Raw genomic sequence first — 72089 nt, forward strand, 5'->3', positions numbered from 1 at the left:
TCTCCCATCATAGCGCCTATCTCCCATTATAGCGCTGATCCCTCATCATAGCACCTATCTTCCATCATAGCGCCTATCTCCGATCATAGCGCCTATCTCCGATCATAGCGCCTATCCCCAACATAGCGCCTATCCCCATCATAGCGCCTATCTCCGATCATCATAGCGCCTATCCCCCATCATAGCGCCTATCCCCCATCATAGCGCCTATCTCCCATCATAGCGCCTATCTCCCATCATAGCGCCTATCTCCGATCATAGCGCCTATCTCCGACCATAGCGCCTATCCCCAACATAGCGCCTATCCCCCATCATAGCGCCTATCTCCCATCATAGCGCCTATCTCCCATCATAGCGCCTATCTCCGATCATAGCGCCTATCTCCGACCATAGCGCCTATCCCCAACATAGCGCCTATCCCCCATCATAGCGCCTATCTCCCATCATAGCGCCTATCTCCCATCATAGCGCCTATCCCCAACATAGCGCCTATCCCCCATCATAGCGCCTATCTCCCATCATAGCGCCTATCTCCCATCATAGCGCCTATCTCCCATTATAGCGCTGATCCCTCATCATAGCACCTATCTCCCATCATAGCGCCTATCTCCGATCATAGCGCCTATCTCCGATCATAGCACCTATCCCCAACATAGCGCCTATCCCCATCATAGCGCCTATCTCCCATCATAGCGCCTATCTCCCATCATAGCGCCTATCTCCCATCATAGTGCCTATCCCCATCGTAGCGCCTATCTCCATAATAGCACCTATCCGCATCATAGCGCCTTTCTCCCATCATAGTGCCTATCCCTTCCATTTTAGCGCTTATTCCCCATCATAGCTGTTATCCCCATCACAGCCCCAATCCCCCCAATCACAGTCCATATACCCACACACTACAGCCCTTATCTCACCCAAACACTAGAGCCCATCACCGCTCCTATCCCTTTCCTGCAGCCCCTATCCTCAACATAGCCTCATTATCACAGCCCTCATCCCCCATGAAAGGATAAAGTGGGTAAGAAATTTAAAAGGGGGTTAAAAGACACAGATGTAGAAACATGTTGTCAGGGAGGCAAAGTGTATCATTGTCTGTGCAGCCCCAAACTTTTCCACCGCCCTTGATTGCTCTGGTGGTTACTTTAAGTGCCCCTTATTTTCCACCTTTCAATGGAATACCAACAGATAAATCCATCCCAGGTGCCAAATAACCTGCAGTGCTAAATGCAGCCCTTACTGCCCCGGGGTCTGAATAAAGCAAAGTCCTCTATAGACCTCTGAAAAATGGATCTAGATGTATGTCTGTCCACTGGTGATCCTGCCTCTGCTACCTGGGATTTGTCAGTCAATTCTAATCACAAATACACTTCAAGTGCACTTTGTGCATCAACAAAATGCATCCATTACAACAGAGAGCAATTACAGAAGAATGACACAAACATCGTTTACAGTATCCTGGGTGGGGCAAATTGTTTCCTTTTATGTTCATTTACATAATAAACAGTAGGATATAACAACAAGTCACCAAAGCTGAAACATAAAGTGTTAAAAGTGCTGCTGATTAAACATTCTTTGACACAAAGGAACACAGTGACTGTATCTAGCCTTAATTCCCAATCCAGTCTGTGAATAGCCACTTGGCATTGAGTGTCTCCTCTAGCCTTTTCCTTTATTGGTATTTACTAATCCTCCCCCGGGGATATCTACAATAAAAAAAACACAGGGGAATTAATTAACGTATCACTTGCTTAAGAACGTCTAACAAGCTACTCATATGGAAGACATAAGTAGAGAGGTGTCCTGGAGAGACAGTCGTTTTGTCTCATATATCTAATTTTGGGGGTTAATTATTAAAACCAAATTTAAATGTAGAGCAATCACCACGGTAACTGGTGGAATATTCCTGTCAATTGCTCCACTTTTAGTAAGGTGTCTCAAACAGTAACGCATGCTATGGGTTGGCTCTAACTCCCAGTAAGCTCAGTCCTTGGCTGCGTGGAAAGGATGAGAGTTGCAGAACAGGGATGTCATTCAGTGGCACAGCAACGTAGACATTTGGCTGAAAAAGAAGCCGTATTTGGACCAGAGGCTCCGCACCGCCTTGAGATATCTGCTTTCTTAGTCTGTCATAGAAGAGGGGGTGCAAGATGGATGGACAGATTTCTTAATCTGATGATGATGACAATAATAATAATAATAATAATAATAATATCAAGATTTAGTCGGGAAGTTAAATTTACCTTTTTTGATTGTTTCCAAGCAAATCAAATATTACATTTCTAGATTTTAACATTACCCAACTGAATAGAATCACTTGACCTTGGAAGGATGAAAGACTGCTTTGGCCTTACAATGGTTCCAGACTGTAAACCATAAATAAAGATGCTGGATTTCACCCTGTTCTATACCACTCCACCTCCCAAGCCCAAAAATCAAAATGTCAGGATATATGCAGCATAATGGGCTCTGTATGTTCCCTAGGTGTCCATGGCTGGCTGACTATGATTAGCATTGGAGTTCACTCTAGCTGGGCTGTCAGAGATCACTTCTCTTTGAACCTACTTTTATGATTTTATTGCAAATGTTGTCAGATTGCCAGCCTTTCTGCATACTGCTCTTCAGTGTTCGAAACGATGACCAGGTTACAGTGTTTGTGGTCATTTCAATTTGTTTCAGATTACAACAATAAGTTAAAATATTTAATTTACTGAAATATCTGTACGTATGATGGAGTCTATCCAAAAGAGCTAGCAATATATTTAATAAGACACATATAAAGCACTCTATTGTTCTGTTATTTCAATTCTATTGTCAACCTACTGTCTTTGTGGGTGACGCTTCTCTCATTACAATTGCGCTCCTCAGTTCCCTCACTTCCATATAAATGCCAATATGGATACTGTACTCTCCGGGACCCCAGGGAGGTTGGCAGGGCCGGCGCTACCATAAGGTAGCACAAGCGGCCGCCTTAGGGCGCACGGACCCGAGGGGCGCAAAAATGTCCGAGTGACTAGCGGGAGCACGGAGAACTCCGCTCCCGCCGGTCAATTTCTGCAGCAATCTGCCCAGGAAACGTGCAGCCACTGAGGATAGGGGGCGGAACAGCGAGGAGCGACCGCTGCAAATCTCTTCCTAAGCTACAGGCTGCTGGGATATGTGACATCATATCCCGGCGGCCAACTGCTGTGGAGAGAGGAGGGAAGCTAAAACAGTGCAGCGGGACCTATAAGCAACTATAAGAAACAGTAAGTGTGTGTGTGTGTGTAAGAGTTAGTGTGTGTGTGTGTTAGAGCCAGTGTGTGCATGTAAGAGTTAGTGTGTGTGTGTTTGTGTGTATAAGAGCCAGTGTGTGTGTCTGTGTAAGAGTTAGTGTGTGTGTCTGTGTGTATAAGAGTTAGTATGTGTCTGTGTGTGTAAGAGTTAGTGTGTGTGTCTATAAGCTGTGTGTGTGTGAGAGACTGTGTGTGTGAGAGACTGTGTGTTACCGCCAGTGAGTGTGTATTAGCAGTGTGTGTAAGAGACTGTTTGTGTGTGTCTGTTAGAGCCAGTGAGTGTGTATAAGCAGTGCACGTGTGTAATAGACTGTGTGTGTGTATACGCAGTGTTTGTGTGTGTGTGTGTGTGTGTGTGTGTAAGCAGTATGTGTGTAATGGTCAGTGTGTGTGTGTCTGTTAGAGCCAGTGAGTATGTATAAGCAGTGCAAGTGTGTAAGAGACTGTGTGTGTATAAGCAGTGTGTGTGTGTGTGTGTGTGTGTGTGTGTGTAAGCAGTATGTGTGTAACGGTCAGTGTGTGTATGTGTATGTGTATGAGCGAGTGAGTGTGTGACGCAAGGGGGTAAAGAAAAGTGGGAAGAAGACACAAAACACATAAAAAAGAATGCCAGACAGGGGATACAATATACAAAAAGGGAAAACAAGAGAAAAAGGTGGTAAAATGCACAAAAGGGGCAAAAAAATGGGTAAGAAGGGCGAAAGTGGGAATATTAGACAGACAGGTGAAGATACATTTTGGGGGCAGCAAAATGTGTCTTCGCCTGTGTAGAGAGAAGTCCTTGCACCGGCCCTGGAGGTTGGCCAATCCTCACAATGTGATTTGTAAAAAAGTAATGATGGTCCAGGCACTCAAGTTCAATCCAGTGGGAAGATTTTATTGGAGCATAATCAAAACAATGTTTCAGCCCACACCAGGGCTTGACAAAGGCCCTGGCGTGGGCCGAAACCCTCACTCCCATAGTCCGGCCCACTCTCTCTCCTTTCACTGTCTGCTTGTTCCTCACAATACTAGTATTGCCTTGTTCCGATACAGGCTAATTATCCGTCAGGCCCTCCTCTCCTCTTACTAGCTGTTTTGGTGTTGCTGTTCTACCTTGTGTCTCTACCCTCATAGATTGTAAGCTCATTTATAAAGGATCATCTTTATCTCTTGTCTATGTCATATTCCACATGTCAATTACCCGTCAATTATCTCCATACAATAATTGTAAAGCTCTGTGGAAAATAAATGCCACAAATAAGAAGAATTAGAAAACTGTATTTTTCATGTATGTATTTGCTAGCAATTTGCTGGTTATAACGTATAGATGACAGTTTATGAAGTCAAGTCATGTAAGGTGTCGGGCGTGTCCTAGACTCTGAACGGAGAGGTCGCATGGCCTGAGAGCTCCGTACGAAAACGGCCATAATCCAGAACACTAACGCTCTGCCGAACATACTTTATCGACCATGTCTCAAAGCAAAACTAAACGGACCGCTGACAAGTCCGAGAAAACAGAAAAATCCAACTTTTTTGCCTCCAGGGCAAGCCAGCACAAAGCCCAACAGGCCCAGACTTCAGACCAAGATGGCGCCGAAGAGGAACCGGAGCTACCACACACGGTGACACCGCCAGCAGCAACGCTCACACAGGAGATTATGCAAACTATGCTAGATGCACTCTCCACTAAACTGCTGCAAACACTGCAGACTGCTCTGGGGGACCTCAGGAACGAAGTCCGTGAATTGGGAACCCGGACCTCCACAGTGGAGGATAAAATGGCGGAAATGGCCGACGCACACAATGAGCTCGCAGGTAAGCTCACATCACTACAAGCCAAAATAGACGCACACGAGTCTAAAATGGCGGACCTCGAGGACAGGGGACGCCGCAATAACATCCGCATACGCGGAGTTAAAGAAACAGTCACACAGGCGGATCTCCAGACCTACATCACTGAGCTACTCCACTCCGTGGCGCCAGACCTGCCAACAGACATCCTACTGCTGGACAGGACGCACCGTGCGGCGAGGCCTAAATTCCTGCCCCCAGAAACACCGAGAGATGTGCTGGTGCGTATGCACTACTATCATGCAAAGGAGGAGATACTGCGAGCGAGCCGAGCAAAGAAAAACCTACCGGATCCCTACAGGGATATCCTCCTATTTGCGGATATCTCAGCAGCCACTTTGAAAAGGCGCAGGGACTTCCACAGCGTCACGACAGTGCTACGGTCACACCACCTGGCATACCGATGGGGATTCCCGGTAAAACTGCTGGTCTCCAAGAACGGGAAAACGACCATGATCCACAGCCCAGAAGAAGGAGACCGGATACTCCGAAGCTGGGGACTGGACGACCCGACCAGTACACAAACAGAGCCGCAGCAGAGAAGACTGTCCCCGGACTGGAAGAAATCCAAGAGACATTGATGAAGGGACTTTCATGTTGTTTCAAGTGTCATAAGAAGGGCTGAATTGCACAGCAAGTATATTGATCTCTTCCCTGGGCAGAGAAAGGGGGGTGGGTGGGAGATATGCCAACAGACCAGGGGGTTGGGTGACCCCCTAACTGATCAAGGGGAGCTGAATACGAGAGGAATAAAGACCCGAGGGGTGTTACCACCTCTGGTTAAAGTCCCCGTATGCCCCAGAGGTACACCCTAGCTCTAACTCACCACCCCAAAAAAAAAAAAAAAAAAAAAAAAAAAAAATTACAAATTATTAAAATAAAATAAAAAAAAAAAAAAATAAATAAATAAATAAATAAAATTAAAATAAATAAATAAATAAAATAAAGAGTAAAAAAAAAAAAAATCACCTAGATAGAATGCATTGCTGAGCCCAACTTTTACTTTTGATTAAGCAACCTTCTCTTACTAGAACTCAGAGCCTACCATAATATACCATTCCTAAATGGCCAAAGTACGGAATGACCTTTTCTCTGGGAGGAAGCCAAACGCTTCCGCCCCGGGGCACCACTCCACTGTGCCCAGCCACTATCCTGGCAGTTAAGTTCTTTTTCTTTTTAATGTTTATGTTGTATTGGTTAAACATATACTGTTATTATGTTAAATGTTACGGCCGTGTGGGCGGCCTAGCTGGGACCGACTCTCCGCCCTGGACCTCACTAGGAGGAGTCTTGGCCTCTGTGTCGAACTACTGGGAAAAAGCGGTGCTTCCACAGCGAACACACACTTCACACGTTTTTGAGGGTTGGATGCCCCGCTTGAGAGAGCTGGGAGGGGTGTCCCCCCTGACCAATATAGACGTAATCTATAGGTATTGTTGCACAACACTCCTTTACAACCCCCCATGAAAATATGCTCCATGAATGTTAGAGGATTGAATATCCCGGTTAAACGACATATGTTGGGGAGGGAACTTAGGAACATACGGGCGGACGTAGTGTGTCTCCAGGAGACTCACTATAGAAAGAACGATCACCCTAACACATTACAATCACGATATCCCTGGCAGTTTCATTCTATGGCACCAACCAAATCGAAAGGAGCATCTATTTTAATCAGCAATTCTATAAGCTTTACATTGCATTCTGCGGACATAGACGATCAGGGACGGTATGTTATAATTACAGGACTCTTTAACAATATGCTCTACACTATTGCCAACGTATACACACCAAACACCAACCAGAGAAACTTCCTCAGCTCCATACTACAGAAACTGACACATTTACAAGGGGGAATTAAGATCGTCTGTGGAGACTTCAACCACATTTTAGACCCCATGGTAGACACGACTCTGACAAGCTCCAGACTTAGGCTTAAGACCCTCCAAAAAAGTTGCAAACAATTACAGAAACTCCTAGCCCTCCACCACATGTATGACGTGTGGAGAATCATGCATACACGTGAACGCGCGTATACCCACTTCTCTCAGGTACACAATTCCTATTCCCGGATAGACGGGTTCTTAATAAAAGGGACAGCCCTAGACCAGGTGACAAAGTGTGAGGTGGGCGACATAACATGGTCGGACCACGCAGCGGTCACGCTGGAGCTGAAAGACCAATATGACTTTACACATAGGAGCCCCTGGAAGATACAACCCACGATGTTACAAGACAAAAAATTTGCACAGGAACTGAGACACGCACTTCAACACTATTTCTTAGAAAATGACACACCTGACATCTCCCCGGGTACGCTCTGGGTGGCACACAAGGCCCTGGCTAGAGGAATCCTTATCAGCAAAACTGCATACGTACATAAACGGGAGAAACAGCTATCCCTGCAATGGCAAAAGGAACTCTACCACCTAAATGCTCAAAACCAAGTTAACCCGTCACGAGAGCTCAAAACCCAAATAGCACAGGTCACTAGGAAGCTCCACCAACACGCCTTAGAAAAGACCGGGCAATGTTTGCGAAGACTCAGAGCCACCTCATATGCACAAGGCAACAAAGCGAGTAAGCTTCTCGCTAACACTCTTAAAGCTAAACAAGCAAATCAAAAGATAGCATATTTAATGTCGCCCACGGGGGAAAAAATTATGGCCCCCAAAGGGATTAGCGATGTTTTCGCTGACTACTATGCCGCCCTATACAACTTAAAAGACGACCCACGCACACATCAACCACTTGCGGAAACCATTGAGGCATATTTGTCCACGATGGATCTCCCGAAACTGACACACCAACAAAGCAAAACACTCACCGAGGATATCACAGAGGAGGAGATCGCGGCAGCGATCAAGACCCTTCCAATAGGGAAAGCGCCGGGACCCGACGGGTTTGACAACTCGTACTACAGGACATTCGCTACAGTCCTGACCCCGCAACTAGCCAGAGCCTTTAGAAATGCAGTTGAGATTCAGGCATTGCACAAAGATATCCTAGCGGCCCACATCATAACCCTACCCAAACCAGGCAAACCCCCCACACACCCCCAAAACTTCAGACCAATTTCGTTGTTAAATACTGACGCAAAGCTCTTTGCGAAAACACTAGCGAACAGGTTGGGGGCGATTTTACCCCACCTGATACACACGGATCAGGTGGGTTTCGTGGCGGGTAGACAAGGGTCGGAAAACACCCGTAAGGTTCTGGACTTAACGTACCACATGGCTAGGAGGGAGGCCGGGGGCGGACTACTGGTGTCCCTAGACGCAGAGAAAGCGTTTGACCGCCTACACTGGAAGTTTCTGGAGGCGGTCATGCGCAAATTTGGCATACCAGGTCCGTTCCTCTCAGCGGTACGGGCACTGTATCACAGACCGACGGCCCAGGTGCTGATCGCGGGGTTCCTCTCAGAGCCGTTTCAAATAACTAACGGAACGCGGCAGGGATGCCCGCTCTCCCCGTTACTGTATGTCATGGCCCTAGAACCACTAGCACAGCGGATTAGACAGAACAAATCCATACAGGGGGTTCACATAGGGGACATTGAATATAAAACAAACCTTTTCGCCGACGACGTGCTGCTGACCCTTACCCACCCAGAGACATCCCTACCGGACCTAATGACAGAAATACACACATATGGAGATAACTCCTACTATAAATTGAATGTGCTTAAAACCCAAGCCATGGAGGTGGGGGAAGAGGGGGAAAATGTGAGGACACTTAGGGACGCCTTCGCCATGGACTGGAGGGACGACCATATCTCATTTCTGGGGATAAAACTCACTAAAAACATACACGACCTATACTGCTCCAATTATGAACCATTAAAATTGGAAATCACAAACACACTAAAAGCCTGGGAAAATCGATATCTGACATGGAGAGGTAGAATAGCAGCAGTTAAAATGTCAATACTGCCAAAACTTCAATATCTCTTCCGCACGATACAGATTAAAGTGCCTATGTCATACTTAGACGCCATCCAGAGACAGATAGTGCAATTTGTGTGGGCTGGGAAGAGGACTAGAGTGGCGACTGAGATTCTCCACCGCCCAGTGGAGGCGGGGGGACTAGGTCTACCCAATATCAGATTATATTACAGAGCAGCCATAGTAGCATCTGTCCTGACGACCCACGTCGAACGAAACCCGCCCCAATGGGTGGCGATTGAGTCCTTTTGGGCCAGACAGACAGAACTGAAGTTTTGGCTCTGGATACCACGCCACCACAGGCCTAGATTGGACTCAATTTTGCCCACCACGAATGTGATGATTAGAGTCTGGGACCTGGTCCGCCAGAGGCTGTGCTCTGGAGGACCATGGTCACCTGTGGCACCTATCCGTAGCATACACTTAGCACACCCGACGTTTGATCATCGCATGTGGGAGAGGGGAGGTTGTACCCACACTAGACACCTGTATTCAGGAGGAGCATTGTTGCCACTGCCAGACTTACTGACCAGTTTCGACCTCCCACAAAGAGCAATTTTCCCTTACTTACAACTCAAGTCAATATTGCAGGACCAAATCAGCCTCAACGACCCACGGGGAACTAGAACCCACTTCGAACGAGTGTGTGAGGGCCTCGCCCCCCCGAGAAAGGCACTTTCCCTCTGCTATAATGCGATGCTCACTCACGATGCCCCCACCCTTACCACACACCAGCAGGCCTGGCAGACAGACCTACGCACCACTATTACAGAAACACAATGGAGGGCATCATTTACTGCACACAAGGGGAGAACAACATGTGCCTCACACCTCGAACAAATTAGGAAACTGGGATATAGATGGTACATGGTGCCCGCAAGACTGACACGCATATATCCAGGGTCAACAGACAAATGTTGGAGATGCGGCACAGACAAGGGAACGATGCTCCATATTTGGTGGACATGCCCGCGCCTCCGAACATATTGGACCAAAGTGGAGGGACTTATTGCTGACATAACGCACAAACGAACCACGCTTACACCGGAACTTGGGCTTTTATTTATAGGGTTAAAGGAATTTGACCACAATGACTCCATTCTAGTGTTCCATATCCTAATAGCGGCAGTAACTCTGATTGCAAGAGCGTGGAAGGAGGGGGAAGCACCATTATGGGTAGCACTGACACGCCAAATCTCCACGAACTTGGACTATGAACAAATGGCACGAAAACACCTCAGTTCGGGGAAGTCGGTTCAAGAAGTTATAGGGAAATGGGATAACTACCTACAAGGTCGCACAACACGAGAAGGCAATGATACGCGAAACGCATAATTTAAAAAAAAAAAAAAAAAAAAAAGAGTCATATATACACGCCCACATATACCATGCTCCGCAGCAGCACCCAACCATTCTTGTGTTCGCTGAACCGCTCGGGTCCCGGAGACCCGCAAAGGTGAATACCCACATTGTAAATAGGTGTAAATAGTTGTACAGTTTCAGTTAGGGGGGGGGGGGGAGAGATATTTCGGCCAGAAAGACAGAGTCCACTATGCTCTTACGTTAACCAAGAGCAAAGGTTTGCACCCCGCAGAAGAGAGGGGACGAGGAATGTCCAAACACGATACACGAGAGGTACAGACAGACGGGGATTTAGGACCCAACTTGGGTAACCCCGAGGCTGACATAAGCCATTAATCAGGCAAAGACCCGGAGGGCAAGTCACCAAGCTAACGGAGACACACACCGTTATAAAGGGGGCACCCTGTAAAACACGACACTAGACACAAGAGCTAGAGGTACTGGAAAACCCAAGGATGTTGTGTAAACACTGATCATTTGTAACCCTGTACCCTTTTATTTGTTTTTTATTTCTGTACCCCCGCCCTGTTCAAAAATTACACGCCATATATAATGTAGACAGCTGTCATAAATTGTAGACAGTTGCTAGGATATAAACACTGCTGTATCACATTAACTACTTGGTACTAAGCTACTATGTAACAAAAGGTGACACTGTAATGTAATGTAATGTAAATAACAACACACTACGCCTAATGGTCCAGGGGTGATCAATGTATCAATGTATCAAACAATGTATCAAACAACGTAACATAACTGTATAAACGATGGCGTTTGTGTCTTCCCCCCACCCTCCCACCCTTCTTCTCTTCTGTATCCCCATTACTTTGAACTTTGATTCCTGACAAAATAAAAAATGTCAAATTGAAAAAAAAAGTCATGTAAGGTGTCACCAGTGACCTTTAAACATCCGGATCCTGGGTCTAGAAATAATTCAGCGGCGAATACTGAAGGCAAGTTCTTTAGCCCGGATCATCACTTAAAATGCCGTAATTGTTCGCAGTCTGCGGAAGATATTTAAATCTTTAATTCTTCAACTTACATTTGGCTTCAGTTCTTGCCGACTTTTATGTTTTAGTCACTCTCGCGTCATATTTTAGAAATTAACCTTTACAGAAGGGCAGAAAAAGCATATTTTACCTTCTGATTGTAACGGCTTACCTGAGGTTGCTCACCCTTGCAATCAAACACAGGCCAAGGTGGTCAGGTAAGAATTCACCTGGCCTGTGAGCCTGTGCACGGGGGCTGTGCAGGATATTGCTCCAAGTCGTGGTACAGGTAAGGACACAAGCAGGAGAATCGTCGAGGGTAAGCCAAAAGTCAGAGGGTGCCAGAAGTCAGGAGTAAGCCAAAGTCAGAGGATGCCAGAAGTCAGGATACACGATAAGAAAGCCAAGGTCAGGAGGCAACTGGATCACGAATACAAACACAGGAACTGACAAAGTTCCCAGGGTGAAGCAGTGCTTAAATACCCATCTAATGCTGAACTGATTCAGGTGGGCTTGATAGGCAGGTGAGAGCCACTGGTGAAGTCCAGCCCCCTAGTGCTGCAGATAAGACAGGATTGGACTTCAGGTTTAAATCCCCTGTTGGGCACTTCTGGGGCGACCACATCTGGCTGTCTGGATGTCACGGCGAGAACCGGGACACTGATAGAGCTAAAGAGTTAAAGAAACCTCAAGAGCCAAGGAGTCAACTAATCATTTAATTGCCAATACAGAAAGTAGAACACATTCTACAATTCAAAGCAGTCAGACGATGGCTTTGATCCCCATGCAGATACATCTAGACCTTTCTCTAATTAACTCTGTATGTGATGCCATACTCACAACCTCCATTTCTAATGTTGGCAGTTTAGAGAAAGCATATTGTGTTTGTTTCATAAACATTGTAACATAGCGTGTTTGTTTTTGACCATCTGTTATAAATGTATTGTCTCTTCAGGAGACCAGTCATTGTATTTCTATATATCTTTAGATAAATTAATGAATGAGTGAATGAAAGACAGACTGACAGATAAATAAAACACTGACAGAGTTATACACTAAAGCTAGAATTGCCAGGAATTTAAAGAGAATTTGAAGTGATAATATATTAACAGCAAAGACCTAAGAAGGTCTAACACTATGTAGTATGTTTCAATAAGAAAGGCCCCTAGTTATTTATGAGAAAAAAGAGGAGATCTGTTTATCAATTGCTATTTAATACTTAATATATACTACAATAAATGGGTATGTATCAAACTCTTTCCAGTGTGTCAAAGGGTCTCTCCATTGCTGTTACAGTAAACACTGTATATTGGACGGTAGCCCTGGGATATGATGAAGGTGATGGAAATTGCTCTGGGACCCAACTTTGGTCTAAACTGTGCCGCTCTATAGACTGTTTGCCGAGTGCAATCAATTTACAGCCACTTTCTGCTGTACATTCAGGCCCTAATACATCACAATTTAGTCCCAATATAAAGTTTTTTTTTGTTTGTTTTTTATGCTGGCCCTAATATGCAATTCACTATTTTGTGAAAATAAAATTATGTTTTGTGTGTCATGCACTTCTTCTGTTCACTTCCTTTATTATACGTCTTTTTGTTAAATGCAATTACTAATATTTTGTGTTTAATGTCGTAGATATTATCTCCTGTAATTGTCTCGTACAACGAAGTTAAGACTTTTTGCTAAATCAATCTGATCTCACATGTCTGGCAGACGTTTTACTTTAGCAGTGAAAGGGTGTATTTGTTTCCGACACGTAAGCCTTTTAACTGTTACCTGCTGGAGAGTGAAGACAGCATCTCTACAATTATCAGTGAAGCAGGAAGAAAATAAAACCAAAGGAAAAGAACGAAAACCGGTATTTCTAGCTGTTTTACCACATCACTTGACGCACAGGAAGAAGCGATCAGGTTCAGGTAGCATTGAGGGCAAACTAGTGAGAAAATCGGTGGAGCGGAGATGGAATAGGCCCCAGAATGCAGGCTATTGTTAGAACTATCCATAATTTCCGCTCACTGAACCTGCTACTATTTACCTTGTGGATGTTCATCCAGGCCTCCGTTCAAGTCCAGCACAAAAATAAATAATAAAAAAAAGACAAACATTCCAGCCTTAAATCATAGTGTTCTCCAGCTCTGGTGGCTAACAACTCGCACAGGAGCTCATGCAGATTTGAATGGCTGGCTGAGGCTCTTGGGTACTGCAGTCCGCAACAACTGCAGTACTAAAAGTTAGCCATAGCTGTTCTAGACAGCCATACAAAATCTCTATTTAATGGAAAGAAGAGTTGTGCATTAATTAAATCAGGGTTCGACAAATCCCAGGCACCAGGTCGCCTGGGATTTGTGAGCCTGTCCAGCCTCCGAGGTGACATGCTGCCTGAGAGCAGAGGTGTGCAGTCAGTCGGCTCACTGAGGGCTGAGGCAGGTGGTTGACTGAGGGAGTGATGGGGTGGCAAGGGAGGCAGGCGGCTGACTTAGTGCGGTAATCTCTCTGCTCTGCTTGCTCGTGCACCTTGCAGTGATGCCGAGAGCCGGGTTATGATGTCACTCTAGTCCCCGGTTCACTAAACAGTGCACGAGAAGGAGGGAGATAACAGCAGCCCCACTGGACCCCAGGGAAAGCCTATTCACTCCAGCTCTCCAGAGGTAGGGAAACTGGTGGATTAAAATTAAAATGTAAAAAAGTAATTATTTGTGAGTGAGTATGTCTGTCTGTGAGTGTGTCTGTGTGTCTTTCTTTGTGTCTGTGAGTGTGTCTGTCTGTGAGTGTTTGTGTGAGTGTGTTTGTGTGTTTGTCTGTGTGTGTGAGTGAGTATGTCTGTCTGTGAGTGTGTCTGTGTGTCTTTCTTTGTGTCTGTGAGTGTGTCTGTCTGTGAGTGTTTGTGTGAGTGTGTTTGTGTGTTTGTCTGTGTGTGTGTGAGTGTGTGTGTGTCAGTCAGTGAGTGTGTGTTCAATCCAATCATAAAGAAAGGTGGTTTTACTCACCATTTATCCCACCCTGCAGCTGGCCCCAAATCCATGACTGATATCATCAATCTTGACGATCTCAGCCAATCCAATTCTTCCCCATAGGAAAGCATTGGGAGACTATTGTGCATAAACAGCAAAATGCCACTGCACTAATTTCACTTCTCATAGAGATGCATTGAATCAATACATCCTTACAGGGAACATCATTCAGATAAATGCGTCTGAATTTCAATTCGGACCAAACCGAATCGCCAAGTCTAGTGGTCCTGTACTATGCATGCTTGTGGTCATGGAGAAAGGAATCTGAATGTGCCGCATTCACATACAGCAATAATTGCAGTTTTGTGCCGAGGGCTAGTTACACCCCAGGCACATGTGACTTAAGTAGCCCTCCCTGCTTTGTCTACCAACACCCCCTCCCCTCCCTGGCTCACAGCACATGTTGAGTCTGGAGGTTGGTCCAATTTATGAGAAGTATTTGAGTGTACCACGAAGAGGGAAGTGGTGACTTTGAACTGGACCTGAATGGCAGATGCTTCTTTATTTTACAGGGTATATTACACAAAAAAGATAGGTAGATGTGCTAATAGTGTCTAATAGGGCATTTTAAAATAAAATATGCTTTTTATAAACAAGGGTTGAAGTAGCCCTTTAAGAGCCCAGAGTAGTGGACGCAACCTGAAGAATCAAACCGACTCCTGTGGACTAAGGTGCACATCCAAAAACATTTCTAGTGTTCATTTAAGAGACAAGAGTGCACCATACTTCAACCATACCTACATCTCCTCTAAAGCCACGGCCCTGGCCGTGACCACATCAGCTAACTACTGGTACCAAAGGCCAACAATGGATGAGTAAGACAAGGGATGTGCTTCACATTTACAAAAACATGCATTCTATGTCTTATCAGCACGGATTTCTATATTAAGCAGCCATTTAGTGTAAACAAACACCAAACGTCTCGCAAACATTTGCTTACTTACCTCGGAAACTGAAAACTGTTTAACCGTCTTCACGTGAGCATTGCTGAGTGATGATATTCCGGAACAAGTTAGAACAGAGCGGCTTCTGTAAAGACAGATGTTCTTATCCATTGAGGAGGATCATAGCAAACAATTAGGGGATTTACTTTCTTTTTCGTTGTAGGATTCCAAGTTCCCTTGTCCCTTATTCCGTTCTTAGGAATGAATCAACAAAGCAAATGAGCGTTAATCCCCAATCTGAAACATAATACACTTTGTTGATGTATCAAAGAAATGTATACGTACATGGATTTCACAATTCCATTTTCTGATCTTATTAGAAGAGCTGGGCATCAGGTTATCAGCATTCATTTGAAACACTTTATACTGTTACTTCCTAATGATATAGATACATATTGCGGGTGACTTTCCAAATTATCGTTTGTCTTGAAAGGACATTAAAGAAACAGTCCAAACTCCTTAACCAATTCAGCTTGCTAACATTCTTTCGGGTTTGCTGCATGACTTTCTTGTCCTAATTCACAAAGTGCCAATTTCACGAGAAATCGGCTCTTTTATTAATTGTTTTGGAATATTTTAGGAACGCCCATCACCCCCAAGCTGACAGCAAATAGGTCTTCATGATTCATGTGATTGTTGAAGCAGAAGTGAGAGTTTCCATGCGAAAGCATTAGCCCAGGGCTACCCAAAAGGTAGATCCCCATACGTTTTTAAACTACGTCTTCCATAATGCATTGCCATTCTAAAGGCATTCTAAAGTAATGCAACGCGTCATGGGAGTTGTACTTCTACAACCTTAGGGGATCTACATTTTGGGCAGCCCTGCATTAGCCCGTGCTTATATGTGAGAACCATTCTATTGGGCAATTATTATGATCACTGCAGTTGATTGGCACGTTACTGGCAATTGCCACCCATGCACCAGTCTCCTGGGCGCTGAATACAAAGGTGAGTACTATTTACTTTTAGGTCGGGGAGAGGAGGCACCGATAGGGTTAAAGGAACACTCCAAACTTTAAAATTGTATATTGTTTTTTTTACGGTAGAGTATTCCTTTAAAGCTAGTTTGTGAATAAACTCTACATTTGGCCTGTTTAATTATTTAGAAATGATAAAAGATAACGATATGTGCCCATAGCTTCCACAAAGGAACATAGGGTTTCACTGTCCATTTAAACGTTATCCACCTACTGAACCATTTGGTTTGAAATGCATTTGTTTGATATTTTCGGTTTTGTTCCAAAGAAGTCAAACAGATACAGCTACATCTTTTCGGCAGATCATCTTCAAAGCTTTTACAGAGAGAGAACAAGAGAGAGGGTTTTCAAATTACACTTGGAATTTTTTTTTTTTATTATTGTTTACAGCAGTAAAAATAAAATATGATCTGAAATGTGTGGTTTTTTTTTTAACATAACAAAAGAGATGAAGGCGTCAAAACACGTGTAACTGTAATTAAAAGAATATATAATAATATAGTGTATCGTCATAATAAGAATATATAATAATATAGTGTATCGTCATAATAAGAATATATAATAATATAGTGTATCGTCATAATAAGAATATATAATAATATAGTGTATCATCATAATAAGAATATATAATAATATAGTGTATCGTCCTAAAAAGAATATATAATAATATAGTGTATCGTCATAATAATAATATATAATAATATAGTGTATCGTCATAAAAAGAATATATATGGCACAACAACCAAATTCATGCATATAGATCTAAACTGATATTTTATGTCAAATATATACATATATATGTATGTATGTCAACGCCATAATGTAGCTTTTGGTTTCTTCAGAGCACTATTTTCAAAGATATGTTGCACTCCTAGAATCAACCTCACCCTATGTGGCTTCATTTTCACGTCATATTTCCCAGCCCACAACAAAACTTTTCATGTCAGCCACGTTAGAAAAAAGGATGACGAACACGGGCCGTGCGTGGCACTGCAGACATCATATATCACTATATGTCTGCAATAATAAAAAATAGTAGGTGTTTCAGCTAAGACATTGACCATCAAATATAAAAGTCCGTTACACTGACGTTGCAGGGAGAGCTGGAAATATTTTAATACTGAAATCTACCATAAGCCTCATTGGTTGTCCACTATCATTACTCCCTCACGATAACCTTGTTCTGCTTTCTTTTTATCGTTCGTGTTATACATTCTTTTATCTTTCGTTGTTCAATTATTTCTTATTTTCATCCAATTTTTCCAATGATTGGCCTTGTTACCATATTAGATGTCGAAATACTTCAACCAATACAGTTAAACGCTAAACTTCATACAAGTGGGTTTGCGACCAGTGTGCTATGGCAAAGTACAATGCGTACTACAAACCCATAAAACATGTATTTTCTCTGCACGAAAAAAATAAAGAATTAAAAAAAAAACATGCTACCATGTTGAATTTATCTCACAAAATTCTAACAATGTAGAAGCTGTTTTAATGTCTCAATTTAAGTCATTTTAAATGGTTACTCTAAACCTTAACATTGATTTTTAAAATAAAAATGAATAATAGAGGGAATAGAGAAGGAAGAGAATTTAAAAAAAACTAAACAGAGGAGATCGGGAGGTGGGGAGGCTGCAGCGAGGAGGGGACACATTAGATTACCCATGTAGGCTCTATGTTGGCAGCATGCAGTGTATGCTGGATGTAAAATATGCACAAAATTGACATTAGGTAGGCCAATGATGCGTGTGCTGGGGATGCAGTTATCCCACGGCACAAAGTGCTAATTAATTAATTGTTTCAAGCTGAAACACTGCGCAGCCAGATTCCTTCTTCTAAGACCACTTCAAAAAGTACAAGTGGTCATGGACCATGGAGTAACGGTTTAAACAAAAAAGATCCCCTCTTCAAGGGTACCATATGGGACATGCAGTTAATTGAAGAAAAGTCACATACAGGATTGAATGAGATGAATTGCTTTCATTTCAACAGCTGCTGTTGATAAAAAAAATAAGCCTTTTGAATTTACCAAAACTCTACTGCCCATATTTGGTAGTACAGGTCGAAAAAGAGACAGTTACCCAAATATATTGAACTAGAGCTTATCAGAGGTTTCTACAACTTGCCCTTTGGTCCAACAGCCCATGAGTACAAATCCAGCGAGGACAGACTGTGTATTAGAATTATATTTAGGGTGTCACTTACCAACATCATTGCGTTTATTTATCCCCTCAAACTGACCCTAAATGTACCCCACTAATTGTTGTAATACATGCCTAATTTATTTATCAATAATTAGCTATATAAATTACTTAGCCTCTAAATCTATGTTTTGGAACTCGTGCTTCATTAATTACTAGGAAGCCAAGCACCCATGTAATCTTTTAAAGGCTTGCTTTAAAAAGTACATAACCAACTCACATTCAAACTGTAGTAAAAACAGTTACATTCTTTAAATCCGGTCTCTTTTCAGGACTTGGCAAGAAATTTCTCATTTTTCTTAATTTGAAACAATGAGAGAGATTTTCATTTAGCACACCCAAGCTTTACTAAACATCACAAATATGCATCCCAAGGCACTTCTCCGATAGAACCTAACACCAATTATCATAATGTCTGAAGCCAAACATATAGTGATTGTTGTTTACTTAAATGTCCGGAGTGAATTCGGAAAAATGCTTAGTTAAATGAACCAAAATAGAACATATGAACTTGTTCTATTTGCAGTTACATACATTACTGACAAAAAAAACACATTATTTTTCTTTCACTCTATGTATTTGACATGTTATTGCTAAGCCAAAGATATTTATTTTAAAGCCATTTCTATAGAATAAATCTTAAAAGGGTATAGTTCTTTTTGACCATGTTTAATTTGAAATCTTGTTTTGTGTATATGTTGTGATTATTGAATATTTTTTTATCAATCCAAAATTGTATTATATGTCATGTTTTATGTCATTTACTATGATGCTCTATGTATGTTTTCTATACTTGTAGTGGGCACTGGGCAGTCATAGCTTATTACACTTCAGAATAAACTTAGAGAGCGCGTGGTTTACGGAGCCGATAGTCGGGGCACGTAAGTGCAGTGCTCCGTCGCAGTCTGGCCTCAAAAGCAAAAAACAAAGTGAGTCCGGACTCCGGAGGCAGGAGGTTACCCTATTCCATAAAAGAAATGGTTCAACACAAGAGGAAGAGGCAGACCCCAAAAGGGGATAAATCAAGCTTCTTCACAGTTTGAACACATCAGGCCAAGTTACAGGCCTCACAAGACCTTGACCAAGATGGCGGAGATAAGGGTCCCTATGCTATTTTAGCCATTACTTGTAAATGTACATAGTTATTACATGTTGTTGTGGTGGAGGGCTGATATCAGGCTTTAAACACCAAAACTATCAAAGTTTAAGAGCTAAGATCTAACTTAAGGGATCTGGAAGACAATATCGCAGAGATTCAGCAGTTGGGAGGTGGAATGTAGACTACACAGTTAGATACAATATATTAGAACCTACAGCCTTTAGAATTCATCTCATTCCATTTCAAATATATTGGTATATAGGAAAAAAATGTCCCCCGCTATTACACAAATATAATGTAGAAGCAAACCTATCAACATTGGTTATATCCTCCCCAACTGGATTCAGCTCTAATGGCTCTAACATTTGTTCTGGTTAGGACAGACTTGCATGGGCTTACATCTATCCTACTGTATCTACTCTACACAATTACAAGTATATGGCCTACTGCATGGCATTAATATTTATTTTGTATGAATATTGGATGGGATTATCAACAGCATAAAAGAATGTGTTTAAAAGCTGAGCTTCGTGGACGTCAGTCTTTTTTAACCTAGACTGCTATATAACTATAATGACATATTGATATATTATATCTTCAATAAAAAATAAAAAGATATATATATATATATATATATATATATATGTGGGAGTAGTAAGTCCCCTACTTAAACTCCCAGCCCCTACTCACCTCTGCCGTTCCAGTTGATTGTCCCCACCCACCTACACCCTGTTATCATTACATTCTCCTTGGTGGGCCCTCTTTTATTTACAGGCCCACTCGTACGTTGGTTTCGGCACACCACAACCAACTTTGCCCTTTCAGATACTATCCATTACGTATTAAATTCTGAGCACAAATATATATATATATATATATATATATATTTATATATACATATATATATATATATATATATATATATATATATTTGTGTAAGGGGCAAATACCCGTATATGGAGTAAGGATCCAGCATAAGCGTAGGATAGTACAAAGGGAGCAAGTTGGTTGTGGTGTGCCGAGACCGACAATACGGTAGGCCTGTAAATAAAGAGGGCCAACCAAGGAGTAAGAAAGTAAAGTAAATGGAAAGAAAAGAGAAAGTGTTGAAATGAGGAGTGGGTGGGAGGGTCATTCTGATGCTGACCTGAAGTGATATGAGTCAGGTAAGGGGACTCCCTTATATAGGGAAGTGAATTAATTTAAGCCCCTCCGTCAAATACAGGCCAAACTGCCTTAACACTTGTGTAAGGGGCAAATACCCGTATATAGAGTAAGGATCCAGCATAAGCGTAGGATAGTACAAAGGGAGCAAGTCGGTTGTGGTGTGCCGAGACCGACGATACGGTAGGCCTGTAAATAAAGAGGGCAAAAATGAATAAGCAAAGATTTAATACAGTCAACAAATATATACAAATTAACCAGACATTTCCTTAAATGCATTACAGTATTTAATTCCTGGAAGGATTTTGAAGGTAGGAATCTAGGACCGAAAGTGGGCACCATTTGTTGTGGGTAGGATAGTATGTTATCTCTACTGTTGGTGCGTGTTGACTCGTTTCGGAATGTGGTAGAGCCAATAGGTAATGATATATGTGTTTACGTACGTGGCATCGTTGAAGACAATGATCTGTGGTGGTGATGGTAGTGGATTCTCTGGCCTGAGAAAGGCATAAAAGGCAATGTGCATGGCTGGTAATGGCCGACTTGGTTGTATAATTGAATGGTTGTGGATCTAATAGGTCGGATAAGGATGAAAAGTTGGATGGCAATTGGTAATCTCTGAGAGGAACGTGGGGGAATGGATTCCTGAAATCCTCTAAATATATTCTTGTCTGGTATGATAGCATGAAGTTATGGTAGTTTTGGCCATAGGTTATCCTGTGTTGTTGAATGCCTGTAAAATATATAATTAATGGTGTGTGATATAGTTTAAGGTGACAAAAAGAAGCAAAACCTAGGAGAATTGTTATGACACAGGTTGAGCTATGTCGTGTTCCAATGAGATTCTTTAAGCCAGGTGAAAAGCTGTGTTATGCGTTCTACAAGTATGGGATGAAAGTGCTAGGTGGGATAGTGCATGCTATGCTGCATGAGTATGTCTAATCCATGATTTTGTCTCTGGAAAGAAAGAGTGGCCGTGACTGTATGGGCGGCTGTAGGAAGCGTATGATGAACATGCCTGGAATATAAATGAGACAATTGTTGGCAGGGATGTATACCCCCGCCTGGTACATGAAAGTAAAAGAAACGTGATAAGTTGCCAACCAAGTGAGTTCCCCAGAAATATCATGACCTTATGGATGAGTAGTGGCGTTTGTGGATGATATGACATGTGCTTAGTTGTCTGAGTAACAACGGATTGATGACCCTGACCATGATTTACCACATGCCACAGCAGCTGCTACAATGGGGTAGATCCCCCAAAGGGGCTGAGGTGGTGGAAAACATTTCCAAACCTGGATGCCATGGCCAACAGCTCCAAAGCAATCATTCCCGGTAGATTGCTGCCAAACCCGTGGTAGACGCCGCATCTGACCATCTGGTTGGAGAAGTGTCAGACAATCATGGAAGGAACATGCTTTTACCATGCCAAATGGTTAAGAAATCCCCCCCATGTGCAGGTCTGCTGTTGCTGGGGTGTCTAGAGACATCCTCTGATCGCCATGTTGAAAGTGTGGAAAAAAGGGGAAAGTACTCTGGATGTGAAAGCGTGGTCTTGTGGTATGATTGGCATAGCAAAATTAAGGAACCTGGTAGGGATTGTAGTTCCTTGCGGTTGTAAGTACTAAGCAGGAGGTAGTGATTGATGTAGTTGAGAATGTTCCCTATTTGTCTTGTGGTAACTTGCGTGTATGGATGCTGACTCAAGTCGTATGCCCAGTAATGTGATGATAGTGTCTGGGCCTTCTGTTTCTTATGGGGTACTGGGACGCCCAAGTGGTCAACCAGACTAAGCTGCCGTGAGGCTTCTAGTGAAAAATATGTTATCTTTGATCAACACGAAGTCTTCTAGATAGTGTATGACTGTAAGGCCTCTGGATATGTTATCATAACCAGCACAGAGTATTTGCGAATATCGATAGTAGGCTAATCTGTAGCCTGAAAGTTGAGCGGGGAAAGGATTGCCCATTTTATGCCATGTAAGTGCCAGTGTGTAGGGTAGATGGTAGTCGTTTACTGTGTTGATGATATTGGTCTTACTTAACCAAGCTTCAACCATGCTTGAGTAATAGCTGTAAAGGTAGATCAATGGTGTTGTATAGTAAGGAAACTCCTCGGAGGGTATGAGGGAGTTGAGACTTGGGGTAGCGGAGGTGTGTGGAGCCAATACGTCTATGGTTAGTCTTTGTTTAAGGAAAGATTTCCTTGTGACAATACCAATGTGTTTGTGTTTGGTGACATGCTGTAAATGGTGGAGATTGGAAGACCCCTCTGCAAATCTTGGCTATGAGTGTGTTTACAGCCAATGGTTCTTTTGTGCTGACTGTAAGTGAGGCCATGCTATATTCCTTGAAGGTGTATTTATGATACCTGTATGGGAGCCCTTTGAAGCTCCAGAGCTTTAGTAAATCTACTACAAGTCTGGAAGGGTGATGAGTCAGGAGTGTTGAAAATGCATTGGTGTGTACAGATGGTGAGTACGTTATTTGTAAGTTGTATTGGGACACATGGTTTGTCATGTGCCCTGAACCATTTGAACATATATGCAACAGTCTATATGCAACGCAACTACTCATATCAATTGTCTCTGGTAGTTCAGAGGTGCTGGTACCTGGAGCCTGAGAGTGCTCATCCATTTGTTTGGGACAAAATCCCTTCTGTATGGGTACCTGCACAAATAAACATCTCTACAGATTCCAAATGCCAACCCAACCAAGGGATGGTCAGTTCCCGATTTACCTGGAATCCTTGGATCTGACCATCACAGATACATCCTCATACATATATATATATATATATATATATGCCTTGCTTCCCCAATGTGCTGGGATCATACGTGCAGGGTTAACGTCTTGTGTGTCATAAGAATTGATTGTACCAGGTAACCGAGTTTCGGTTGGTGCTGGTTGTACAGTAGCGTGGGGCCCAGCCTTGTGAGGGCTGTGGTGACCGACTCGAGATTGCCAGTCTGTCATAAATTTTTTGGCTCATGAGTTTATGAGTGAGGCTAGCGTGGCCTGGGTGCCACCTGAGTTGGTGTAGCTGGGCCTTTCCCTGCCTCCCTGTTGTCCGTTGATGTATGGAGGAGTTTGAATAACTCTGATTTCCTTGCTGTGGCAGGGTAGGGAATTTGGCACCTCCTTAGGTCGGTGGTAATGTGTGGGATCGTCCAGGATCTGATTGCTGCTGGACTAGCAACATCTCCTCTGCTTGAAGGTGTATCAATTCTAGCCGGGGTGCTAGGAAGAGGTGATTCTTCACCATCTTTTTGAGAAATAATTAAATAACAATAAAGATTGCAATTATTATTTGTACCCAGGGGTCTTGTACTGGCTTGCTAGCTAAGCCGTAAGGCGAAACGATTAGGCTTGGTGTTTTTTGGTGACTGGTGAGCCCTGCTAGTTGCCAAGTTGCTTGAGAGGCTCTATCTATGCTTGGCGCAAGGGGATTTTGTGTGGCCACCGAACGTTGTGGCAGGATGTTGGCCTCTCGGTGACAGTAACCAGAAAATAGGAAGGGGAGTGACAGGTGAGGCCCTCTCTATAATACAATGCGAGGCGGCTAGCTCACGAGTGGACCGAGGGGTGTATGCCTCCAAGTGTGAGGCGGGGTGTTGTCCTCGCGGGACCACTAACCGAAGCATAAAAAAGGGGGTAATACCAATGGGCCCTAGAACCCTAATTGCCAGTACACTATTACTATTCCAGGGAAGGTAAGAGATGGATAACTACGTGAGCAGGTGTATGTACCTGGTAGTATGGTATTGAACCTGACAATCCGTTTGGGTTTTTAGTAGTAACTGTAACCTGAATGGATAAAACCATATGGCATAAGGAAATATGGCATAGACCAAGCTTATCTTAATACGTACAGTATATGTGTAAAGTAAAGTGCCGTGATGTGTAAATATTAAACATCATAGCCATACTGGTAAATATGTATCAATCTTAACCCATTAAGTGCCGTATGTACAAGTGAAAAAGTGGTCTGTCCCCACCTTGTATGTTGTATGTCCCCTTGCTAGGGGAAAGTCTGTTGTGTGAGCAGAGTGCTGTGAAAAATGTATGTGAACTATTTTACCAGTTACGTATATACAAATGCGTCTGCTAAAGTGTAATAATATATGTATTTATACCAGATGTTTGATATAGTACTTGCTATGTGAACTGTTGTATGTCTTATTGAATGGTAGGGGTCAGTGAACATGGTGTTGCAAAATGCAAGTGCACCGGAGATCTGCCGAGTGCCCTATAGGTGGCAGTGTAGTTGGATACTGATTGGTATGTGAAATGTTGTTTGTCTGTTGACCTATAGGTGTCAGTGTTTTGGTGTTTGTAAAACCCCATGAAATTTGTCAATGTACTTGACATACCTGTAGGTGGCAGTGTTGATAGAACCACTGTTGGTCTTGATGTGAAATGTAAATTATTGTGAATTAAACCTGAAGTTGAGCCCGTGCTGGAGTTTAATTTATGGTTTATGGTTATGTTTAAAACAATCTTATGTGTAATTTATATTGGCTGGTAAATTGTATGTGAAGACATGTGAAGACAGTTTTGCTGTTGACCAGTAGGGGTCAGAAATGCTGATTGTATGGTAAAAATACCCTTTAATCCTACCGTTTGACAGATAGGAGTCAGTATAAAAGCGAAAATGCTGTAGTTAGTTTGTTTGCTTATGAAGTGAAATAAAGTCTGAGAAGCCTGTAGTATACCGATTGACCGGTAGGGGTCAGCATGTAGGCGAAAATGCCTTGGTCTTTGGTTTGTACATGAAATGCAATAATGTCTGAGAAGCCTGTAGTACACCGAATGACCGGTAGGGGTCGGTGTGTAGGCGAAAATGCAGTGGTTCGTTGATTTGTACATGAAATGCAATAATGTCTGAGAAGCCTGTAGTACACCGAATGACCGGTAGGGGTCGGTGTGTAGGCGAAAATGCAGTGGTTCGTTGATTTGTACATGAAATGCAATAATGTCTGAGAAGCCTGTAGTACACCAAAAACCTGTAGGGGTCAGTGTGTAGGTGAAAATGCAGTGGTTTATTGGTTTGTACATGAAAATGCAAACAACGTCTAAGAAGCCTGTAGTACACCGAATGACTGATAGGGGTCAGTGTGTAGGTGAAAAATGCGGTGGTTCGTTGGTTTGTACATGAAATGCAATAATGTCTGAGAAGCCTGTAGTAAACCGAATGACCGGTAGGGGTCAGTGTGTAGGCAAAAATGCAGTGGTTCGTTGGTTTGTACATGAAATGCGATAATGTCTAAGAAGCCTGTAGTACACCCAAAGACCGGTAGGGGGTTTAAACGAATGATATGCATGCACATGCAATGGTTTTAGAACAGACTTAGACAAAATGCAGCCGTAAAGTGAGGACCTGACCCGTGCATGGTGCCGTGGGACTGATGCCTGGCGTAACGGGTAGGTCGACTTACGGTTTGTGAGTCACTTGGACATCATCCACGGCGATGGATTGAAGAAAGAAGGTGGTAGGCTGGAAAAGCCTGTGGCTGGATTCCTGACACAGCTCAGCTTAGAAAACCTCATGGAGTAATCAGGTAAAATGGCGTCTGGATGACCCAGAAGTGGAAATCATTCTGATGCTGACCTCAAGCAATATGAGTCAGGTAAGGGTCAGTGTGTGTATCTTATTGTGCGTCTATGTGTGCCTATGTGTATCTATGTGTCAAGATGTGTGTATGTGTCAGTGAGTGTATCTGTGTGTCAAAGTGTGTGCATATGTCAATGCATTTAATGTGTATTAAGGTGTGTGTATCTGAGTTTGTGTGAATGTGTTATGGCATGCATTTGTGTGTCAGGGTCTTTGTATACATCAGTGTGTGTATCTCTGTGTCAGGGTGTGCATGTAAAAGCCAACACTATGTACAAACACACCCGTGCATTCAAATTTAAACACTACACACAAGCTCACCAGGGCATTCCAATGGCAACAGTACACACAAATACACCACTACATGCACACACATACTCTATACACTGCTCATAAATAAAACCCTGCAAAGATGGACAAATTGTAAATCTAGCATCGTTAGAGTTAGGTAGATGGGGATGTACCCTTTGGCCACCTTTTGGCCACTGTTTATATGCGTTCTTTGTTTAACAATTGTTTATTTTCTCTTCTGTACATTGATACATTGAAAATTAAAAATAAAGAATTTTTAAAAATGATACGTTATGACACTTATCACTAGTGTTTTTTGTTTCCACATTAGACACAACTAATACATTATTTGCAAAAGATAATACTTAAATTATAACTACTTAGTTATACTACTTAGTCACAATTATAACAATTGTTATTCCATACAATGTGTGTGAAAATGAATCTGAGAAATGTGGAACTATCACCATGGAACACCGAAACGTGGAACTATCACCATGGAACACAGAATGTTTCAACTGATTGCTCCATATTTTGAACACCACTCAAAAACTGCAATTTATACAGAATCGTCTTGATATCTGATGTTAGTCACATTGTAAGCAGTGTATAAAAGAGGGCAGGCATAATTAGTGAGTGTGTGTCATGTAAGTCTTTTAAATTGTATTGTCTGTGGTTTGAGAATGATACTGTTGTAACTTTGATACAAGTGCTTGCTTGCACATCTCTCTGATATTTGGACATTAATGTTTAATTAATGTTTATATTATTTGATGTCTTTGATGTTTTCGTTTTCACTCTCCTATTAAAGTGGCTTGGTGTAACTCGTTATTGTAGCTGATCTGAAAGCATACATCTGAGCAATATATCCATAAAAGGAATGTTTTCATTTTAGTGTATTTAACTAATTCTCTGGGAAATGTTTATATTGAGGGAGCTGTCTGCGGAGGTTACAGCAGTGGAGGGTCCAACTTGTAGCCACTATTTATATATGTGAAGGAAATGGTAAAAAATAATTAGGCTGACACACTTCATGGGAACAGTGGTGGTCACCTCTCGTTTAAATAAAACATTGCGATATAAAAGAAGTAATTAGAAGCTTATAATCCATAAGAATTGAGTTTGTATCATATGTGACCCATTTGCGGGGATCATCTAGATCCCGGCTCAAAGGTTCCATTCATCACAAGCCATTGGCAAGTGCATATTCAACCTTGGAGACCATGACATGGAAACTCCATGCTTGCAGTGACAAGTAACATTTAGGTCTGGCTAGAAGCGAAGGACTTTTGATCCTTCATCTCAATCAGTGGTAGGCTACCTTCGGTACTCCAGATATCATGGACTACATCTAGCGTAATGCTCTTATAGCCATAATGCTGGCAAGGCACCAAGGGAGATGTCGTCCAAAACATCTGGAGTGCCGAAGGTTGCCTATGCCTGATCTAGATCATGTCCCTTTTCCACCTTTAAAACTAATAACATATAAATACTATGTTTCTTGAGTTTTGAGTAGACTTTTGTGACGCCACGCAGTATGTGCCGGCCAACTACATACAATTGACTGCAGAATGCATTTGGTGGAATGAAGATTCCTTTCGTTCCATGAACTAATTGAAGCAGGCTATATCTGGCTTCATTGTAAATTGGAAGTAAAGTAGTTAAGTGATTTTTAAGATATATCATTACGAAACATAATTCAGCTGGGATAATTAGTTTGAAATGTAGGTTAATTTGAATCCTATGGAAAGCACATTGTGCATTATAATTTGTAGATATCACAATGACCTATGGAATCAGTCTATAAAATACTTTAGAATAATTCTGATTAAGATTGGGAGACTATGATAAATCCTCCCAGAAAATACTTAGATTGGAGGAAGGAGGTTAGTTACTCTGAAATAAGTATTACACTCTACTTAAGAAGGTCTACTGGAGTAACCTGGCATGATTGAAGAAGGAAACTAGGCTACGGGACTCCAGGCACAATAACCACCTCAATGAGACAAAATGGTTATAGTGCTTTGAAAGTCCCATTACAGACATAAACGTGTAAATGTAACTAGTAAAATGTATGCACAAGTCAGTAGCTTAATAAAACATATATATGAGCTGTGATTATTATTTATTTAGTTATTTTTATTCAAGTCCTGACTGGCTGGGTGATACCAGAGTATGCTCAAGGTAATATGGGTGGCACAGTTTGAGCACTCTAAAGAATGCACACAAAAAAACAACCAAGCTTTTAAAAAAAAATATATACTTCTGTATAACTTTGACACATAGAGAATAGAGACAAACTTACAATTTAAAGAAAACACAGCATATTTTCCCTTAGAACTGCTCTTTGGAATTCCCATACATCAAACCGTAGAACTTTGTATGATATAGAACTACAAAACATTAGTAAACAGTAGTATAGAGAAAGACACAGTTTGGGATGCAAGCACACAGATATATCACACACTGATACAGCACACACCCAGATATGGCACACACAGATACAACACACATACCCACCACACACAGAGATACAGCACACACAGATACAGCACAGAGATACATCACACACCGATACAGCACACACAGATACAACACACAGATACATCACACACTGATACAGCACACACAGATACAGCACACACAGATACAGCACACACAGATACAACACACAGATACATCACACACTGATACAGCACACACAGATACAGCACACACAGATACAGCACACAGATACATCACACACTGACACAGCACACACAGATACAACACACAGATACAGCACACACAGATATATCACACACTGATACAGCACACACCTAGATATGGCACGCACAGATATAGCACACATACACACAGAAACACACAGATACAACACACCTAACCACCACACACAGATACAGCACACAGAGATACAGCACACACACAGATACAGCACAGAGATACATCACAGATACAACACACAGACACATCACACACTGATAAAGCACACACCGATACAGCACACACCGATACAGCACACACACACATACAACACACAGATACAGCACACACGCACATACAACACACAGATACAGCACACACGCACATACAACACACAGATACAGCACACACAAATACAGCACAACCTAGCAGTTCACCGCTAGTCACCAGGATACCACTCTCACTAACAGGTGGAATTTTTGACATAGCATAGGGCTGCAAAAAGTGCAGTTCAAGACGTGATTTTGAAACAGTAAAACCACCATCTCTTCATTTGTATAATAACACACACGTTGTATTTTGAGGTGTTCTGTGACACACATTTGTTTTAATTTTTGGTAAAACTTCCCCTTTAAAATATTCTATTGTTTCTGAGATGCTAAAATATGCCTCTACTTTCCACTTTGTCAAATCATTTTTAGATTCACGTGTTCCAACTGAGGACCACAAGTTTAGCTTTTTCTATCCACAGAATATGTCACTATTCCATCCACAGATGATGTCATCATTCCATCTACAGACAAATGTATTTTTCATTCCAACTAATGATGATTGGTTAGAGTTGTGGAACATAGAAACAGATAGCATGTCCCAAATAAACAACTAGAGTGATGAGTTAAATTGTACACCTTCATACAGCATTAGCACAATTGCCCTAGGGAAGAGGTGCCATTTATGACAAAACTATGTATGATTCCTCTGGTTTTCCAAAAACCTGTCCACCCATTGAAGATAAATGGAAGCTGCTGGAATGAGCTGTGATCACTGAGATATCTTCTATTCATTAAACTAAATCTTACAGGTTGCTTATTCAGTCCCTTTTTAATGCATAGTTTCTCTTGAAGTTTGTAACAGCATAAGAACAGTTGACAGCCAAAGATAGCAATTATACATTACAGTCAGTAGGTTATACTCATAAGAAGTGGCGTAGCAAGGGGGGGTCATCAGTAAAAAGAACATAGTCTCATATTTCATATACATGAGAGACAATTGTCTCATCAGAAAATAAAAGTGGAACACATAAGGGATTAAAGGGGTGAGAGAAGGCTTAGAACTAGAATGGACGTTAGTCTATGTACTCATGTCTGTAGGAACATGGACGAGGAACCCAAAATCCTGTGTTCCATTTCCTTACAGTTACAAGCAGTCTTCAGAGATTCTATGAGAGGAGGAACTGTTGGAGTCTAAATTCTGTTCCTAATGCTTTGCTAGATTGGTTTTGGCAGCAACCAGAAAGTGCATAATTAGACCAGCATATCCAAAAGAAACACTTGCGGAAGCCAAGGTAAGATTTGTCCGGTAACATGTGAGATTAGGAGTTACACATTCTACCAGTCGTTCCCAGTACCTCAATCCCATGCTGATACACTCGCAGGTTTATTCGCTAAGGTGAGAACTGCCAGGAATTTAAAGTCAATTCAATGTTTAATTCAATTTTTAGGCCAAAGTAGCCAAACTGAAACTAGAATTACCTTGAATTTTTTTTCTTGTTTTTCTATTTTGGGCTAAATGTTGGAATTCACTTTAAATTCTCTGCAATTATCACTTTACAGAATCAAGTGAATGTGTGTGTTCAAATATATCGCTTTCTTTAAAAAAAAAAAAACTGCCATTAGGCAACAGGCACGTTGCGAAGACGGACCTTTCAAGTTACTTTAGAGAATCTGGGTTCAAATGGAAAATTGAAGGTTCTGCAAACCAGAGCTTTTACTCCAAGTCTTTGTACACGTAAAAAGGAAGAGAATTTCACCACTTGTTATCCTTTCTAGAGCCAAATATTGCAACATTAAAAATAATAAGCAGCAGGTGGTTAAAGAAGAATGAAGTTTAACAGCAGTCTTCCGAACACTGCAACGTGTAGGAGTGGGAAGCACAGCTGTTGCCAGTATCTGGTTATTCACACGGCAAACCTTTGGAGCCTGGAAGTGAGAAGAAAGAGAGAGGAATGAACGGTTTAAGGAACAGTTTCTATTTGCATATCCACAGTCCAACGTTGATTGAATTCATTAAGTTAAAGAAGAACATTGGAGTGGAGCTCATACAACTTGCCCTGAGGGAGACACTTTTCAGATTATTGAGTTTGCTGTTAGACTGACTTCATGTTTCCTTAGTTTTATTTATTTTATGGTATTTTTTTGTTTGTTTATGTCAATTAATGTGTTCCAGTCACATAATTAATTTTTTTTAATATTTTCTAAATCATCTTCTAAAAAGGAAAAATCAGTGGAGCAGGTAGGTGAGCACGGGTTCACATGCTCATTCCCTCGGCATATGTCCAGACCACATAAAGACTATCCCATTTAGAGTGCCAGAAGGTTGCCAGAAAGAGTCCATCCTGCATAGGTGTCCGAAAATGAAAATGACTCTCCATGAGCCTAATCTGTGTGTGGGCTTTCTCCACCTTCCTATATAATAAAACACATTGTCAATGACCAGATGTCCATTGTAGTGAACCATTGGTAAAGCAGCAATCATATTTTGATACAATCATCCAGTCATCATTTTTGAGTGCCTGTTTAAAATGACTTTCTAGTTGCCCCTTTATTCACTACATACAATGTATTAATCACACATAAACACTGCGTTGGATGTCGGTAAACAGATATGAATTAAAATATTGTAATAAAGTATGAACACAGCAGGGGGAAGACCTAAAGGCACATCAAAAATACAAAAGTATTATACTCTACCCGATAAGCTAACTCTACATTTTAAGGTGACACATCTTCAGCCTCACTGTAGCATATACTGTAGCATATCCACCCCAAAAATTACTTACACAGATTACATTTTTTTGTAAAAAAATAAATATCCCATTGTGTTAATATGATTAATCTAACCAACAAGCTCTGGAAATCCCCTGTTTAAAATACACAGACGGAGTTGACTCTTGAAAAATACAAACAAAATAGGGAAAGCCCCCTTTACAAGCTCAGCTCCACCTGGCAAGAATGCAATTTTAAGGCAAAGTACATCAAAAAGGGCTTTGTCGAGCAGCAAAAAACCTTTTCACATATAGGCATATGCTGTCTCATTGAGACTGAAAGTAGGGCTTGAATAAGGTGGGCTAAAGATTAGGGGGAGTTCTGTGAACACTGATCCACAAGTCAGAGAAGATAAACTGCAGATAACTTCGTCAGGAAAGACACAGACACCGTTTTTGCTAAATTGCTTTGCCATTCAGAACAGACCATCTGAAGTGACCTATAGTTTGACAAACTGATAGTAGAAACTGCTCTGTGAGGCTGTGGAGTACTGTTCCTCACATAGACTGTAACGGATCGACGGGCACCCCGACTGGGTACCTCCGTTGAAGGATGCTCCTAGCGCTTCCTGAGGACTCCAAGCACTGCAGCAGACACCAAAACCACCGAACAGGAGAAGCATACGAATGCTCTCAAGCATGTGAATGCTGTAAACAGCTGAACAGGAAAAGCATACAATCAGCTTACACTCCTGGCAATCAGCATACAATCCAATTCCCCCAATAACGAGACGATACTTCATTTTGAGGTCAAGCAGAACTGACTGTACTGGCACATACAGCCTCTTTTATTCACAATCCACAAACATAGTACTGCCCACAGGGTTTTTAAATACAACCAATCAATCCGTACAATACACACAGACACTCCCACACAAAATCCTCCCCTCTGTCTGTGATATGATTACTGAACACAATGGGCAATATAATTATCACAGGCAGAGAAATACAGTTTCATAAAACATATCACAGGGACCCCAAAACATGCAAAACATGGTTTCGCCACATAGACCAATGGCCTAATAGAAGTGATTTAGATCTACATGCTAATTCTCACCTCCTGTTTCTCATCTCTCCTATGAGTCCTATCCTTCAAGATTGTAAGTCCCCACAGAATTAGGTGCCTCAACTCTTCCTGTATTTATTTGACAAATGTTGGATTGTCTCAGATAAATGGTACAAGCCAAGCACAAGTATCTTTGTCTTTGTACTTGTACCATTCATACCCATGTACTGCGCAGCTGAATGTGTTGGTGATTGTGGCGGTACCAGCCTTGCCACTGGGCATTGGAGAAGACTGATTGCCAGCCTCCTGCCATGTGACTATGGCCCCTGGGATGTATTGCCTGCTCTCCTGTACTGCTGAGGATTGCTACCCCTTAGGTGGATTTGGCTATGGAGCTTGTGTAGTGCCCTCTGTTGGTAGCAACAGTAATATGCACTACCTGAATAGCAAGACTGGTAATTTGCATATTCGGGTAGATTTGCATATCGCTAATTCTGCATGCAGGAGAGACATTTGTGTTAATTATGGTCTTCCCCACCTATTTATAAATATGTAATTATGTTATAATAAGTCACTGAATGTTGCCTGCTATGATTTGACTGTTTGTAATTTTATTGAGTTTTCACAGCAATGTTAATGTAATGACCAAATGGGCTAGTCCCAAGTAAAATAAAGATTTTGTCAGTTCTACTTCACCCTCAATTTGGAGTCCTGTCTCTTATTCGGGGAATCTGCTACAAGGGATTGCTATGCTCTGCATATTCCCTTGCTATAATCACTCCTAAGCTCTTTTAAGAGCTCGTTCCTGCTTCGCTCTGGAAGGAAGAGAGGTTCGTCCTGCGGTGGTTGTGTTGTCGGCTAGAGTGCTTGGAATCCTCAAGAAGCGCTAGGAGCATCCATCAACGGAGGTACCCAGTCGGGGTGCCAGGTGATCCGTTACAGTGATGTATAAATAAAGTATAATAATAATAATAAGTTCTACCTGGTCACTGAATACTATTAACATCCCCACAGGCAATAGGATGCAGAGCACTTCTGACCCTCGGCACAGCAGAAGATCGGTAATATAGACACTGCTTTTTCTAAACAATGCTTTCACAAAATATGGGAGAAGCAGCATATTGTTACCATATAAAATAATTATTTTCATTATTTGCGATTAACATTTCTTATAGGAAGCTGTTTTTACAAACATTGTAGCCCTTTCTACTTTCTAGAGTGTCCTCATTGAAAACAAAATAACGGAGAGTCAGCTGCATCACAGGGCAGTTTTGATCATTGTCTATCATTGTTAATGACTTTGTTACTTTCAGTTGTATTAATACTATGAGGAATCAATGCAACAGGCAGAAACAAGAACAGAACGCCGACATTCTAACATTCTAATTTATATCGCTACCCAGAATCCTCGGAGGAAAGTACAGAACACATTGCATGGAACACACAGATATAACTGAGACAAATACACGAAACTCATACATGTTATGTCTTGACTATGCTGTATGGAGAGGTGGGGTTCTTAATTACCTTTCTCTTAAAACTGCATTCAGCGCCATTCAAAACCCTCATCTTCAAATATACTAACAATAGAAGGTCTTAAGTTGCTAAATGAAGATCATGTAAGATTAATGATAGATATAAAAAATAACAATTTTTATTCTTAAAACATTGAGAGTCACACCATTTGCTCATGTTTGCTATCATCACTTTGGGGTTGGCATTTTGTTAGTTCAGAGATAGGCTGAGACTACAGAAACTTTTTGGTAACTCCCAGCATGCACAGCCAACTCACTTCCCAGCATGCATATCCAACCTCTGCTCAGGCCGTGAGCTAGAAGATCATGATCGAACACAAGAAGAAAAACAAAGGTCATTGGTCTAGATCAAGGATAGACAGCCTTTTGCAATTTCCGATGCTCTGTGGTGCTCAAAACTATTGATAGTTAAACTATACTGAACTAATTCTACCCGACAAGTTTATAATATTACATAGTTCAAAAATGTAATTCCTGGGAACTTGCTGTTGGTGACCTGAATGCAGGAATTCTAGAGCAGTGCTCAATGTACTTTATTGGTCAAGCTGCCCACTTTAGATATTTCACCAAGTTTTATGGTTGACCCAGCTCATGGATTCCATTCCCTCCCATTGGATCTCTTCAGATCAATCAATATAAAGGTTTGTAAGAAATATTTGGTGAGAGCACTCAAAATATACAATAGGAACTATATTACCAGAGGCGTCCTGGATATATATCTAAAACATGTAAATAGTTTTATAAATTTAAAAAGTTGCCATTTTAGACCATGGTTAGCCAACATGCCTGAAGGACAATTTTTAAGGATAAAGCGTAATTGTACAGATACTCAACAATATGAAGATCAGACACAGATTCTAATAAACCAACTAGTGGAAAAGGGGTATAATTTAAACACGTTAAATAGTATTAAGGAAGAAGTTGGGCAGGAAACAAGGGAGATGATTTTAGAATATAAGAAAAAAGAACAAAAAGAAGATAATATCATTATACCTATTATTTTTAATTACAGTTCAAATAGTAACCAATTACAAAAAATAATTAAGAAAAATTGGCACATTTTAGAACAAGACCGGGACATACAACAATATCTGGGAACTAAACCTAAAGTCATCTTCAGAGGAGCAAAAAGTTTTAAACAGGTTTTAACTTCGAGTTTTTTAGATAAAGATAAGAATTCACAATTTTTAACTATGTTCAAAAGAGAAATTTTTTTTTATTATTGTGGGCTTTGTAAAGGCTGTACGTTAAGAAAGCATAAAAATAAAAATGTTAACAAATTTCATTCATTCCACAACAAAAAATCGCATGATATAAAATCCTTTCTAACCTGCAATTCAAAAAATGTAATTTACATGATTACCTGCCCCTGTGGGTACCAATATATTGGGAGAACATCTAGACCACTTAAAATATGAATCCGGGAACATATCTATAATATCAACCGTAAATATACCCTACATAATGTGTCTAAACATTTTTTAGAAGCCCATGGAGGCAGTATACAAGGTATTGATTTTATGGGAATAGAGGCAGTTAAAGTACTTTGGAGGGGAGGAGACATAGAGAACCTCCTAAATAAAACAGAAATGAAATGGATTTTTAACATGGAAACTTTATCTCCACACGGTCTGAATGCAGACTTTGAAATCAACACACATATATATATAATATTTATTAATTTTATACTGAATGCTTTTATATATGGAACTGTTTTTTTAACATAATTGTCTTTTTAAACCATCTTACATATATATGAAATGTACTGCAAATTATTATAATATTTTTATATGTTTTTTCTTAGCTATTTCCCCATTTAACACTATAAATAATTCTCTTTCCCTTCTATTTTCCTCTTTTAGAAGGTTTTATATATAATATTTATTTGCTCTTATGTTTAAAAGACTGTATCTATCAAGAACTGGCAAAGAATATAAGACAAGGACTTTTAAAAATGGCGCCGATAATATTTCCGGCATATAGCGCCGGAATGACGTCATGACGTGCGGGACACGTCGGACAATTCCTGATGACGAAAGTGGAAGTAAAAGAACACAAACACCGCGGAAAAGATTGCCAACGTACTCACATAAAAGGAACGTATTGGAGATGAACACACAGCACCACTTGAGAAAGGCTCCACTGCCGAAACGCGTCGTGGTATTACCTATGGACAATTTTTAACTTGTATTTGAATTTTAATAATTTTGAGTTTATATCAAATAAATAGTTTTATTTTGATCCTGCATCCTGGAATAATTAAAAGTTCACATCCAGGGATAACTCATCTATATTTTCTACATCTATACAAGACGTCCAGCCTAAAAGCTTTTCATCTTCAATACAAGCCCTTAGTCTGAGTCAGCTTTTATAAGTGACTCAGAAGCATGTGAGTTTAACCAGTTACCTATGGTTATTTTATTTATTTTTACAATATTACCCTATGTTCCTTTTCTCTTTTATGTCTTACTGTTTTAGATATATATCCAGGACGCCTCTGGTAATATAGTTCCTATTGTATATTTTGAGTGCTCTCACCAAATAGCTCTTATGCACTTTAATTTTGTGTGGTTGAGTGATTCACACTAGGTGATAGCAGCACCAAATTTTACTGTTTTTCTCATACCCTACACTTTTTAAATTATAAAGGATTGGTTGACTCAATGTTTATGAAGACTAAGAAGTGGGGAAAGACCTGTTGGGTAGCTGTAAGCAGAACCTGAGATAAGAGCCTTTACTTTGTAGCTAAGCGATCAGGTTTGATTCTTGGTATCAGTGTGGCAAACTCGAAGAGTTTTCATGTACATCAAGCAAGAATAAACACAAATAATCTATAATTTGCTATTTCCCTTTTTGTATCTAAAGTAGCTATTTTTATTCTATACAAGAAACAAAAACACACCATTATGCAAAACAGCATTACCGATGAACTGAGCATTAAAATAATTAGCATGGCACATTTTACACACTTTACACAAATCACAGATATCTCTTTACCTGAAAACAATCCGATTTTCATTGTTTATCAGTGGTTATCAAGCCAATAATGCTCTTAGAACGCTGTGCCTATTAATATTGTTTCAGCCAAAAGACAATGGAAATCACAAGGTTCCTTGTAAAGGAGACATTTTGATTTCACCAGTTTTCAATCATAAAACCACAAAGACAGAATTAAATTAATTCACAAAATATTTAGTGGTCGTGAGATACATCATCAAGTCCTGAAGTACGTGGTACAAATACTTTGAATAATGTAATACCAAATTATGAGAGTGGGCAAAGGTTTAAAAATAATATCAGGAAGTATTACTTTACTGAGAGGGTAGTGGATGCATGGAATAGCCTTCCAGCTGAAGTGGTAGAGGTTAACACAGTGAGGGAGATTAAACGAACACTATAGTCACTTAAATTACTTTTGCTAAATAAAGCAGTTTTAGTTTTTGGATCATCCCTGCAATTTCACTGCTCAATTCACTGTCATTTAGGAGTTAAATCACTTTGTTTCTGTTTATGCAGCCCTAGCCACACCTCCCCTGGCTATGATTGACAGAGCCTGCATGAAAAAAAAACTGGTTTCACTTTCAAACAGATGTAATTTACCTTAAATAATTGTATCTAAATCTCTAAATTGAACTTTAATCACATACAGGAGGCTCTTGCAGGGTCTAGCAAGCTATTAACATAGCAGAGGAAAGAAAATCTTAATTAAACAGAACTTGCAATAAAGAAAGCCCAAATAGGGCTCTCTTTACAGGAAGTGTTTATGGAAGGCTGTGCAAGTCACATGCAGGGAGGTGTGACTAGGGTTCATAAACAGAGGGATTTAACTCCTAAATGGCAGAGGATTGAGCAGTGAGGCTGCAGGGGCATGTTCTATAAACCAAAACTGCTTCATTAAGCTAAAGTTGTTCAGGTGACTATAGTGTCCCTTTAAGCATGTGTGGGATAGGCCTAAGGCTATCCTAGCTATAAGATAAGGCCAGAAAATTGGGCAGACTAGATGGGCCGAATGGTTCTCATCTGCCGTCACATTCTATGTTTCTATAACCTGCTGAGATAGCTCAGTTAGTTAACGAACTCATTGTGGAACCTGTCCAAAACTCCAGCTTGCAGGGTTTTTTTTTCTTCCAAGGTTGATAAAGTCATTTCCATTAAGTTTGGTAATGGAAAAATAATTCAACAGCTGCTCAGTCGGTTTTGTTCGAGAGTGCCAGTTAAGTGCTTGGGAAGTAAAACATTATAACAAATATTTTGCTAATACCACAACATTAAATGTTTAAGGTTACATTTCTCTTTTGGTTTCAATTTTGTTTTTGTTAATCTGATTATTTTTTTTATTCTCAGAGAAGCTATAGAAAATGATGTAATATTATAATATTTTTATTGTTGTTTGTTAGTATTTACGTCATATTGCATATCCTTTAGTTTTACAGACATTTTTTCTTTTAAGAATTATTTCCCTTCCCACCATCATCACATATAAATGATCAGTGCACACGGTGAAAAAAATAAGACTTGTTTTGAGGTCGTTGTGCTTAAATGAAGGAAATGTATTGTTCCATTGAACGAGCCAAGAGAGAAGTGGAAGTTTGGTGGACGGGTCCACCATAAATAGGCCATTACAAGTCGCAATGAATGGGGAAGTTGTGCTGCCTGACACTGCTGGTACTTTCACTATTTTAACCATTATTTATGGGTTCAATGAATCTTGAAGAAAGATATCGCAGTCAATTAAATGCTACCAGCTGGCCGGGGAGTCAAATAAACAGACTTTTCGTGTATACGAGTCCTAGATAACAATTAGAAATATTTTAATCTCAGGCACTTCAGTTAACCTTTACTTTTGCGCAGGATTTTTTTTTTTTTGTAAGTAACAGGATATTGTTAGTGGTTTGACTGGCGTGGGACTCGGGGGAGGGAAGTGGAAAGATGCAATTCATGCTGTTTTTGTTTTTTTATTGAGATTAATAAACATATCTCACATTTTCTGAGCTATATTTAAAAATAAAATGAATTCTTTAGAAGTATTAGCAAGGATACCAGTGATCTTCTGAGATGCAATATCATTGAGGTTGCTCAATACTGGATGACTTGCTGTTGGACAAACTACAACTCTCTTCAATACTTGTCAGCTACTTCCACTGCTCTTAAAGAGACACGCCAATGCCCAAATTGAAAAAAATCCCCATTTAGTAGATATACCCTCAATGCACGCATGCATGCATTTATTTTGCTTATTTAGGATATGTCTAAAAACTGTTTGCAAAAGCTGCAGATTTCTTGTCTGATGCCTTTGCAAGCCCTCCCATTCTAACCCCGCCCAGACTTTTGGTGGCTGTCCAATCACTGACTTCCCAGTGCAGCTCAATGAGAAGTCTTTGCAAAGGTGCTCTTTGCAATTGTTGAATCTTGCAGTTTCCACTGAGCTAAACTACCAGGAAGTAACAGGACCGGTTGTCTGATTGACAGTTGGGGGAGGTATTTAACAGGTTAAAGGTTAATTTAAAACATTTTTAATGTTGAAATCTACACTTTATCAATATGGAAAAAAAGAGGACACACTCTTCAAACATAAAGCACTTCAGCAACACAAAGTGTTTTAGGGGTCAGGAGTGTGTGTTTAAGATTTCAGTGGGTAATTACTCAGTTAGCTAACAGTTCCAGACCTTGGCTTTTAATATCCCTGCATTATGCATGCTGTTGATTTTTCTCATTCTTTGAGTAGTGTTCAATATATCTATTTTCCATAATTTATGTTTTGGTGTAAATAAATAATATATATATATATATATATATATATACATATGGCAGCCTTAGTGACATTTTTAATATTGATTATATATGATAAAATATATATATATTATTTGTCATTATCACCCTATTTAACATTGGGCACTCTGAAAACCGTAACCCCTATAGTTTTGTGTAGTAGTTATGGTGCAAAGAGTTTATGGGCACCATTTCTCTTTTATTTGGTAAATTATTTTGGAGAGATGTGACATAAACTCAGGTCTCCTCAACACCCACAGTCTGCCCCCCACTCCAGCCTCATTGATAATGCAGAATTTACTAATTTCCATTCTGTCTAAAAGGTGGCGATTACCTGATAGTGTTTAGACACATCCCCAAAGTGACTATAGCAACTTTGCACCATAACCACTAGATTGAACTGTTATACAGACAACATACTGTAAGAATGTTTTAATGGTATATGGTGTATTTAGCGTATATGGGAGCAATTTCAGGTGAAATTATTCATTACATGTTCCCTTTAAATGTTACTCACGGATAATACAATTATAAAATAATCTCACTTTATTGTGCTAATGCTGAGTCACTCCCGCCTCACGGTGACATAAGACTCTTATCAACATACTGGCAACGCGTGTATCAGGAATGGGTGAGGACAGAGTGAATTCCAACAGGTATAAACATTAACCTCAATCCTATGAAAGATTAGGCAGGAACATCAAACAATGGGATAGGCTCATTCATAAATACACGTATAGGGGCAGCTGGAGAACTGAAAAAAAACAAAACAAATAAATAAATCTCTATCAGGACATATATCAACAGGCTATGGGATATCACAAGACAAAATCAATGGTGAGATCTATTGACAAAACAATCACTCGCCAAGGCGGAAAAACAGGAAAGGTTGGCCAGTTAAAGGATACAAGTTTTAGAAACAGCCAGAACTTGTCCACTTGTATTTGACTCCGCTAATCCTGAAAGATACTCATTAAAATCCTTAAACAAGGTCTTTGTAGTTGTCGGAATGGGGTTTAATAGCCACACAGCGACTTGTGATAAATCACAAATATCATAGTTCAGGAAATAAAAATACAGCAGTTTTAGTCATTTTGAATGAAATATTGTAATTCCGTTTCCAGTTCCGTTTCCAGTTCGCAGTTTAGTGAAGAAACCCACATGGGTTCTGTCTACACAGTGCTGTCACTTTTTTATATTTTGTTACAAATCTTTTAACCCCTTAAGGACTGAGGCAGTTGTACGAGTTCAGGTCAAAACAAAACGTAAACAAAACTTTGAATTTGCGCAATATGTCTGTTCAACCATACGGTCTCTTTTATAGGTGTTCTCTTTGACTCCGACCTCTGCTTCAAGCCTCATGTTCAGTCTATCGCCAAATCCTGTCATTTCCATCTCAAAAACATTTGTGCATCCGCCCCTACTTAACGCCGATGCGACTAAGGTGTTGGTCCATTCCACTGTCCTTTCTCACCTTGACTACTGTAATTTAGGACCAGGTCCAAAAGTACGCCCGCTGTCCCTTAGGGGTTAAAGACAGACTGTTCTCAGTGATGGGCTCTGCAGCAGTTGTTATCCTGGAATACATGTTGCTGGATTGGGGGCTTCATGGCTCTAGAGTTGAAAGTTACACTGGATTGAAATATAAAAGTTGAATTTGTGTTTCTGATCTCATGCACCTGATCTCCATCTGCAACTAGATTTTATAACCACATGTAAAATCCTACACGTGTGCAGTTATACGTAGATTTCAAGATGGGTCAACCACGCGAAAAAATTAATGGGAAAGCAAGAAGTACACAACTCTCCTATGGATAATGGAGCACAGGGAATCCATTCTATGGGTCATGGGGCACAGGGAATTCATGGGTTATGGGGCCCATGCAACAGGTCATAGGGCATAAGGAATTCATCATATGGGCCGTGGGGTAGAGCCATTCTATGAGCCATGGGGCACAGGGAATCCCTCCTACAGATCATTGGGCACAGGGAATCCATTGTATGGGTCATGGGGCACAGGGAATCCAACAAATGGGTCATGGGGCTCAGGGAATCCATCATATGGGTCATGGGGCACAGGGAATCCATCAAATGGGCCATGGGGCACAGGGAATCCATCATATGGGTCATGGAGCACAGGGAATCCCTCCTACAGATCATTAGGCACAGGGAATACATCACATGGGTCATGGGGTACAGGAAAACCATCATATGGGTCATGGGGTACAGGAAAACTATCATATGGGTCATGGGGTACAGGAAAACCATCATATGGGTCATGGGGTACAGGAAAACTATCATATGGGTCATGGGGCACAGGGAATCCATCATATGGGTCATGGGGTACAGGAAAACCATCATGTGGATTTTTGGTATCTAAGGTGTGTGTGCTATGAGCTTGGACAAGGGCTAGGACCCTCCTATGTGCAATGGGCCAAGGGTACATTTGAGCTCCTTCAGTTGTGAATAAGAGCACAGATAAGATACAGTTTAGTATACAAAGTTCCAAAGCTACCTTTAGCACTTTAGAATTTATGGATTATGTTTCGCACAATGTTCACCAGGCCAAATAAGATACTTGAGCCTCCATTGCAACACACCAAGTGCGACAACCAGCATTTCAGGGCAGTAGCTCTATTTCTCCAGATCAGCTCTTCGGGTCCAACTCTTCAGGTCCTTTTCTCAGCTCTCCATAATTCTCCGTAATATGAATATTATTATTATGTCATAGCTTCTGTTTTCAGGAAAACATTCAGGAAGGTAGTCGACCATGATTACAAGGAGTTGTTCCCTGGCACCCTAAAACTTGGCTGCACTCCCAGCTGCTTCCTTTCTAGAGGAAACTAAAATACCTACTTTCTGGGGACTCAGTAAGTCCATTTCATTGTATTCTAAGTTTAGGGACTATAGGCACCCAAACTACTTCCTCTCATTCCATCCCTGTCCCTTTTACCCTGCAATGTAAACATTGTAGTTTCAGAAAAACTACAAAGTTTAAATTGCAGCATTCAGATTGCCTTTAGTGGCTGTCTACCAGACAGCCACTAGAGGCACTTCCTGCTTTATCATGGAGTTTAACTCCGTAAACCATGCATGAGGACATCTGGTGTCTTCAAAGCCCCCACAGGAAAGCATTGATTCAATTACATTCACTATGACAGCAGTTGGACACAGAGGAAGGAGCAATTTGACTCAAGATGCAAAGGAATAAAAAGACTACTCTATAGCAGGAAAATTATTTTTTATGATCCTCCTCCTGTGATGTCCACTTTGTTATGGAAATGGAAAAATAGATCTCTCCAATTCTTGGTTCCGTACTGAAACCAGTGGAAGAATTAATGGAGATTTGAGTGTGTGTGATATTCGATGTAAGCGTGGCCAGTCGTTCTCCATAAGAGTAAATAAAAACACATGCATGGCTAATGATCTGGTGGTATGCATTCATTCCCAACTCACATACATTCATTCATTTTCACTCACTGCACTGTAGATCACAACGCAAGCGAAAACTAGTAGAAAAGCCAGTGGCTTCTGTTAATTACTCATGGCCAGTGGAAGCTTGTCCATTGAGTTACCTAACTTTTAGATTTTTTGTGTCTTCATTTTGTAATCAAACCCTCTAAATGTAGTTGTTTGTTCTTGAATTTTTTAAGTTATACTCTTCAATAATCCTCAATCCTCATGACAATTGTATGACTTTACCTAAAAAGATGCTAGCCCCAAATAAATGATTCTAAGTATCGTGTCCATGTCACATAGCGAACAGGCGCTCCAGTTCCTTTCAAGTAGCAATTTATGTGTTTTTGTACACTTACCCTGTATGTTTTTTTAGTTACAGTGACCCTTCATACTTTGGAGATCATAATCTACAGAGCATTTCAAAGAATTCTTTTTTTAGGCATTATCTCCCTTTAAAGGTGCAAACACACAGAACATTGCGTGTTCCGCTTTGCTACTTTGAGAGATTAAGGTGTATGCATTGCACCTTAGGCTATTGGTTTAAGAGGTGCCTAGTAGTTACACCAGATAAGACCCTGGGTAATTAATATAGTTCTTGGGTACAGACTAAAATGCATGCCGGGTCATCTTCAAGATATCTTTTATGTAGTAGAATCCGCTGCTGTAAAGGAACAAGCTTTAGATAATTCCGCTGTACAGCACAGCTCAGCATCGCAGTTAATCTTTCCTAAATCTGCACCACAGCTTTGATTTACTTGTGTGTTTGCAAAGTACAACTCTGTAGCAATCTTACTTATAAGCTTACTTACAAGAAAATATGAAATATGCCTAGCAAGCAATGTTTCATTTATTTTGTATTTTAAGATCTTGATAAAGTAATGTTGTGATATCATGTGATGTAAAGGAAACATGCTATGTATATCATGTTATCTGATCATTTAAAATTGAAATAGATTTTGCTATGGTAGAGTGTTCCTTCATCATTGATCAATACACATATTTTGCCCAGAGTGTTTTATTAAGTGGACAAAGGGTGACAATTTAACAAGTGGAAATCTTAGTTATTCACCCATAAATATATATTAAGGTCATCAGAGGATTGTTTAGATCCCAGGGGGACTCACATTAATATGAACATAAAAGACATTGTACATTTAATAATAATATAGCATAGAGATGTTCAGCTCCCAGTGAATTTATTGGGGAGCCTCCTTGAAAGATTGGAGAAGGGGAAGGCTCCACCAGAATGAATACCCTTCAAATTGGCCATGACAGTGGAGCTATGGATCCAGGGCCGGACTTGCCCACCGGGATACCGGGAAATTTCCCGGTGGGCCGCGGTACCTGGGGGCTGTGCTGGGAATGTATGTGCCACCGGGTGGCCGTTCCGGTGGCACACACTCTATGGGGGCCGGCCGGCGGCCGCACTCCTGTCACTAATGCTGGGGGCTGAAGGAGGAGGGAGGAGCATGTCTCTCTACCATGCTCCCTCGCGGTTCAACCGCGAGGGAGCATGGTAGAGAGACATGCTCCTCCCTCCTCCTTCAGCCCCAGCATTAGGAGTGCCACCGGACCGGCAAGGCTGCAGCGTGGAACGCGGCCGGCCCCTTGACTCCTCTCAGGTGGGTGGGGGGGATGGGGAGAGAAAGGTAGAGGGTGCAGGGAAGAAAGAGAAAGTGGGAGAAAAGAGCGACAGAGGGGGAGGGAGAGTGCCACAGGGAAAGGAGGGAGAAAGAGACAGAGGGGGGAGAATAGAGAGACAGAGGGGGAGGGAGAGAGCCACAGGGAAAGGAGGGAGAAAGAGACAGGGGGGGGAATAGAGAGACAGAGGGGGAGGGAAAGTGCCACAGGGAAAGGAGGGAGAAAGAGACAGAGGGGGGAGAATAGAGAGACAGAGAGGAGGAGATATGTGGGGGAGAGAGAGAGACACATGGAAAAAGGGGAGAGAGACAGATGGGAAGAGATATGTGGGGGAGAGAGAGAGACACATGGAAAGGGGGGAAAGAGACAGAGGGGAAGAGATATGTGGGGGAGAGAGAGATACACAGGGAAAGGGGGGAGAAAGAGACAGAGGGGAAGAGAGATGTGGGGGAGAGAGAGAGACACAGGGAAAGGGGGGAGAAAGAGACAGAGGGGGAGAGAGACACAGGGAAAGGGGGGAGAAAGAGACAGAGGGGAAGAGAGATGTGGGGGAGAGAGAAAGACACAGGGACAGGAGGGAGAAAGAGACAGAGGGGAAGAGAGATGTGGGGGGGAGAGAGACACAGGGAAAGGGGGAGAAAGTGACAGAGGGGAAGAGAGAGACAGAGGGAGAAAGGAGAGAGAGACACAAGGGGAGGGGGAGAAAGGCAGAGGGGGAAGAGAGAGATTGGGAAGGAGAGGGGAGCTTCCGCCCCCCCCCCCCCACCCCCGAGGCTCTCCCCTGCCAGCCGATCTCCCTCCCCGTTCCACAGGCACCATGCGGGCAGCCGGCTCCTCTGTGTCCTTCTCGCACGAGCACAGAGCGTTGCCGCGGTTACCACGGGAATGCTCCAGCTCTCACGAGAGTGAACTCTAGCCCTGGAGCTATGGGCTAGAGTTCACTCTCACCACTGCGACCACCATGAATTCCTGGTGGTTGCAGTGTTGAGAGTGAACTCTAGCCCCATAGACACACTGCCCCCACACACACACACCATACACATTCACACATTCACACACTGCCCCCATGCACACATTGCCCCCACACACATACACAGCCCCCCACACACACATTAACAGCCCCCCATACACACATTTCCCCACACACCCTATGCATTCACACACTACACCGCCCCACACACACACTGCACCCCTCACACATTGCACCACTGCTCCTATACCCTACTACAGCCCCATATCCCAGCAGACCCCAGGTAAGTTGTCAAACTGTTCTTAAACGGTTTGACTTCTTACTCTGTGAGGGGGTCCCGGCACTCCTTGCGCCATAACCACTACACAGAGCAGTAGTGGTTATTGTGCATGGATATTTTCTTTAAATAATCTACAAGTGCCCCTCCCGGGATCAGGCTCTGGATCCTCCACTGGTATATGACATGTATATTAATGTGTGTATTAGTTATATACATATATAAATACATATATACATATATATATATATATAAAATTATGCCTTTAATATTTACACATATATTAATGTACATTTATATATGCATAATACACAGAGAAATGTCATTAATATGTACCATATGTAATGAGCAGATATTGGCCCAGTCTTGTTGCTAGGTGCATACTCCAGCACAATAACATATTTAAAGTGAAGAGCGCACATCAAGCCTCGTAGGTGTTACTCTTCATGTACCATCCACCTCCAAGCCATCCTCAGCTCCTCCTCTGCTCTGCCTCTGGTCTTCAGTGACTTGCCAGCTAGTGGACACTTCTCCAAGCTGGCCAAACCTCCTCAGTGACACCCGCATGCTGGCTTCATTGTTCAGTGGTCCACTTCTATAAGCTTGTGTGGCTATCAACTTTGTAAAAGGGCTATTTTTTTTTTTAATGTGTCCTCTTCAAATTACCAGAACGTATAGGTAATGTAAATACACTTACCGGTGTATAACAACATATTAAATTTTTTTGGTTGTGTGTCTTTTTAAGAGATACCCCGGGTACCCACACACAAACTGTTTTAGAAAAGTTTGACGTCTTACCTGGGTCCACTGGATGCCAATCCCTGCCTCTACTACTAACAACGGAGAGCTTGAAGTTCTTTATCTAAATTAAGCACTGCAGCTGATGCTCTCAGTCAATGAGCTAGCTTAGCTCAGCAAAGCTAACAGAAACTCCTTCTTAGGACCTTTGGACTCCATCATCAGTAATCGAGGCAGGGAGCAGCATCTGTTAGATCCCAAGTAAGAAATCTAACCCATTTAAAATGATCTGACTACTCACAGTGGGGATGGGGGTGGGGCAGGGCACTCCTGGCACCATAACCACTGTAGTGTATCAACTTTGTAAGAGGGCTATTTTTAGAGTTTTCCTTTAACGTAAAATCACTCTCATGGTGTGTGCAAAGATCACTGCAGAAGCTGCAAGTCTGTATAATTCCAGCAAATGCAGTAGCAAAAAAAAGGAATTGAAAGTCCATTTAAAATGAATAAAAGTCATGTATACAGCTCTTGTCCGCTTGCTTTTTCTTGGCAGGATTATGCTGAACAGGACTTCACAGTTTAACTCTTAAAATCCCTGATGAGCGAGCAGAGAACTTAAAACTCTCCTTACCAAATCATGAATTCCACAGATAACTTTAAGTGTCTTCTTTATCTGAGTCTTATTTGTCTCAATAATTGTAGTTGCGAAAAAAAAGTTCACAAAACACAACAGTTATCTAAGACATACGTAATAATGCATTTAGATACCAACATACGAAGGGTCGGAACTGCATATTTTTAGCATTAGACATAACAACTTTCACCGGATGTCAAAATGATTTGTGAAATATTAGATGTTCTACGAAAGAATATCATTCTCTAAAAAACCCTACAGTATGGCAGAAGAAGCCAAGATTCTTCTGTGACGCACCAATATCCTGAGAGAAGAATGGGAGCTATCTGGCAGGATTTAGTATGACTGCATTTTTACAGTAAATCTTTAGTAACTCTAGCTGCTGAATAACCTTGCAGTCCCCCCTTGGGGTCTGACGCACCATTACAACCATAAAAATGTCTTATAAAAGAATGCAGGGTAGCTATCGGAAGGAAAACGTGGTTTATTATTTAAACAACCCTTTTACTGCTGGAAAAGTCTACATCCCGAGTCTTTTTACAATGCATTTTCTTCTATGTTATGGTTCGATGTTAATATAGATAAAGTGGGAAGGCCCATCCTGTTATACATTTAATTTGTATAAAATAGACCAAATGGAACATTTACAGATGTATTAAGTACGCTGATGGCAGCCTAGCACATACTCAACACATTCAACTAAGGAACTTGTATTTAGCAGTGAGATAATGAAGATTAAATAAAATGTTGTTACAAAATATAGAGTAAAAGGTTAGAACCAGGGCATAGAATGACTGTCTAACTCTGTCAATAGGGTGCTGCGAAACACGTTAGATATAGCAGGAATCTCAATATTTTTTTCCTGTATGTGGTTAGATACTTATATTTTTATTTAGTATTGTTTTATTTAACCCCATAAGGACCAAACTTCTGGAATAAAAGGGAATCATGACATGTCACACATGTCATGTGTCCTTATTACGTTGACAAGCATTCCAGAGTTAATTACATGAATTTATAGGCTGTTAATGTTAATGGTGGCTATTGTTGTTGGTTTTTTTTTTACTTGAATGTAATTTATTATTCCTCTAAACAAATGACAACAAGATGGTCTCACACATTTTTGTCTCACTTCAGGCCTAATCATAGAAACCTTTGGAAGCTGTATTTTGAGAGAGACTAGTTTTGCCACTGGGATAGTACACAAACACATGTATGCTTCCTATGAGCACTAACAGAAATGTCTATTATTTATTAATTAAAACATAGAATATGAGAACTGTAGGAATAGGCAAAAGCTCTGAGAAACCTCAGTAGCTTGTCCTTCGGTTAGTCCCCGCTCAGGTCTGTGCCATTATAGAGAGAACCTGTGTCATTTGCACATCAGACTGATGGAACCCATAAGAAGAGTCCAGAAATGAAATGATGGCAAGTTCTGGATACAGCAACCTGGACTATCTTTTCTGCTTTCTTTTGGTCCTCATCAGCGAGGTGTAGATGAGGACCCTGTGCTTACTGTGCCTAGAGGAGTACCTCTAGGCACAGTAAGCACAGGGTCCACATCTGAATTGCCTTTTTTTTAACTTAGGGAGAGCCTTAATAAATGCATTGCAGAAAAAAACAGAGAATATGAGCTGGGACTAACCAAAGAGCAAGTTCACAAAGCTCTCATATTCTCTGTTTTATGTATTAATTAGTATGAATACAGTGGTCTAACAGTGATAAACCAAGGAAGGTCCAAGTATTGTGGGCTACCCAGAATGCAGAACCTGAGCCTAATACTATCCAGATATACAAAACTAGGACTAGTGCATATTATTGGTCTTTAGGGTTGTTGGGCTTAGCCTTTTGCCTAAAGAGCATGAATTGGTGAAACGAGTAGTCAGTAAGCGAAGGTTAAGAAGTTTTAGATGTACACAGAATAAATAAGTCAAGCCAAGTCAGGGAAACCAGACAGGTCAAGAACAAGCCACGTCTAATACCGGAATAACAGACACAACACAAAGGATGCACTATTGAGATCCCAGAGAAATGCACAGGTTACAGGAAGAGCAAGGCAATGTGCTCCAGGTACCATTCATTCCTGCACACCAAGAACATATATGGGCATTGTTGCCAGAATGATACAATGGAGCTACGGGTACCCTTGCAAGTAGTAACATAATAGATAAGTCTGAGCACATTACAAACCAGATATAGGAAACACATAGTAGTTTATTAACCATATCCATGCCTCTGCTAGTGACAAATCAAGATGTTGCTGTAGGGCAGTGTTTCTTGTCTTCATAGCAATGTAGATTTGCTGGTGGTGATAATATTGAAGGGATGCCAGTGGAATCATAGCATATTCTGGAATTCTTCCTTTTGCTATAAGCAACTGCAGCCTAAGATGTAAGTAAACATAATGATATTCTTTTAGAACAGGTTGATCAGTCAATGACTCACTCATTCAGCGTAATCCACAGGTGCCACTGTCTAGTCCACCTTATCTCACAGAAGACATGGGACCTGTGCTGTAGGTAGGGTAGCCTTTCTCTTATAGTGGACAGTACTTGGTTTGCCGGCTTACTCCCCTGAAGATAATGCAGTAGTACATATTCACATGATAATGTTAGTGTAAACTCACATGTTCAGTGAATCATTAATTGCCTGCAGCCTGTTTGTCTAAGCTTGATTGTGCTTTTATTGCCACTACTCAAAGAGCAATCAATACAATATCATACAAAGTACTAGTACTGATTGAAAACTAAGATATATAGTGACAAGTTAAAACACAGCATGTTTCCGGAGAGGTATCTAGTGTCGCCAAGAACCAGAATCTCTGCTTTAAACTAGTCAATAAATGTGTAAAAGGTATTTTTTATGAACCCAGGAAATTAAAACAAGCTTAAAAAAATCATTCATAAAAGGTGTAAATGTTTTCACTGCCGCCCCATCATCAAATAATCTAGTGCAGTCTAGATCTATCTTGCAAGGTAGGTTTGAATTCATGTTATGATCATCTAAAAATAAATATTTTTTTTAAATGTTGCAAAGCAACATATACAGATAGGCAGATTTTTCAGGTTAGTAATATAATATCAAGAAAATAAAAATGCAATCAGGTGCTCGGTAAAAGGACTTAAAGAGACTCTATAGTCACCCAGACCACTTCAGCTCAATGAAGTGGTCTGGGTGCCAGGTCCCTCAGGTTTTAACCCTTCAGATGCAAACATAGCAGTTTCAGAGAAACTGCTATGTTTACAATTGGGGTTAAGCCAGCCTCTAGTGGCTTTCTTCCGGACAGCCACTAGAGGCGCATCTGCGACGCTGGAGGTATATTATGCCTCCATTGCGCAGAGTGTCCATAGGAAAGCATTGAGAAATGCTTTCCTATCGACAGCTTGAATGCGCGCGGCACTTGCCGCACATGCACATTCGGCTCCGCTGACGTCGGTAGAGGGAGCTGACGTTGGTGGGGGAGGAGAGGTCACCAGCGCTGAGGGAGCCCGGCGCTGGAATAAGGTAAGCTGCTGAAGTGGTTTTAAGCCCTTCAGCACCACATAAGGGGGAACCTTAGGGTGGGGGCACCCTCAGGCCACTATAGTGTCAGGAAAACTGCTATGTTTTCCTGACACTATAGTGATCCTTTAACAGGCTACACTCACATTCAACAGAGCATCATTCTGCTCAATATTTTTACACTTTAAGGGTGTTCTTCAGAGGTCCTTACAATACTGTGAACCTCTTTGGTGATGTCCTGTTGTAGATATGAATTGAAGATACAGGAGCTTCAAACCACACAGGTAAAAAATGGTATTATGATAAAGTATAATAGCTAAACTCAGTCATCATAACCTAGATTCATTTGAGTGTTCTGCAGCTCAGAATGTCTCTGGGACTCATCGATCTTGCCAATATATATTGTCACTTTTAGTTCTCAATGAACAACACTTTCACTCTCACAACGTGTTTTACACCAATCCAACAAAATGTGCACATCCTTAGACTCTCTATATATAGTGCTCTGTGAGTCTGCAGTGGTTGTTGTACTTAAATTGCCCTTTAACATTTTTTTTACTAAACAGTAAATTCTAGTGTCCATTTAAATCATGTGGTTTATAATTCCGATCAATTCCATACAAATCTAGTTTTTTTTTTATTTTCAATGGAGACTGCCTAAATCTTCAGAAATAAAAATGTAAATGTCATTATTTTTAACACTTGTTAACGTCTGCAATCATCACAGAATCCTGCCGTGTATTTACGTTTTCTTTATCTATTGCATATTTCAATACAATCTTACTGAGAGTGATGAGATTTGTGAACAGGCAGCAGCTGTGCTGGGTGAGGCTTTTCTGGGAACACGGACAACATATGGTCAGTGCTGACTGCTTCAGCAGGTCACGGAGAAAGTTTTCTCATAAATATTGTATGCGCAGATAATAGGATGAACCAGATATGACTGGAGCGGCAAGCATCCAAGAACAAAACCTTGTTCTGCACTTTATTTACTTTATTAAGTGAGTCAATGAAACATACATCATAGCTATCGTTTTTTGAAAAGACCACAGAGGGAAAACGTTGTTCCCAAAAATGTTTCTAAGCTGGAATGATCGCTTACGATTTTGCGACACTGACCACTTTTAATGAAATATTACAAATTAAATGTTCTACTGTACATTTGGTTTATAAGCTAAATGACAGATCACTAGTGTCCAGTTACACAATTGATGTTTTACTCTATATAATTCAGCAGTGTGTTTGCCTATTGCTTAAGCAACTGATTTAGTCCAGCTGCCAAGTCCTTCTCTTCAAGTAACTATTGGACACTCTAACAGTCTAAAGAAAAAATGCAAGTATTATCTTAGAGCAGGGGTATGCAACCTTCGGCACTCCAGACGTTGTGGACTACGTCTCCCATAATGCTAGTGCTGCCATAATGCTGGCAAAGCATCAGGGGTGATATAGTCCACAGCATTTTAAAGAGTGACTGTCCCAGCCAAATCAGGTTTTCGGATCAGTCCCCATGTGACAGGAAGAGATCAGAGCTTGACTATGAAGACTGCACTCCACCCAAGGTTAGACAGCAGATTCCAAGAAGGATCCATGGATTAGTTTTCCAATACAACTTAAAGGGAATCTCTAATCTACACAATCACTACATCTCCAGCACCTCATCCTATCACTTCCATCCAACGTTTGTTATGGGCTGGACCCCTGAAGTGGTCATGGTGCTTGGTGCATGGTGCGTGGTCATTTAAACGTCCCTACTATCTAAGAGGAAATAGAATGGATTCTAAGAGAACCCTGCTTTTCTCAGGCCGCTCATAAAAAGATCAGCTTACAGGGGGTAAAGGACAGAGCCTGTAAACTCCTAAAACTATGAATACTACGATACGTTTAGTGGTTATGATAATTAGACTGTGCCTTTGATAATATAAAACATATAATGAAAGAAACTGAGCAGGGAATCCCAGTCAAAGGCTTGTCCCTATTCCCTGACCCCATGAACGTAGATAAGAGAAGGATAAAGAATAGCCACTTAGTTATTTTTCTCCAATTATTTAGCAACAAAACAATGTCGTTTATTCTTAGCCATAAATCTGATGTAAATTGCTTTTGGTTGCCAATGAACTAGAATCTAAAAGTATGCAGCATAGATCTAAAATTACAACATCATTCAGTTTTTAGTGTTTGTTTTTCCTTTTTTTGAATACTTTGAGAGGTTCCTCTCTCTTTTAATCCTCAGCCCACAAACAAGGAAGTTTGTGATAAGCCCAGCATTAGAGGCGCATTCCACGTTACATTGCAACTTTTCAGTTAAGTGTCTGGGATTGCCACTGCTAATCCCACTTCTGCCACTCATACGTCTCTTAGTAACATACCTGCAGATCAGACATAAATCCCAGCAGCCTGTAGAAACGGCATTAGAAAAAGCTTCAAAAGAGCAAAAGGAACAATCAAACAACGTCTATCACTCTTCAGAAATATAACAGGACTTCCATTATATTTTCACATTTACACCCAGCCCCTTGGCTAGTAAGAGTTGAGACAGAAAGTGACTGCTATCATGTTAACTATTAAAGGAGTGGGGAATAGTCGCAGGTTGAAGCAGCTTTACATTGCTCACCCAGTCTCCACTCCTCTAAAACAATCATTAAAGAAACACTTCTTCATTATTATTATTATATTATTTTTATAGCGCCATCAGATTCTGTAGCGCTGTACAATGGGTGGACTAACAGACATGTAGTTGTAACCAGACAACTGGACGTACAGGAACCGAGAGGTGGAGGGCCCTGCTCAATGAGCTTACATTTTCATAAAAGTGTATCAATTAAACTGTTAATATCTCCCGACTGATTCCTCTCTTGCAACTGTCACTAGTCTAATACTATCCTTACCTTTTGGGTCACTTTACCCCACTCCCTCTAGCATGTAAGCTCACTGAGCAGGGCCCTCAACGTAAATTCCCAGTGTTTTTAGTATTATTTTTACTTATCTACTCTATTCAATAATTGCGTTTGATTGGTCTTAAAAAAAGGATTTAATGTAGAAATCCACTGGATTTTATTAACTTCTATTCTGTAACTGGGAGCTTCCATCTTGGCTTCCTTTCAATTATCATTATAAGCTCTGACCTGTGCACCTGGTAGTCAACATAGAGGGAAGGGAAGAAACTGAAACAATGTTTCAATGTGTGCCCTGGCTGTGCCAGCACTGAACTAGATTGTAATTTCTCGAGCTCACTGGCTAAGAATTCTCCTGGATCGGTCATGTTTTAGTCTATAGTTACTGCTGGCTTCCCCGGCAGGAGAAAACTGGATGTTGTGCAGATGTCTGGGGGAATAAAGTAAGTTGTCAAACCATATTAAAAGGGTTTGACTACTTACTATGGAATGGTGCAAGGGCGCTCTTGGCACCATCACAACTACAGCAGGCTATATTGGTTCCAAACCAATTGTATCCAAACTACTTTTAATTCCTATGATATACAGCCCACAAACTATATCCTCACAGTTAATACCTTGGGCATCCGCAGGGGGGGGGGGGGGGCAAGGGGTTCACTGCCCCCCTCCACCCCCCTGGATTTTTCAGCTTGTGCCGGTATTTTTATTTTCAGATTAAGAATACACTGCAAGTAGGTGGCGCTGTGCGTGGAGAGAGGCAGGGATAGGAAGCTACATCTTAATCCTGCTTCTCTCTCGTGACTGAATCCGCAGAGGAGCAGCACATGCAGCCAGTGACTCCCAGACTGCAGAGACAGCCTACAGATCAGGTAAGTGAGGGATGGGGGGGCATCCTACAGATCAGGTAAGTGAAAGATTGGGAGGGGGCATCCTACAGATCAGGTAAGTGAAAGATTGGAGGGGGGGCAGCCTACAGATCAGGTAAGTGAGAGATGGGGGCAGCCTACAGATCAGTTAAGTGAGAGATGGGGGGGAGGCAGCTTACAGATCAGGTAAGTTAGAGATGGGGGGCAGCCTACAGATCAGGTAAGTGAGAGATGGGGGGCAGCCTACAGATTAGGTAAGTGAGAGATGGGGACAGCCTACAGATCAAGTAAATGAGAGATGGGGGGCAGCCTAGAGATCAGGCAAGTGCGAGATGCGGGGCAGCCTACAGATCAGGTAATTGAGAGATGGAGGGGCAGCTTACAGATAAGGTAAGTGAGGGATGGAGGCAGCCTACAGATCAGTCAAGCGAGAGATGTGGGGGGCATCCTACAGATCAGGTAAGTGAGGGATGGGGGGAGAAACCTACAGATGGGGAAAGTGAGGGATGGGGCAGCCTACAGATCAGTTAAGCGAGAGATGGCGGGGCATCCTTCAGATCAGGTAAGTGAGGGATGGGGGGAGCAGCCTACAGATCAGGTAAGTGAGGAATGGGGGGGCCTACAGATCAGGTAAGTGAGAGATGGGGGGCAGCCTACAGATTAGGTAAGTTAGAGACAGGGGGATTCACCTACAGATCAGGTAAGTGAGGGATGGGGGCGAGGCAGCCTATAGATCAGGTAAGTAAGGGATGGGGTGGCAGCCTACAGATCAGGTAAGTGAGGGAGGGAGGAGACAGCCTACAGGAAGGGTCAGGAAAGAGCAGGAAGGTAAAGTAAGAGAAAGAACAGAAATGAGCTGGAAGGGGCAGCAAGGAGAACAAAGGCAAAGGTAAAGTAGGAGAAGGAGCAGAAAGAAACAGGACAGCAAGGAGCAGAAAGTGGCAGCAAGGAGCTGGAAGGGGCAGAAGGAGGAGAAAAGGAGATTGGAGCAGGAAGGACAAGTGAAGTAAACCCTCCACTTTATTCTGGCTTTGGTACCTGGGCCTGGTAGGAAAACTATGGACCTTCTCATCTCCCCATGTAAAAAAAAAATATCAGTGTTAATGTGTTCACTTTTATTTACTGAATGTCAGGAAACGCAGAGTGCCGCTGGGTAGGTGTGCCGCTGATTGGCTAGAGCGGTCAGCTGGCACTCTAAGACAATCAGTAGCTTTCCATTCATAAAAAAGTAAGAATTTTTTTATGAATCAGGAACCAGCAATTGGCTTAGAGCGTCAGCTGACCACTCTAGCCAATCAGCAGCATCCATGCCTGACGTCAATCTGCATTTCCTGACACTCCATTTCAGAAGCCGAATACCACTGAGCGACCTGGAGATCTGGAGGTAGAGGAAGCCTTTGGGGTTAAACCATTTGAGAGCGGTTAAACCCCTTAAAGGAAAAAGAGCACCCAGGATCCTCCTGGCATCATAGCGTTTTCATTTAGATGAAGTTGTTATGGTGACCAGAATTTTCCTTTAATTTGTTTAAAGGAACATTATAGTGTCAGGCATACAAACATATATTCCTGACACCATAGTTGTGAAAACACTATTCACCCTGACAAGAGGAAATCCTCTTGACATTTTTTGTTGCAATTATCCAGAAATGAATCATTGAAAGCAACATTTATCATTTAGAAATGACTCATTCAGATTTTTTTTTCCAAATTTCAAATGTTTTAGATGCTAATGTTATTTTATTGTAATAATCTATATTCAAAAATTCTATTCAATTTGCATGACAATAGATGTTGTATGTTTATGAGTTTATTCTACCACCCCAGCCAAATTTCTCAAAAATATTATATTTCATGCCTCTCAGCAGTCCCGCTTTTAGCTTGACAGTCCCAATTCTGGAGTACTGTCCTGTGTACCACTCTAATTCCCTGGTGTTCTGCATCGTGGGACACTAGAGAACTGCCCTTGTGCAGCACAGAATGAGAGCATCAAGAGACCCTCAAGCATTGTGTAGCACTCTCTGCTGGACAGGTTGTCAGAGAAACTGGCCTAAACCCAGATGGGAGATATCACAAAGGGTAGTTGAGAATGACAGAGCTAAAGTCCTGTAAGACTACTAGATCAAGACACTGACCAACATACTGACCAACACTGACCAACATGACATGACTGACCAAGGTACTGACCAACATGACATTGTGGAAGTAGATAAGAAACAGCAGACTGCAGTGGTGGTGGATGTGGTGATACCCAGTGATAAAACATCAGGAGGAAGTAATATGAGAAGTTGGACAAATGCCAAGGTCTGAAAGAGGAGCTAGAAAGGATGTGGACAGTGAAGACATTAGAAATCCCAGTTGTGATAGGAGCACTGTAAACCCTAAGTTGGAAGAGGAGCTTCTGCAAACTCCAGGTGGGGCATCTGAGATTGCTATCCAGAAGAGTGCAGTTCTAGGGCCAGTGAAGATACTGCAAAAAAAACCTGAGTGACGAATACACAAAATACCATCAGGAGATGTTAAAAAGTCAATAATTAAATATACACATATAAAAACAAACTAATACGAGCAGAAAAGGTCCTTCCAAAGCCATAGACTTTTTGCTGATTTTTCTGTTCAAACATGACTGGAGTATGACCTGGACAATTACCAATCATACATTGTGTCCATTTATAATTCTTTAAAAATGTCCTCCCCCCCCCCCCCCCCACCCCCACCCAAAAAAAAGAAAATGATTGACCAATGAAACCAATAACTTTAACTGCTGATCACAATGCTGGCCTTTACCCACTTTCTGTGAAATTCCAAGATTATCACTATTACGTCAGCCTGGTCCTAGAGGGGCTAAAGCTCATACCCCAGCATAAAATGTCTTGCTTACTGAACATCAACAGCTGACTCTGAAGGATTAGAACATTACGTGTCAGCATAGAGGTCTTTAAGAACCAGAATGGGATAGACTGTGGTCCTGGAGGAGTTAATGTTCTCAAGCTGGGAATGTGGATTTTCTCATTAGGGAGTCTCTTAATCACTTACATAAAAATGTATTTTTTGCAAAAGCCAAATACATAATCTCTCTGTATCAGTTAGTACCTGCAGCTGTCAGTTATAACTAGTGAGTCATCAGCCTGGAAGAGCTTTGAGTGACTCTCACATTCCTGGACCAGGAAACACCCAGAATTTTACCCAGTATACAAAAGAACATATAAAATCAGCTGAGTATGTTACCCCCTGGAAGTAGAAGTGGGTCACTGTATGTAGTTGTGGAAGCTGTTGCAGCACGTAAAATATTAATTTAATGGAGCTTTTTGAAGCTTGGGTTATTTTCAGCAGGGTTGGGCACTAACAGCCGGTTCCAGGAAGAGAGATCACATTTTAACCTTTTAAGTTCTCAACAATGAATGGTTAAAGACTTCATAATCACTTAAATCTGCTTATAAAAACTCTGATTTACCGTTTTCACAAAATAGTGGAATTCAACTGAGTTCTTTTTTGATGCTTTTTTCCACAAAACTATTGTATATTGGAAAATTCAATTTGTGGAAGAAGAAGCCCTTTCCATTATTTTGTTCAGATTAGGACACATGCCCCATTACTAAGTATACCTATCCAAGTGTATGATGAGACTCTCATGATTTGGAGCTTATAAATCCTGTGCTGTCTTTTCATCAATCCAGTCTATCCACAAATATCATAGATGACATGCATGTTTGTGGTTTGGAATGGTCATGTCAGGAAAAGTCACCATATGAACAACTGGCGGATGATGACCTTGCTGTGTCTTGCTTCAGCCACTCATAAACTTTATAGATACATGTAGCGGAATGCAGTAAGCCTGTCCTATAACATGCCTGTGTGACTGTATTCGTTCTATTTTGCCTGTGTTGAAATTGCTATTCGTATATTTACTATGTGAATTGTATGTTATTCGGTAGTTTCCATCCGTACCATATGCTTATGGAAACTACCGAACTGAGGGACCACCCCAGAGAGAAGTGTGCCAGCAATTAAGGTTCACATTCTTTCTAAACCGCAAGTTAATCGGCTCAGTAAGATTGTATCTGGGTGGCCGCCATTCGGCATGCGTACACGTGGCGGCGGCCATCTTACGCATGAAAATCTCAGCGGTGTTTGGTCGTCGAGTGTCTGGAACTCAAATCGGACACTCAAACAACCGAACACCGCTGAGACCTCCAGAGCTCCGTAACTGCCGAACGGAGAGTCCTAACGAATCCCCATTCGGTAGAAACAAAGTACCAAATGAGGGAACCAATATCTATGTGAATTGAAGTATGGATGGCAATTATAAATGTATGTTTTAACTGCCGAACGGAGACCGACCGCAGGGCCCAATCTTATGGAACCCTTTTCGGATACCAACTCGTGTGCGGTCGGTCAAACTTCACCTCCACGTAACTACCGAACCACTGGTCCGATCTGGGTGAATTTTGGATATTATAGTCACCCAGATCAGGGCTACCTAGCGGTACCCTAATATTAATGTTATGTGATGGTTTAGGGGTACATCCAGGTTTGGGGTAAATTACTGTGCCAGTTAAGGGGATTATGACTCACTCTGAGGGGAGGAGAGGTGTGGGAGGTAACAAGCACTGTATTGGTTACTGTCCTAATTACTGTGAATCCCTCCCTTGCATGGGAGCAGGCTTTATAAGAAACCTTGGAATAAACGATTGTCAGTTCTACTCCTGAAACTGTGTGTCAGCCAGTTATTGGGAGTGCTGTGGGGATATTGCTGTACCTTTTTACCTGCTGGAAACTCTGCTGTGGATTTACTAATGACTTGTTCCTGAGCCTCCCTAGGATCTTAAGTGGAGAATAGCTGCGAGAATTCAGCTCTCCGCTACAATACAGTTAAATGTTTTGATTCAGCACAAAGACAGGGAGATAGCGATTGATTCTAAAAAGTCCACACCGGCCTGAAAGGTCCACACGAGTTCACTCACAAATGCAACATTTCTTGCAAATTGCAATCCAAATGGCAAACTTGAGGCTACAATAGCCAAGCTGTGGCTAAAGTGGAGTTGGAGAATTTTTCCAGTTCAGCTATTTTAACTAATTCACTACAATTTGTTTTTTTAGTAAATAAACCTTTTAGTCATTAGTCAAATGTTTGGGAATTTGGGGGATTTTCCTTCAGTTCTTCTTGACCAGTGTCGGCAGGTTATCTGATCATGACCTCGAACTACTGTTCACCATTTCAGGTTCAAATGACAGTTGTAAGTGACCTACATTTCACCAACTGAGATATTACACGTTTCCAGAGAATACAGCTCTTGAGAGTCAGGTAAAGCCCAGAAATCATGAACAGCTTTCTTAAGGTTTTGATGGACCTCTCAGGAAGAAGAAAATGACCAATGTTACAAAACTATCAAAAAGCAGAGCAGGAAAAGAAAGCTCTTTCCCAATAGAATACATCATCGTTCTCATCTTTGCTCTCATGATTGTTCTCAAGCAGACCAATTAATAAATATAAATCGAGGTGTATTCACTGACCCAGGATATGTAGACAAGTGACACGAGAACTGTTAATTTTAGACAAAAAAGGCTGATAATGAAAAAAACATGTTTATTTTTCCAGCTTGATTATTGTTGCAGAAACATAAAATATGGCATGCATCAAGGACCATTTATAACTGTAGAAAGTGGACAGTTATCTAAACCAATTTGTAGATGTTGATGCCCTCCACCAGAAAATCCGCATTTACATATTTAAGAAAAATTTTAAGGTGAATGGCCGTTGCTTAATCAGTAGCATTCAGGTAGGAATTTGAGGCTAATTTAGTGAGTAAATTACACTGTTATTAGAAATAACCATGGAGATGTCAGTCAACATATAGTGCAGCTAGTCAATCCTCTCTGCCCACTCCAGAGTGTGAGAACATTTTTGTATCATTCATGCTAAAAAAAAAATATTCAAAGAATTTTAAGTATTTGATTCGGTAAATGGCTTCTAAGGGTTGTTATTTTAGGCACTTGCACTTTTCACTTGCACTGCTAACAGGAAGTTACAGGAAAGACTAACTTGTAATTTGTGCAAATTTTAAAATGCAAGTGCACAGTTTTTATTCTGCATACAAGCAATAGAAGCAATATGCATGGGTGTAATGGTTTGTTTTTTCCAGACAAAAATGCAGATTTCCTTAGCCTGCACTATTCAAAAATATATACGTGGACAAGGTGGAGAGCAAGTAGAATTCACTTTAACTCATGAGCCATTTAATTCATATGAAGTTTTAGCATCCTTTCACATACTTGATTTCTGTCCAAGTTAAGACGATGTACACATAGGATAAACTAGATTCTCGGTTCTACTTTCACTTTGAATTCACCAATTATCTGAGTTGTAGGCCATGGGGCCAAGCGGGTTTTCATAACAGTTCCACAAATCAAAACCAGCAGTTAAATCCTCCTATGTCCTCCCTCCTCTATTCTAAAATACTTCCTTCTTGGTGATTCCTGTGTCATTGTACAGCTTGTTCATATTATCAGTAAGCATAGAAAAGTTTTCTGGAAGTAGTAATTCAGCTAAAGGTTTTCATAAGAGATGGGTGATAAGTGAGCATAAATAAGGCAGTTCACAGAGAAATTCAAAATCTGCTAATAACTGCCCCACACACACACATACACTCCCATTTTTGCAGTGCTGGTTTAAAAATGTACAACAGTTTAGACTCCATAGACCGGAATAAGAGGCTTCTAATTGGCTGAGATACTTCCTGAAATGAGCAATTAACTCATAAGACTGATCCATGGGACCCCTGCTTTGTAGACCTTCTATAAAGGAGTTGCTGCTGCCTTAAAATTATAATACATAGTATTAAAATTAATTACAAACTTTTTTTTTCAAATGAAACAATCTTTCAGCTCCCAATAAAACCTAACATGAATTACAGCTTTAGATATGTCACATTTATTCTGCTTTTATTTTTATTTCATTTTTTTAATTATGCCAAGAGCTTTTTTATTTCCCTTTAAACTATCACCTAGAGATTTTTCTAAAGGAAATCAAAGAGACTTGTTTTTGTCAAACAGCCACTTTTAGTGAAGCTTTGATCAAAGCTATCATCTCATGTAAAAAGAGGCCGTAGCTAATGTTTCTGTTAATACGAATGTATTCATGATAAATCTGGCGGTGTCACATGATATCAGCAACAGTTCTGTACAGTACAGAAGCTCATCAAAAATCCCATATATATGATTATAAATATATAAACTATCCTTGAGCCATACCCGTATTGGACCATCGAATCCCAGCCACCAAGGGCCTCTGACCAAAATGGGCCATAACTGGTCTGCTAGTCTCAATATGCAGACCTTTACTTTGGTGCTAAGTATGCTTTCTAGGGACTATAGAATTAGTGTTAGTGTTGCAGGTTTATAGTTAAAGTTCCAGGATTTTTATGATTATGAAGTCATAATTATTGAATTTATCGGGTGATGACAACAGGATAATTGGATAAAGCTGAATAGAATAACCATTGGTATTTGTACCCTAAGGTAGTTTGCACTAGAATTGAGAATTTCATCACAACCTCCTCAGGCTGTAGGATCTTTGTGCTGGGTGTAACACCAAGATTAAAAAAACTGCTGTGTTGGGTGTAGCTCCTTTAAAAATGTAACTGAGAACTGTCTGCTAAATTGTATATACTGACTTCAGCAAACATGAAACTGAATTCAGGTAACCTCACCTTTCATCGCAAATGCTGGACATATTAGTATAGTTAATGGACGGCTTGGTTGTGTCTTGAGATTCATCTTGTCTAGAACAGTGATGGTGAGCATTTTGATCTCTGAGTTCCAAAGTTTCACCATCCATATCAGTTTCTTGGCCCTTCTATGTCTTAGTGTATACACAAATATACAAAGCATTAAAGGGACATTATAGTAACCTAAACAACATTAGCTTAATGAATCAGTTTTAGTGTATAGATCATGCCTCTCAGGTTTCACTGCTCATTTAGGAGTTAAATCACTTTGTTCCTGTGTATGCAGCCCTTGTCACACCTCCCCTGACTCTGATTCACACAGCCTGCATTAAAAAAAACTGGTTTCACTTTCAATCAGATGTAATTTACCTTAAACAATTGTATCTCTTTCTCTGGAAATTGAACTTTAATCACTTACAGGAGGCTCTTGCAGGATCTAGCAAGCTTTTAACATAGCAGGGGATAAGAAAATCAAAATTAGACAGAACTTGCAAAAAAAAAGGAAGGATAAACTTTAGATGACTCTTTACAGGAAGTGTTTATGAAGGCTGTGCAAGTCACATGCAGGGAGGTGTGACTAGGGTTCATAAACAAAGTGACTTAACTCCTAAATGGCAGAGAATTGAGAAGTGAGACTGCAGAGACATGATCTATACACCAAAACTGCTTCATTAAGCTAAAGTTGTTTCGGTGACTATAGTGACCCTTTAAAGAAACATTATAATCCACAGGACAACTACAGCTTACTATAGTTGTTCTGATGCCTAAAGCCTGTTCCTGTAGGTTTTTTTTATGCAAACACTGCATTTTCAATGTGCAATAGCCTCCCAATATTTGTCTACGGGATAGCATTGAATTGGCTGAGATCATCAAAATTGATCATCTCAAGTATGGAGGCAGGGCCAGCTGTGATAAGACTGGTGTTGCATTGGAAAAAAGTAAGGATGTAAGTAAGGAGGGTGGCTGGGAACCTAACAGTGCTTCTCAAACTATTGTGTTCTTTGTATTCCTGACACTATAGTGTTCCTTCAATACGCAAAGTCTTTATATATTTAATGCAATCCAATTCTTTTACACAATTCAGTATTTAGAACTGTCTACTTTAGAAATATCAAAAGAAGGTGAGCTGTGACTGCCTGCAAGGTGACTGCATGGTTTCAGACGAGACAACAGTAAAAAGAACGTTGTCAAACTTGGATTTGACATGTCTGCACTGATATTGGCATTTGGGTCTTTACCAGATTTAAAACTGCTTGTATTTGAAATAATTTCATTAAAAAAAAGTTATTTGAAAACATCAAGTGAAAATGGCAATTATCATTCAGAAAAAGACTGCACCATTCGAGCAGTGTACTCATCTATTGTCACGACTAGTAATGTGGTCCAGCACGCAGAAACTATGTAAACATATACATAAGTAAGAAAAGGAAAATAACAGGATAGAGCGTGAACCGGACCTTAGAATGGCCGGACTAATACGCTAGAGACAGAGAATGGTCAAAGGGAAAGCCGAGGTCAAGGAAGCCAGAAAATACTCAATACCGATAAGACAAGCCAAGTCAGGGAAACCAGAGATCAGAATAACCAGGGAAACGCCAAGGATCAGGATACCAGGAAATCAGAAACACGAGAATAGCACTTTCAGGAAACCAGGAAACTGAAACCACGACATGGCAAAGTACTGGGGTGAATTAGGGGTTTAAATACCCCTCTCTAAGCTATGATTGGTCAGAGGGCGACCTCTGACCCCAGAACGTGCGTGTGCGTTGACGTTGTGACGTCACGCACACGTTAGTATAATTCTCGGGGGCGGGGCTATCCATAGACGCGACCACGTGGTCGGCGCCATATTGGATTCGGGCGTGATGCCCGGAAGAACTACGTGCGCGGTTCCCGGCTCGCCGACGAGCAGGTAAGCTCGTGTAGTCGGTGCGGTCGTGCCGCGTCGTGAAAAAACAGGACTTCCAAGGTGGTGGAAAAAATAAAACAATTTATTAAGGATGAAAAATCACCCAGCAATAAAAGTAGAAATACAGGCTTAAAAAAGAGGTCTAGGACCTCTTTTTTAAGCCTGTATTTCTACTTTTATTGCTGGGTGATTTTTCATCCTTAATAAATTGTTTTATTTTTTCCACCACCTTGGAAGTCCTGTTTTTTCACTTATCGTTTGGAGCAAGTGGAGAAAGGCATCAGCCCCCCATCACAATCGGGGGAGGCACCTTAGAAACGCTATCTTTTCATCTACATCTCGTGAGTGCATTTCATGATCACTTACTAATTATTTAATGTAGATTTACACTATGTACACTTTTGTTTTTCAATTATAGATTTCTCAGCCGTATCCCAAATATTCCTGTTGTTTTGTATTTTGCTGTGTAAAGGTCATCCGATCTGGGTGATGACCTGGGAGGCTGTCTCATTTGAATGCTGAGATAAGTATATACTTTGTCACTTATACACATTATTTATTGTGGTGATATTTTTTTACGTTTATATACTTTTCTGTAGTTCGTATTTGCTCGTAATGAAGCTTTTTGCAGAGCTGAATGGACGGAATCCCAGGTATCATGAATTGATTCTAAACGGGTGTTCAAGGCAGGAATTTCCGTGTCTGAGAATTCAGAAGGAAAAACAGCGGGGTGATAACCCTGATTTACAAAGAATGGACTATGATTAGAAGATTCATGAGTGGCGTTGTTCCTGGCGAACTCAGCCATGGGTAAGAGCTCACACCAGTTAGACTGATTGGCATTTATAAAGCAACGTAAATAGGCTTCTAAAGACTGATTCGCCCTCTCTGCTGCTCCATTTGTTTGAGGGTGATACGCCGACGAAAAGGAGAGTTCGATGCCCAATTGCTTACAAAAGGAACGCCAAAACCTAGAAACAAACTGGGTACCTCTGTCAGATACTATGCTTTTGGGTACACTGTGCAACCGAAAGATCTCTCTCAAGAATATTTGAACTAGATCTTGAGCAGATGGTAATTTTTTAAGGGGGACAAAATGTGCCATCTTTGTGAATCTATCGATAACCATAAGGACTGTATTAAACCCGTTTGAACTGGGTAGATCCACAATGAAATCCATGGCTAAGTGGGTCCAAGGAGCACTAGGTATGGGCAGTGGTTGTAACAGTCCAGGAGGCGATCTAGGAGGAACTTTAGAAACGGCACATATTTGACATGCCCCAACATATTCTTTGATATCGTTTCTAAGAGCAGGCCACCAAAACCTCCGGGAGATGGCAGAGAGAGTTTTATGGACTCCAGGATGGCCTGCTGTGAGGTTGTGATGGAACAAATCTAGTACCTTCTTTCGAAACTGAGGTGACACATACAGTTTGTCCGGAGGTTTTCCCACAGGTGCCTGAGTTTGATCTGCTATTATGGCACAGAAGAGTGGAGAAGACACTTCGGAAACTGTAGTGGCAATGAGGCATTCAGGAGGTATAATAGGATATATCACCTGTTCCGGAACTTCATCTGTCTCAAACTGCCTAGAAAGCGCATCTGCCTTGGTGTTTTTAGTACCAGGCCTGTACGTAATTATGAAATTGAATCGGGAGAGGAACAATGACCATCTAGCCTGACGAGAGCACAGTCTCTTAGCGACCCCAATATAAGCCAAATTCTTATGATCAGTAAAGATCAAAAGTGGCTCTTTGGAACCTTCCAAGAGATGCCTCCATTCCTTAAGGGCAAGTACAATGGCCAAAAGTTCCCTATTCCCTATGTCATAATTCTTCTCTGCAGGTGTGAGTTTGCGAGAGTAAAATCCACAGGGATGTAAAGGTGTATCAGGACTTTCTCTTTGAGACAGAATGGCTCCAACTCCTGTCTCTGATGCATCCACCTCTAGGATAAATGGTTTGGTTGGATCAGGATGGGTCAGGACAGGTGCTGAAGAAAATAAAGATTTTAACAGTTCAAATGCCTCTCTTGCTTCTTTGGGCCAAGATATACAATTTGCTCCTTTTTTGGTTAAATTGGTTATAGGGGAAATCACGGAGGAAAATCCCTTTATGAATTTGCGGTAGTAATTCACAAAACCTATAAAGCGTTGAGTGGCTTTAAGGCCCTTGGGTAATGGCCACTGTAAGACTGCCTCCAGTTTGCGGGGATCCATCTGGAAACCAGACGGAGATATAACGTATCCAAGGAATTGTATCTCCGTTTGGTCAAACTGGCATTTCTCCAGTTTACAGTAAAGGCCGTTCTGTAACAGGGTTTTCAGTACAATTCTCACATGTTCGTGATGTGTCTCTAGGTCTGGGGAATAGATGAGAATGTCGTCCAAGTGCACTAGAACGAACATGTGAAGGTACTCTCTTAGGACATCGTTAATAAAATCCTGGAATACCGCTGGAGCGTTACATAATCCAAACGGCATAACCAGGTATTCGTAATGTCCCATTCTGGTGTTAAATGCGGTCATCCATTCGTGACCGTCCTTAATCCTGACTAGATTGTATGCACTTCGGAGATCGAGCTTGGTAAAGACTTGAGCTCCCTTCAATCTGTCAAACAGCTCTGATATAAGGGGAATAGGGTAGGCATTTTTTATGGTAATCCTATTCAAACCCCTATAATCAATACAGGGATGTAGGTCTCCTTCTTTTTTAGAGACAAAGAAGAATCCAGCCCCGGCTGGTGAGGAGGACCTACGGATATGATCCTTTCTGAGAGCATCCTTAATATATTCCTCCAAACAAAGATTTTCCTGGGGGGACAAGGCATAGACTCCTCCCTTGGGAGGCATAGTCCCTGGTAATAAGTTTATGGTACAGTCATAAGGTCTATGAGGAGGTAACCCTTCTGACTGGACCTTGTTAAATACCTCTTTCAAATCCATATACTGCGGTGGAATTTGTGTGGTCAAGGGAGGTGCAACAGGAACATTAATGGTACCAATAGGTTGTGGGATTTGCTTAAAGCAAACACCTTTGCAACTCTCACCCCAACTCACAATCTCTCCTTCAATCCAATCCAAACGTGGATTGTGTTTCAGGAGCCAAGGGAAACCGAGTATTATCGGAACTGTGGGTGAAGATATGATTTGAAAGGTCATTTCTTCAGAGTGGAGAATACCCACTGAAACAGTGATTGGCAGAGTTTCGTGTGTGATGAAAGGCTGGGTAAGAGGCCTTCCATCAATGGCCTCGACTGCTATAGGTTTCTCTTTATGTCTTAAGGGCAGGAGATGTTTTGCAGAGAATTCTTTGTCTAGGAAATTCTCCGCTGCCCCAGAGTCAATCATAGCCTCACACTGAACAGTAGTGTTCTTGAAAGATAAGGTTACTTTGACAAGGAAACGGTTCTTAGTCAATTTAGGGGACATATACATCACACCTAAGGTCGGTCCCCGTACGTGCCTTAGGTGTGCAAGTTTTCCGGCCGAACCGAGCATGACGATCCTAGATGTCCCTTCTTGCCACAATACATACATAACCCCTCGTTACGTCTGTGTTGTCTCTCTGCCTCAGTGAGTTTAGCGCTACCCAATTGCATGGGTTCAGGTTCTGGAAGAGGCGTTTGGCTACTCACCACTGGGTTAGAGAAACGAGGAGCTATGGACAAATTAGAACGTCTGTTACGTTGTTTGTTTTTCTCTCTCTCTCTGAGCCGGTTATCAATGTCTATCATGTAGGCAATAAACTCATTAAGATTAACCGGAAGGTCTCTAGCTGCAGTCTCATCTTGTATACTCTCAGCTAGACCTTCTGAGAAAGCAGCCACCAGACCACTATTGGTCCAATCAACCTCAGACGCTAATGTCCTGAACTCTATTGCATAATCGGCTACAGAACGACTGCCTTGCTTGATTCTCATAAGGGCTTTGGCAGCGTTCTTCTCCCTGCCTTTAGGTTCAAACGTAGCCTTAAAGGCCGTAAGAAAGGTACTGTAATCACAGGCTACTGCGTCACCACTTTCCCATAAGGGGTTAGCCCAGGTCAAGGCTTTTCCAGTTAATTGGTTCATCAGATAGCCTATTTTAGATCTATCTGTTGGGAATGAACCTGGGGAGGCCTCAAAGTGGTATTCAATTTGGTTTAAAAAACCTCTGAATTCCTTAGAATCACCTCCATAGCGAGGGGGCGGTGACAAGGTTATGGACGGTGGTTTATGTGGTACGGGAACCACTACAGGTGGCGGAACCACAGGTGGTACAGGAGGGACCTCTAAATAGGCAGTCCTCTGGAGCAAGGTCTGAAATGCCTGGGCAAATTGGTCTAACCTGTGGTCCATATCCTCCACCCTATTTTCACAGGCGATCATATGTTTGCATAGTTCTGCAGGATCCATGGCCATGTCGTAATGTCACGACTAGTAATGTGGTCCAGCACGCAGACACTATGTAAACATATACATAAGTAAGAAAAGGAAAATAACAGGATAGAGCGTAAACCGGACCTTAGAATGGCCGGACTAATACGCTAGAGACAGAGAATGGTCAAAGGGAAAGCCGAGGTCAAGGAAGCCAGAAAATACTCAATACCGATAAGACAAGCCAAGTCAGGGAAACACCAGGGAAATAACCAGGGAAACACCAAGGATCAGGATACCAGGAAATCAGAAACACGAGAATAGCACTTTCAGGAAACCAGGAAACTGAAACCACGACATGGCAAAGTACTGGGGTGAATTAGGGGTTTAAATACCCCTCTCTAAGCTATGATTGGTCAGAGGGCGACCTCTGACCCCAGAACGTGCGTGTGCGTTGACGTCGTGACGTCACGCACACGTTAGTATAATTCTCGGGGGCCTGGCTATCCATAGACGCGACCACGTGGTCGGCGCCATATTGGATTCGGGCGTGATGCCCGGAAGAACTACGTGCTCGCCGACGAGCAGGTAAGCTCGTGTAGTCGGTGCGGTCGTGCCGGTCGGGCACGGCCGTGAGGCTCGGCGGGCCGGTGACCGCAACATCTATGTACCATTGCATCCTGATCATTCTGGGGGTTCAGAACCTCATAGACTCCATTATATCAGCAGGTGAAATTCAGAGTTAGCTAAGAATTATGGGAGTTATAGTCCACACAATCGTGAGCAAAGATATCCCCCAAATATCTGTACCCCAAATCGTAGCTCTAACATTTACAATAGCACTATTATGAACAGCAATATAATGATTCTGTGGGTCTATGAATACACTATCATATTGCACAAATGACACCATTTTTATCAAACATTTCGAACCATAGCCTGTGTCTGGCACTGAGAGGCCTCAAACGTCTTTACAGCCATCAAAACATCGCCGTGGAAACCTAAATAGAATAAAATGTGTCTCAGGTGTTACATAGTTCTGATTCCAATTAAATTACTGCTAAATAACTATTAAATCCGAGGAAGTAGAGTGGTTAATAGAATCAAGGAAAGAATTTCTGATAACATAGTTACCAGTTAAAGAAAACACAATGAATGGCATGACTAGAGGTGCGTAATTCTATAAGGCAGTAAAAGTGACTCATTACATTCTGGTTGGCAGGGATTATAAGATAACAAACCACTGTCCTAATTGTTTTTTTCAGTAGCAACCTGAGAATGTTCGTGTTATGCTTCATTAATGGTCCAAACACATATATCATCTATGAATCCAAGAACATGCTCAGGTGGGTTATCTGTGTATCTTGACAGCAAAGGACTCTGGGAGTCATTGCACACAGCAGCTTCTTGGAGGACATTGTGTTGTCCTAAACCATTACTGCAAACATTACTAATAGATGATGCACAGGCAATCATTGTTAAATAATCCCAATCTTGGCAAACATAGCTTTCCGAATGAGTACAGAAGATGAACGGAAATGGAAAATATTCAAACAATTATCACACCCTGTGAATTATCAAGAACAGAAATGAGATTGCTTTTATGTGAGCAAACACTAATTGAAATAGGAAAAGACAAAAAATGTCTACTGAGAAAGTAATTAGTGGGGAGGGTGAGGGACGGGGGGGCGGCAGGGGGCGGGGGGTCCTCATTTAATTTCTAGAGTTACTCGATACAATGCAGGGAAACACACAGAATGTTTAACCTTTTGAAGACTAATTATCAAGGATTAATTCCACTGCAGATTAACCCTTACGGAACAGGATTCTGGGTTGGAAAACTGAACACTTTCATATTCTCTGACTTATCCAAAGTGAATGCTAATACATTTAAAAAAAAAATGAATGGATTAATTAATTGATTAATTAATTAATAGTTTAATTTGCTATTTGTGGAGGTTAATAACAGGGTCTATTTTTTCCCATAGGGACAAAAATGTAACTCAATTCTTCTTGTATAGGCATAGACAGTGACATCTAAACGTGATACCCCAGGTCTTTGGAAACAACTTTTCCAGTGATGCTTAGCCAGCCTGACTGAAGTGAAAATGTTAGTCATTAAAAGTGCCTGCAAAATGTTCCGACCAAGTGAGAAAATTAGAGGAACACTATAGGGGTAGGATACAGCCATGTATTCCTAACACTATGGTGCTGAGGTAAATATTTAGGTGACTGTCCGCCCACTCTGTGGAGGTGAAAGGTGTTCTAATTTACCTTTTCTCCATTGACGCATCAGTCTCACCACGGCTGTCCCCCGCTTCCATGGCTGTGACCCTCAATATTGATGGCCTCAGCTAA

This window comes from Pelobates fuscus, chromosome 4 (genome assembly GCF_036172605.1).
Source record: "Pelobates fuscus isolate aPelFus1 chromosome 4, aPelFus1.pri, whole genome shotgun sequence".
In the NCBI taxonomy this organism is placed as follows: domain Eukaryota; kingdom Metazoa; phylum Chordata; class Amphibia; order Anura; family Pelobatidae; genus Pelobates; species Pelobates fuscus.